At 40.9% G+C, this 72,089-nt stretch overlaps 1 long non-coding RNA gene across 1 annotated transcript; it reads left to right on the top strand.

Moving 5' to 3' along the window:
• Positions 1-13,180: 13,180 nt before the first annotated feature.
• On the top strand, positions 13,181-70,107 carry LOC141277538 (uncharacterized). The gene is made up of 4 exons (XR_012329104.1): positions 13,181-13,311; positions 69,120-69,249; positions 69,833-69,895; positions 70,047-70,107. It is a non-coding gene; the product is annotated as an uncharacterized lncRNA (long non-coding RNA).
• Positions 70,108-72,089: the final 1,982 nt, after the last annotated feature.

The raw sequence follows: 72,089 nt of genomic DNA, 5'->3' as shown, positions 1-72,089 counted from the left end.
AGATGCTGTACTAGTATCCATTCCCAGCAGGAGACACTGTGTTTTCCAATTAATTACAGGTGTTTTTAGGTTATGAGGATTACCCACGTGAATGCATATTTCATTTATACCCCATGCTGTTTCCAATCGGAATATGAATATTATTCCAGCCTCCATGGAAATTCATTAAAATTCTCTTATTAAAAACAAAAATCAAAAAATACCCCATTCTCCAATGGCAAACTTAATTAAACAGTTCGAATTTTTGTTTAGTAATTAACATTTCACCCTCCACAAATAAACTTAAGTAGTGTACATGCATCAGAATCTTGATTCTGATGATGTTTTGCCCTAAGATGTGAGGAAATTAGTACACCTCTTCATCTTCCTTCCAATTTTTGTTTTTCTAAGGACACTGTTACATTTTCAAGTTTCCATAATGTAATTAAGTCTTTGGGCTTCATGGTTGGTTGAATTCCAAAAAAGTTCTAACTCAATAAAAATGTATTTGGAGAGTATGTAAATATTATTCATTTAAACATTTTAATTGGATTTATGGAGATGGAAATGTACTCCTACCTCACTGAAACTTTGTTGCTAAAGAAACACATTTCCAAGTGTCAAAGTCTGTTGGATTCTCTGTAAAAATGATTTTTTAGGTCTTAACTCTTCTGATTTGGTGCCTTTTTTTTTTTTTTTTTTTTACTTTTTTTAAATACGGCAGGTTCTTATTAGTTATCTATTTTATACATATTAGTGTATATATGTCAATCCCAATCTCCCAGTTCATCACACCACCACCACCCCACCCCTGCTTTCCCCCCCTCCGGTGTCCATTTGTCCTCTACATCTGTGTCTCTATTTCGGCCTTGCAAACTGGTTCATCTGTACCATTTTTCTAGATTCCACATACATTAATGCATTAATGCATTAATATAGATATTTGTTTTTCTCTTTCTGACTTACTTCACTCTGTATGACAGTCTCTAGGTCCATCCATGTCTCTACAAATGACCCAGTTTTGTTCCTTTTTATGGCTGAGTAATATTCCATTGTATATATGTACCACATCTTCTTTATCCATTCGTCTGTCGATGAACACTTAGGTTGCTTCCATAACCTGGCCATTGTAAATAGTGCTGCAGTGAACATTGGGGTGCATGTGTCTTTTTGAATTATGATTTTCTCAGGGTATATGCCCAGTAGTGGGATTGCTGGATCATATGGTAATTCTATTTTTAGCTTGTTAAGGAATCTCCATACTGTTCTCCATACTGATTGTATAAGTTTACATTCTCACCAACAGTGTAAGAGGGTTCCCTTTTCTCCACACCCTCTCCAGCATTTGTTGTTTGTAGATTTTCTGATGATGCCCATTCTAACTGGTGTGAGGTGACACCTCATTGCAGTTTTGATTTGCATTTCTCTAATAATTAGTGATGTTGAGCAGCTTTTCATGTGCCTCTTGGCCATCTGTGTGTCTTCTTTGGTGAAATGTCTATTTAGGTCTTCTGCCCATATTTCGATTGGGTTGTTTGTTTTTTTAATATTGAGCTGCATGAGCTGTTTATATATTTTGGAGATTAATCCTTTCTCCCTTGACTTGTTCGCAAATATTTTCTCCCATTCTGAGGGTTGTCTTTTCGTCCTATTTACAGTTTCCTTCGCTGTGCAAAAGCTTTTAAGTTTCATTAGGTCCCATTTGTTTATTTTTGTTTTTATTTCCATTTCTCTAGGAGGCGGATCAAAAAAGAACTTGCTGTGATTTATGTCAGAGTTTTCTGCCTATGTTTTCCTCTAAGAGTTTTATAGTGTCTGGCCTTACATTTAGGTCTTTAATCCATTTTGAGTTTATTTTGTGTATGGTGTTAGGGGGCGTTCTAATTTTATTCTTTTACATGTAGCTGGCCAGTTTTCCCAGCACCACTTATTGAAGAGACTGTCTTTTCTCTATTGTATGTTCTTGCCTTCTTTATCAAAGATAAGGTGACCATATGTGCATGGGATTATCTCTGGGCTTTCTATCCTGTTCCATTGATCTATATTTCTGTTTCTGTGCCAGTACCATACTGTCTTGATTACTGTAGCTTTGTAGTATAGTCTGAAGTCTGGGAGCCATTTCTTTCCCTCAAGTTTGCTTTGGCTATTCGGGGTCTTTTATGTCTCCATAGGAATTTTAAGACTTTTTGTTCTAGTTCTGTAAAAAATGCCATTGGTAATTTGATAGGGATTGCATTGAATCTGTAGATTGCATAGGGTATTATACTCATTTTCACAATGTTGATTCTTCCAATCCAAGAACATGGTATATCTCTCCATCTGTTTGTATCATCGTTAATTTCTTTCATCAGTCTCTTATAGTTTTCTGCATACAGGTCTTTTGTCTCCTTAGATAGGTTTATTCCTAGGTATTTTATTCTTTTTGTTGCAGTGGTGAATGGAATTGTCTCATTAATTTCTCCTTCTGATCTTTCGTTGTTAGTGTATAGGAATGCAAGAGATTTCTGTGCATTAATTTTGCATCCTACAACTTTACCAAATTAATTGATTAGCTCTAGCAGTTTTCTGGTGGCATCTTTAGGATTCTCTATATATAGTATCACGTCATCTGCAAACACTGACAGTTTTACTTCTTCTTTTTAATTTCTATTCCTTTTTCTTCTCTGATTGCTGTGGCTAGGACTTCCAAAACTATGTTGAATAATAGTGGCAAGAGTGGACATCTTGTTTCAGATTTTAGAGGAAATGCTTTCAGTTTTTCACCATTGAGAATGATGTTTGCTGTGGGTTTGTCGTATATGGCCTTTATTATGTTGAGGTAGGTTCCCCCTGTGCCCACTTTCTGGAGAGTTTTTATCATAAATGGGTGTTGAATTTTGTCAAAAGCTTTTCCTGCACCTATTGACGTGATCATATGGGTTTTATTCTTCAATTTGTTAATATGGGGTATCACACTGATTGATTTGCATGTATTGAAGAATCCTTGCATCCCTGGGATAAATCCCACTTGATCATGGTATATGATCCTTTTAATGTGTTGTTGGATTCTGTTTGCTAGTATTTTGTTGAGGATTTTTGCATCTATATTCTTTAGTGATATTGGTCTGCAATTTTCTTTTTTTGTAGTATCTTTGTCTGGTTTTGGTATCAGGGTAATGGTGGCCTTGTAGAATGACTTTGGGAGTGTTCCTCCCTCTGCTATATTTTGGAAGAGTTTGAGAAGGGTGGGTGTTAGCTCTTCTCTAAATGCTTGATAGAATTCACCTGTGAAGCCATCTGGTCCTGGGCGTTTGTTTGTTGGAAGATTTTTAATCACAGTTTCAATTTCATTACTTGTGATTGGTCTGCTCATATTTTCTGTTTCTTCCTCGTTCAGTGTTGGAAATAGCTTTCTAAAAATTTGTCCATTTCTTGCAGGTTGTCCACTTTATTGGCATAGAGTTGCTTGTAGTGGTGTCTTATGATGCTTCGTATTTCTGCAGTGTCTGTTGTAACTTCTCCTTTTTCATTTCTTATTTTATTGATTTGAGTCCTCTCCCTCTTTTTCTTGATGAGTCTGGCTAATGGTTTATCAATTTTGTTTATCTTCTCAAAGAACCAGCTTTTAGTTTTATTGATCTTTGCTATTGTTTTCTTTGTTTCTATTTAATTTATTTCTGCTCTGATCTTTATGATTTCTTTCCTTCTACTAACTTTGGGTTTTGGTTGTTTTTCTTTCTCTAGTTCCTTTAGGTGTGAGGTTAGATTCTTTATTTGAGATTTTTCTTGTTTCTTGACGTAGGATTGTATTGCTATAAACTTCCCTCTTAGAACTGCTTTTGCTACATCCCATAGGTTTTGGATCATCGTGTTTTTGTTGTCATTTGTCTGTAGGTATTTTTAAATTTCCTTTAATATTTCTTGAGTGATCTCTTGGTTATGTAGTAACGTATTGTTTAGCCTCCATGTGTTTCTGCTTTTTATGCTTTTTTCCCTATAAATTATTTCTAATCTCATAGTATTGTGGTCGGAAAAGATAGTTGATATGATTTCAATTTTAATTTACTGAGGCTTGATTTGTGACCCAAGATATGATTTATCCTGGAGAATGTTCCATGTGCACTTCAGAAGAAAGTGTAAAGTGCTGTTTTCGGATGGCATGTCCTATAAATAGCTATTAAATCTATCTGCTCTATTGTGTCATTTAAAGCTTGTGTTTCCTTATTAATTTTCTGTCTGGATGATCTGTCCATTGGTGTAAGCGAGGTGTTAAAGTCCCTGACTATTATTGTGTTACTGTCGATTTCCTCTTTTATAGCTGTTAGCATTTGCCTTATGTATTGAGGTGCTCCTATGTTGGGTACATAAATATTTACAATTGTTATATCTTCTTCATGGATTGACACCTTGATCATTATGTAGTGTCCTTCCTTGTCTCTTGTAATGTTCTTTATTTTAAGGTCTATTTTATCTGATATGAGTGTTGCTACTCCAGCTTTCTTTTGATTTCCATTTGCATGGAATATCTTTTTCCATCCCCTCACTTTCAGTGTGTATGTGTCCCTAGGTCTGAATTGGGTCTCTTGTAGACAGCATATATACGGGTCCTGTTTTTTTAGCCATTCAGCCAGTCTATGTCTTTTGGTTGGAGCATTTAATCCATTCACATTTAAGGTAATTATCTATATGTATGTTCCTGTTACCATTTTCTTAATTGTTTTGGATTTGTTTTTTTAGGTCTTTTTCTTCTCTTGTGTTTCCCACGTAGAGAAGTTCCATTAGCATTTGCTGTAGAACTGGTTTGGTGATGCTGAATTCTCTTAGCTTTTGCTTGTCTGTAAAGCTTCTGATTTCTCCTTTGAATCTGAATGAGATCCTTGCCGGATAGAGTAATCTTGGTTGTAGGTTTTTCCCTTTTATCACTTTAAATATATCACGCTACTCCCTTCTGGCTTGTAGAGTTTCTGCTGAAAAATCAGCTATTAACCTTATGGGAGTTCGCTTGTATGTTGTCGGTTTTCCCTTGTCGCTTTTAATAATTTTTCTTTGTCTTTAATTTTTGTCAGTTAGATTACTATGTGTCTCGGCATGTTTCTCCTTGGGTTTATCCTGCCTGGGACTCGCTGCACTTCCTGGACTTGGATGGCTATTTTCTTTCCCATGTTAGGGAAGTTTTTTACTATAATCTCTTCAAATATTTTCTTGGGTCCTTTCTCTCTCTCTTCTCCTTCTGGGACCCCTATAATGCGAATGTTGATGTGTTTAATGCTGTTCCAGAGGTCTCTTAGGCTGTCTTCATTTATTTTCTTCATTTTGTTCCGTGGCAGTGAATTCCACCCTTCTGTCTTCCAGATCACTTATCCGTTCTTCTGCCTCGGTTATTCTGCTATTGATTCCTTCTAGTGTAGTTTTCATTTCAGTTATTGTATTGTTCATCTCTGTTTCTTCTTTCATTTTTCTAGGCCTTTGTTAAACATTGCTTGCATCTTCTCAATCTTTGCCTCCATTCTTTTTCCGTGGTCCTGGATCATCTTCACTATCATTATTGTGAATTCTTTTTCTGGCAGGTTGCCTATCTCCACTTCATTTAGTTATTTTTCTGGGGTTTTATTTTGTTCCTTCATCTGGTACATGATCCTCTGCCTTTCATTTGGTCTGTGTTTCTGTGAATGTGGTTTTCGTTCCACAGGCTGCAGGACTGTAGTTCTTCTTGCTTCTGCTCTCTGCCCTCTGGTGGATGAGGCTATCTAAGAGGCTTGGGCAAGCTTCCTGATGGGAGACACTGGTGATGGTGGGTAGAGCTGGGTGTTGCTCTGGTGGGCAGAGCTCAGTAAAACTTTAATCTGCTTGTCTGCCGGTGGGTGGGGCTGCGTTCCCTCCCTGTTGGTTGTTTGGCCTGAGGCGACCCAACACTGGAGCCTACCTGGGCTGTTTGTTGGGCCTTGGACAGGCTCTGGGCGGGCTCACGCCAAGGAGCACTTCCCAGAACTTCTGCTGCCAGTGTCCTTGTCCCCATGGTGAGCCACAGCCTCCACCCCCGCCTCTGCAGGAGACCCTCCAACACTAGCAGGTAGGTCTGGTTCAGTCTCCTGTGGGGTCACTGCTCCTTCCCCTGGGTCCCGATGCGCACACTACCTTGTGTGTGCCCTCCAAGAGTGGAGTCTCTGTTTCCCCCAGTCCTGTCAAAGTCCTGCAGTCAATTCCCACTAGCCTTCAAAGTCTGATTCTCTAGGAATTCCTCCTCCCGTTGCTGGACCCCCAGGTTGGGAAGCCTGACGTGGGGCTCAGGACCTTCACGCCAGTGGGTGGACTTCTGTGGTGTAAGTTCTCCAGTGTGTGAGTCACCCACCCAGAAGTTATAGGATTTGACTTTATTGTGATTGCGCCCCTCCTACTGTCTCACTGTGGTTTCTCCTTTGTCCTTGGATGTGGGGTATCTTTTCTGGTGAGTTCCGGTGTCTTCCTGTCGACGATTGTTCAGCAGTTGGTTGTGATTCTGGTGTTCTCACAGGAGGGCGTGAGCGCACGTCCTTCTACTCGGCCATCTCGAACCAACCTCTCGAGCTTCACTGACTTCTAGCGCCCTGATTTTTCTGGAACAGGTCATGGATGTTCCTACTGAGACCCAGCTTTCCCACGGTTCTGCAAGCCGGAAGTCCTAGATCAAGATTTTGGCAGGGTTGGTTTCTTCTGAGGCATCTCTTTTGGTTTGCCTCGTGCCATTTCTTGATGACCTGTCCTAGTATTTCTCCTATTTGTTTTCATGCTAATGGAATCTTTCCTGAATAATCACTTTCACAATTCAGAAACCATGTATGGGAGGAGGTAAGGTAAAAATTCTGGATTCTTATATTTTAAAAAAAGTATTTATTTTGCCTTCATCCTTGAACGTTCGGCTCCTTACAAAATTTCTGGGTTAAAAATATTTTTTCCCCCTCTCCACCTGATTGAAGACTTTGATTCCTAGCTTCATAGCTTCTAGCTAGTCTTCTAGGTACCAGTGTTGCTGAGGAGAAGTATGATGTCAACCTGATTTTCATAAATTCTTAGATCTTTTCTTTCTAGAAGTTTTTACAACTTTTAATCCAGGGAAGTGGGACTTTTGTTTTCCTGTGACTGAACATTTCTTGGAACACTTATTTTTATATTTCAAACATTTCTATAATTCTGGGGGAAATTATTTTATCTCTATGTCCATAATAAATATGCTTTTATAGACATGTTTATATGTTTATATACATATATATTAGACTTATTGTATATGTCCTAGGCTACTAACACATACACACACACACACACACACCCCTCACCCTCCTACTGTTTATAAGAACATCTTCTTGTTTTCTATCTGGACAGTTCTCTCTCTCTCTGAGGAGGGGGAAAGGGAGTTATGTCTTCTTAATCTTATACCTTTTCCTATCAGTGCATGTGTGAGTCTAATTTTATTTTATAAGTGTCAGACAGCAAGTTGCAAACATAATCTTCATTTATTCCTAAATACTTCTGTATGTATTTTAAAAAATATGGACATTCTCTTATATATCATCAGTACAGTGATCAAAATCAGGACATTAACAGTGCTTCAAGAGTATTATGTAACCTACAGACCTTATACAAATTTTGCCACCTGCCCCACTAATGGTTCCCCTTTGGGAAGAACAAAAACAAAAGATCATATATTTTCTCCTGCAGGATTACAGTCCAGGGTCCCACTTCATTTTTAGTTGTCATGAGTCTTTTATCTCCTTTGGTCTGTCATGATTGCTGAGTTTTGTCTCTTGTGATGCTAGCTGATGTATTTATTTTGAGAATGCCCCTTGGTTTGGATTTGCTGGGTGGTTTTTAGTTTTTTCTTCTCAATGTAAAGAAACATCTTTAAGTATTGGCGTATTCAGTCCTGAATGTATGATGTGTGTTGTAAATATTTTCTCTATTTTTCTCAATTGCCTTTGACTTAAAGTGTTTTCCTGTCATTGAAAAAAATGTTTTTAATGTAGTCAGCCTTTTAAAAAATATGTGTAATGCATCTGGACTTTGAATCAGAATTGTGAAAAGGAATTCACGCAAGCTATTTTTTAGTACTAGTATTTTTATTTAACATGCAGTTTTCCCATTTGGAGTTTATTCTTCCCTTGGATGTGAAGTACATATCTGATGTGATTTTTTTTTTTTTTTTGCAAGTGTCTAGCAGTTACCCCGACACTATTTAGTAAGAAGTAAACCTGTATCCAGTAATTTGAGATGACATCTTTTTTTTTTTCACACACACACACACTGTATTTTATTTTTACAAGAGATAAATAAACTGACACCAAGCATTGGAAACGGATGGCCACAACAAAAGCAACAATGACTGCAGTTACCAAACATGAAGCACACTCACACTACGTCATAATAGTGACATTCAGTCCAGGAATCCTCCACTGTAACAGCTCCTTTACTTTGCAGTGAGAATTGATTTGTATATTTTTTGCCTCTGAGTCCTTGTGGGATTTTTTTTTTATTCAAACAGAAAGTCACAAAAATTATAATCATCCTCATCAGTTCACTCAGTCCCATGTAATTAATTTCTTTTTTCATCTTGATCTTTTGTTAGCACTTTTATGAATTCGTCAGTTTTCCATTAGAGTTCTGAAAATGCTTATTCATTCAGTTCAGCAGTATGGTCAGTTACCGGAAACCTGAACTTGTCACAGTCTTTTCCATGAATTCCTTGAAATGAAACCCTTTTATAGGAACACTTTTGCAAAAGCATCAGAGTACACCCAGAACTGTCTGTAAATGACAAAAGACTGAAAAATGACCACAGTTCAAGATTTGATGGAAGTTCATAATAATGCAATTGACAAGGAAATTTAGTTATTTCTGAGATATACATTTTAAAGTAATAACTAGAATTATGACTTATAACATTATACCAGAACACATAAGATTTTAAGAAATTTCATGTAATGTCTGAAACATTTATATTAACATATTTCCATACAAATAAGCCAAAGAAAGTTTAGTATTAGTTGATTTTGTTTGTTTGTTTGTTTCTTTTATACTGCAGGCTCTTATTAGTCATCAATTTTATACACATCAGTGTATACATGTCAATCCCAATCGCCCAATTCAGCACACCACCATCCCCACCCCACCGTGGTTTCCCCCCCTTGGTGTCCACACGTTTGTTCTCTACATCTGTGTCTCAACTTCTGCCCTGCAAACCGGTTCATCTGTACCATTTTTCTAGGTTCCACATACATGTGTTAATATACGATATTTGTTTTTCTCTTTCTGACTTACTTCACTCTGTATGACAGTCACTAGATCCATCCATGTCTCAACAAACGACTCAATTTCGTTCCTTTTTATGGCTGAGTAATATTCCATTCTATATATATACCACAACTTCTTTTTTTTTTTTTTTTAACATCTTTATTGGGGTATAATTGCTTTACAACAGTGTGTTAGTTTCTGCTTTTTAACAAAGTGAATCAGTTATACATATACATATGTTCCCATATCTCTTCCCTCTTGTGTCTCCCTCCCTCCCACCCTCCCTATCCCACCCCTCCAGGCTGGCACAAAGCACCAAGCCAATATCCCTGTGCCATGCGGCTGCTTCCCACTAGCTATCTACCTTACTACGTTTGTTAGTGTGTATATGTCCATGACTCTCTCTCGCCCTGTATACCACAACTTCTTTATCCATTCGTCTGTCAATGGACACTTAGGTTGCTTCCATGACCTGGCTATTGTAAATAGTGCTGCAGTGAACATTGGGGTGCATGTGTCTGGGTATATGCCCAGTAGTGGGATTGCTGGATCATATGGTAATTCTATTTTTAGTTTTTTAAGGAACCTCCGTACTGTTCTCCATAGTGGCTGTATCAATTTACATTCCCACCAACAGGAGGGTTCGCTTTTCTCCGCACCCTCTCCAGCATTTGTTGTTTGTAGATTTTCTGATGATGCCCATTCTAACTGTTGTGAGATGATACCTCATTGTAGTTGTGATTTGCATTTCTCTAATAATTAGTGATGTTGAGCAGCTTTTCATGTGCTTCTTGACCATCTGTATGTCTTCTTTGAGAAATGTCTATTTAGGTCGTCTGCCCATTTTTGGATTGGGTTGTTTGTTTCTTTAATATTGAGCTGCATGAACTGTTTATATATTTTGGAGATTAATCCTTTGTCCGTTGATTCATTTGCAAATATTTTCTCCCAATCTGAGGGTTGTCTTTTTGTCTTGTTTATGGTTTCCTTTGCTGTGCAAAAGCTTTGCAGTTTCATTAGGTCCCATTTGTTTATTTTTGTTTTTATTTCCATTACTCTAGGAGGTGGATTAAAAAAGAACTTGCTGTGATTTATGTCGAAGAGTGTTGTTCCTATGTTTTTCTCTAAGAGTTTTATAGTGTCTGGTCTTACATTTAGGTCTTTAATCCATTTTGAGTTTATTTTTGTGTATGGTGTTAGGGAGTGTTCTAATTTCATTCCTTTACATGTAGCTGTCCAGTTTGCCCAGCACCACTTATTGAAGAGACTGTCTTTTCTCCATTGTATATCCTTGCCTCCTTTGTCATAGATTAGTTGACCACAGGTGCATGGGTTTACCTCTGGGCTTTCTATCTTGTTCCATTGATCTATATTTCTGTTTTTGTGCCAATACCATATTGTCTTCATTACTGTAGCTTTGTAGTATAGTCTGAAGTCAGAGAACCTGATTCCTCCAGCTCTGTTTTTCATTCTCAAGATGGCTTTGGCTATTCGGGGTCTTTTGTGTCTCCATACAAATTTTAAGGTGATTTGTTCTAGTTCAGTAAAAGATGCCGTTGGTAATTTGATAGGGATTTCATTGGATCTGTAGATGGCTTTGGGTAGTATAGTCATGTTCACAGTATTGATTCTTCCAATCCAAAACATGGTATATCTCTCCATCTGTTGGTGTCATGTTTAATTTCTTTCATCAGTGTCTTATAGTTTTCTGCATACAGGTCTTTTGTCTCCCTAGGTAGGTTTGTTCCTAGGTATTTTATTCTTTTTGTTGCAGTGGTAAATGGGAGTGTTTCCTTAATTTCTCTTTCAGATTTTTCATCATTAGTGTATAGGAATGCAAGAGATTTCTGTGCATTAATTTTGTATCTTACAACTTTACCACATTCATGGATTAGCTCTAGTAGTTTTCTGGTGGCATTTTTAGGATTCTCTATGTATAGTATCAGAGATGACATCTTTTTAACGTACATCCCCATATGGATTTGGGTCTAGTTGTGAAGTTTCTCTTGTACTCTACTTATTTATCTATTAGAAACAAAGCCACATCACTTTTATGTATTTATTTCTTTTTGGCTACACCGTGCTGCTTGCGGGATCTTGTTTGCCTGACCAGTGATGGAAACCCTGCCCCCTGCAGTGGAACCTTGGAGTCCTAACCATTGGACCATCAGGGAAGTCCCAAAACATACTTATCTCTTTTTTTTTTTAACCACTTTTAACAATAGAGACACTGTATTAATTTTTAAATGTCTGATAAGGTTATTCCTCTCTCAAAGCTGATTTTTTTCAGTGTATTTCTAGTTATTTTTACCCATTTTTCCATATACATGTTAATATCATCTTCCCAAGGTCCATAAATGTAGTTTGTAGATAGATAGATAGATAGACAGATAGATAGATACATATTTTTTTAGGTCGCGCCATGCAACATGTGGGATCTTTGTTCTGCAACCAGCGATCGAACCCATGCACCCTGCATTGGGAGCATGGAGTCTTAACCACGGGACCACCAGGGAAGTCTCTGTAGTTTGTATATATTTTTATAGGTTTGCATTGCATGTATGTATGACTGTAGGCAGAATCGACATCTGGAGATGGTTCCTGTTCCTCTTGCATCCAGTATCTCACTTTTAAAGAACTGGGCCCTTGGCCTTTGGTGAGCATTCTATTCAGGTGTGTTAGGTGCTGGTTTCTTTCTGTACCCCACAGTGAATCTTGGTTAGAAATCACCAGTAATGTTGCAGAAAGAGTAATCCCTCCATGATTGTAAGAACAGTCATGATTACCAGCTTACACAACCTGAACATCACTGTCTAAAATACTCTTTATACAAATATCGTATGATATCACTTATACATGGAATCTAAAATATCATGCAAGTGAAATTATCCACGAGACAGAAACAGACTCAGGACGTAGAACAGACTTGTGGTTGCCAAGGGGGAGGGGGGGAAATGGGGGAGGGAAGGATTGGGAGTTTGTGATTAGCAGATGTAAGCTATTATATATAGAAAGGATAAACAACAAGGTCTTACTGTAGAGCACGGGGAACTCCATTCAGCATCCTGTGATAAACCATCTTGGAAAAGAATATGAAAAAGAATGTATATATATGGATAACTGAATCACTTTGCTGTGCACCAGAAACTAACACAACATTGTAAATCAAGTATATTTCAGTAACATAAATCTTTAAAACTAATACTTTAAAAAATAGTCTTTATACTGGTCAACTCAGAGAAATGTAAGAGATGTCAAGTTTATTCTTTTATCCATATATCATATTCCACATATTTTCCCTCTGCTATTATCCTTCTTATTTTCTTTTGCCAGAAAAAGTTAATAGTTTTAGAATTCATTCCAGAGAAGCCTTTACTTAATCATCCACGTTAGCTGGACTAATTAGACCTTTTCCCGCTAGAAGCTCCCAGACCCCTTAGCAGGATTACCTTCAAGAGTTACTTGTGATGTGGCATTAGCATTCCACAGCTGTTGTGTAATTCTGCTGAACTCCCGAGACTTTGTAGCTACCATCCCTTTTATCTGACTTCCACTTTCCTTCAATAAAGAAACAGAAGTAGTATTTTCTTTGAGATGTCTAAACCTATCCAAATTGATAACATCTGAATGACACAGTTGTGAGATTAATAAAAACCCAGGGCTGTGTTATCCAAAGGCTGCCAGACATATTTATCTTCAGAGACCGTTATTCTACACAAAACTCCAGCAGTGACTCTCATAACTTCCAAGCATATGGGCTGGGTTCATTAATATGCTAAATTCTTAACATCATTCATAGATGCTCTTCTGATCAGAAGGTAAGAGGCATTATTAAATAGCACAGAAAGAGCCTTTCTTTTCCAAGGAGTCATTAAGCCAGCAGGTCTTTCTCTAATTTTTCTGTAGCATCCATTTTGTATATTAATGAAAACCATTATTTTAAAATATTTAACAGGTCACGAAGAGAATGATCAAAGAACTGAGATAATTTAGCCTGAAGAAAGAAAGCCTGAGGACTGATTGAACTTTTAAAAGATCATGCAGAGAACAGCCACTTCCAAATTCTTTAAAGATGCTGAAATTGGAAACCAGGTAAGATTTATGGTGAAAGTTGTACATTTTAGAAATATTTTAATAGAGTGTGCTGTGTTTCTTTTTTAAGGTGTGCTTGCGTGGTGGTCATTGTATCTTCCCGTTAGATGGCTCTAAAGCCTTCATCTCTTCAGTATTTTGTTCATTTGCACAGTCAGTCCAAAAACACTTTAAGCAGTGCCTTTTGTCACACTGCCAGTTTTAGCAAATAACAGTGCCATAAGGATCCCAGTTAAATTTGCTTTTCAGATACACAGTGCATTTTTCTTTTAACAGTAAGTATCAAGTTTTTATTTCATAAAAAGATACAGATTCAGGTTATTTGCAATTTGGGTTTCCCACAAACCGTGACGTGTTTTGATGTAAATTTTTTTGTTGTTTTTGTACTGTGTGAGAAAAATCATAGAAAAAAGAGCAAAAGTGTGTTTCTTTCCCAAATTAGAACATTTAAAAGTTTCTTATGTCAAGTATAGAAGAGCATACTTTTTTTTTTTCAGTAAATACAGTGGATAAACATTTTAACTTCACATCATAAAGTATGAAGGAAGAGAACCAGAGGGATAGAAAAAGAATTGGGGAGGTGGATTCAAATTTAAGAAATGTTGCTTGTATCGAGAGAGCATATGTTTAATATGAGTGTCCACACAGACGTAGAGAACAGACATGTGGTTGCCAAGGGGGAGGGGCTTGGGGGAGGGAGGGATTGAGAGTTTGGGGTTAGCAGATGCAAACTATTAATATTATATGTAGAATGGATAAACAACAAGGTCCTACTGTAGAGCACAGGGAACTATGTCCACTCTCCTGGGATAAACCCTAATGGAAAAGAATATTAAGAAAAGAAAGTCTTTATGTGTAAAACAGAGTCATTTTGCTGTACAGCGGAGATTGGCACAATATTGTAAATCAACTGTACTTCAATAAAAAATAACAATAATAAAAGAAAGAGTGTCCATGCAATATGGGGGAATTTTTTTTTCCCCTAAAAAAAACACATTATCTAAGATTCAAATGTAACTGGGCATCCTGTGTTGTATCTGGCAACTCTTGATTTATGTCTGCAGAATGCCATATCGCTGAACCATAATCCCCTGTTCGGTAATGTTCTGGTCTGCAAGAGTGGGTGCAGACACATTCTCATCAACGCAACCATGTTTTCAAGCAAATGATATGCAAAACCTGAGTATATTGAATAGACCGACATCCAGCACTGGTTTGCCGTATTGGACAGAGAAGTGTTTATCATGGTGCTGGACTCACCACCATTGAAGCTGCCTTCTCTCTCCTCCCAATATGGAAGGGTCTGAAGCCCCTCCTTACCAACCCTTGGGAACTTGTGTTTCTGTGTCTAGTGGTAGCAGGCATTGCCATTTTAAAAGACACTCATAAAAAAAAAGAAAGACTCATTGGGGATGGTTGGGCTAACTCAAAATACATTAAGAAAAGTTAACTCAATGCAGAACCCCCAGACGCTATTCTTCTGTAGGGTATGATTGTGAAGGTTGCCAGAAATATGGAGATAGAAAAGAAACAATATATATTTTCTGTGTGCATTAAATACCTTCTTGGATAAGGGAGCGTGAGATCTGCAGGGGAAAGAAATTCGATGCAACATTTATGAAGGGCCTGCAGCTGAATTATGCGAGAGGCTGTCACGGATAAAATGATGAATAAAAGTAGTCGCTGTTCCCTAGAATTCATTATCAGGTAGGGAGAACGACACGAGCATAAACAGCTCTATTATAAGGCATATTGAGATAAATGGTGTTCATTTTGCAGGCTTCAAAGACAACAGGTAGAACACATCTTGCGTAACTGCCGCTTGCAATTAAAAAGAAAAAAACCCAAATCATCTTCATTAGACATGAATAATCCTCTCAACATGGGTGATAAGGGAGCATTTCCTAATTCTTTCTATGTATAGAGTCCTTCAGACAGAGTAGGATAGTGAAGGAAACAAGGAAAGCGTGACTTCTCTCCTGGGAAGGAGGAAAAGAAACGATACAGTTCATGAAATAACAGCGTTTCAGCTTTGCTTTGAAGACACCGAGAATGTTGATGACCGAAGATGAGGAAAGATGTTCCAAGAAGGGGGAACATCATTGGCAATTATTTGCTGTTCATTGAGTTTGAAAATTAGGTAATCAGGAAGCTTAGCAGATGTGGTTTCTATGCCTTTACCACGTGAAATACAGATTATGTCGGGAGTAAACAGCCACAAAGGGGAGCGAAATTGACCAGTACAAGGTGAAGCCAGTGGCTGAGAGACAATGATGATGACTATTATTGTTATTATCATATTTGGGGGGCAAATATCAAGGACCTCCACTCTTACCACAATAAAGGCAGAATGTTCTGCCTCATTTTTAATATATCTGATTTATGGTGCATATTTAATCTGAGATCCCAGGGATATGATGACAGGTGCCTACAGTATCTGAACAATATCTTTCTTTTTTTAAATTGGAGTGTTGTTGCTTTACAGTGTTGTGTTAGTTTCTGCTGTACCAAGAAGTGAATGAGCTATACGTATACATGTATCCCCTCTAATCTTTGAAACTAGGTGTCCTACAGGCTATGTTCACCTGGTATGGAGAGCCGAACATAAATTGTTATCAAGCTTCAGAAACATTCACACCCCTCTTTCATTTGAACATGCCCGCCTGGGAAAAAAGTGGTTTTTAACTGATTTTTGAAATTATTTTTCGTATTTAATGGAAGATGGATGTTAACCTTTCCACTCGTGTTTAGACAGGTGGAATGTGAGGGTTGGAATGTTGCCAACCAAAGGTCATACAGTTATTGGTATATATTGGAATATTAGTATATGCTTTTTGATTTCAGACACGCGCATACACATTATAGACAGGGACAGATAACTTATATCTGTGTGTATGTCTGTATATATAGATAGAGAAACACGCATGCATATACTATATGTCTTTGAGAAGTAAACATATGTACATACATATACTCATAGATGTATATTTGTGTCTATATATACTTGCTGTATATTTGAATAAATGGAAGAATTATATAAAATACCTATTTTTTGTGGAAGTAAGAATAATACAGGGGGTGCTTCCCTAGTGGCGCAGCGGTTGAGAGTCCGCCTGCCGATGCAGGGGACACGGGTTCGTGCCCCGGTCCGGGAAGATCCCACATGCCGCGGAGCGGCTGGGCCCGTGAGCCATGGCCGCTGAGCCTGCGCGTCCGGAGCCTGTGCTCCGCAACGGGAGAGGCCACAGCGGTGAGAGGCCCGCGTACCGCAAAAAAAAAAAAAAAAAAAAAAGAACAATACAGGGAATTTATCTGCTTTCCCCGTAGAAAAACAAGGAAATAACTAGCTGCAAAAGGGCATCTCTAGCGGCAAGGAACTCTGCTCGGTATTCTATAATAACCTAAATGGGAAAAGAATTTGAAAAAGAATAGATACATGTCTACATATAACTGAATCACAGTGCTGTGCACCTGAAACTAACACAACACTGTTAACTCTGTTCCAATATAAAATTTTTAAAAAATTGTTTAAAAAAGCATCTCATGTCCTTGTAAAGATATGCAAGTAAATTCTTTAATTTTTTAAAAAATATTTTGCCTAAGACAGTGTTCAACGTTAGCCAAACAAAAGGAAGACAAAGCTGCATAGCCTGCAAAGACTGGGGAGGATAACTGAGACGAATTCATGTATTTTTAGTGAAACTACACCATGCCCCGTTCCCCTAAATGCTAGTCATAATGCGTGTCACATTTTACAAGCCCGAAAACCTCACTTACGTTTTGGAGACACAATTACTTTTGGACAAAGAGCGTTGCTGAATACAGAATGTTCTTTTCTTTCTGCCGAGCAGAATATAAAGTGATCGCACGCTCTCCAGCCCTGCTGCGTCCGATGTAGTCCATTAACAAAGGACCCCTTTGCGATGCATTATATCCTCCTGCTTCTTAAGCGTTCCTGCCGGAAAGATTTGGGCTGAGATAGCCAGGCTCTAGTTTGCACCTGACAACTTCACATTTCACATGGGTTTTTATGGAATTTGAGGGAATTAATCAATCCTTAAAAACTCAGCCGAAAGCATTCCATCAGAAAAATTGCTAATATCACTCCCCCTTCCCGTTCACGCATCTTACTTTAAAGCACTTTTAAAGAGCATTAGTTGAAACATAAGGGAAAGACATAATGGGAAATGTCATGAGATAGCCCTAGAAAATACCTCCAGACCAAGATGCACATTATGAATGACAGGATAGTAAACATAAACTACCAAGGATGAAAACAGCAAAAATTTTAGAATCAGTCGTCACTGCTAAAATTCACTGAATGTGGAATATATGACAGAGAGATTGACGAACAGCTTAAGGTGACTTTTACATGGGTTTCCTGATTAGTAGGCAAAACAGTATTTATCAAAGTATAATTTTGAAAGTCGATTAAATGGAGTATGTTCCTAACAGTTAGGCAGTGAATTTCTGCTGGGACTGTGTGTTATTGCTTTCATGAGTATGTACCGTAACTGTGGAATTACTCCAGACTCAAGGTCTTGAAATCACGCCAGGGAGCATTAAAGAACCATAGAGTTAAAAATCTTTAGGCCAAAGATTTATTCAAACATTCTGAATATTGATTTTCTTGGTCACTTTCAATGGCTCTTTTTTTTTTTTTTTTTTTTGCGGTACGAGGGCCTCTCACTGTTGTGGCCTCTCCCGTGGCGGAGCACAGGCTCCGGACGTGTGCAGGCTCAGCGGCCATGGCTCACGGGCCCAGCCACTCCGCGGCATGTGGGATCTTCCCGGACCGGGGCACGAACCCGTGTCCCCTGCATCGGGAGGCGGACTCTCGACCACTGCGCCACCAGGGAAGCCCAGTGGCACTTTTTTTAAACATGATAAATGCATGTATTATATGTGTGTATTAAATATATTATAAATACATAGATATGTGCGTACATCCATACAGTGTTATATGAACTCAGTAGTCTGAATTCAACAGTTATACACACACAGGCACACACAGGGTGAGATATATATCAATATATAGGAAATACTTATCTAATCAGATGCCCTCCATCGTTCTGCAGATCTAAATAATTAAATCTTGACTAGTACAGATTTGATACGGCAAATCTGAAACACTCTCCTGCATTTTCCAGTATCTTTTCAAGTTGTGTCCTTGGTGTTCTTGATAAAACTTTGCCAGATAGTATTAGTTATCATAGAAACCCCGAAGCTGTGTGGGTCTCAGGCCAGGTTCTAGGGTCTTGTGTTTGTTTCTGTTTTTGTTTGTTTTGCTTTGAGGCATTCTCAACCCTCCTTTGAGGCGTCTGTGAGGTAGACCAGATACTTCCCTGAGCTCTAGGCATCAATCCTACTGTGTCGTTCTGAGGCTCTACAGCTGGCAGAGGAATGGTCCCACGTGGCCAGTCCAGTATTTCTTTCAAGGGATGGCTTGACATTGGGTTCCTCTGTTTGAGAAAAACGGTGAAGCTAGAAAATTGTTCATCAGTTAAATCTTTGTACATAAAGTATGTTCAGCGTATTCCGTGGTCAATGAAGAGCCCTCACCAAGAGGTTCTTTTTTTTTTTTTTAACATCTTTATTGGGGTATAATTGCTTTACAATGGTGTGTTAGTTTCTGCTTTATAACAAAGTGAATCAGTCATACATAAACATATGTTCCCATATGTCTTCCCTCTTGCGAACCAATAGGTTCTTGAAATGGTTGCAGGTAATAGGCTATGAAGGTTAAGGGAATTTGGGGTGGCTTATTTATTATTTTTTTAATTTAATTTTTTTTTTGTCGAGGTACAGTTGATTTCCAATGCTGTGTCAGTCTCTGCTGTACAGCAAAGTGACTCAGTTACACGCCTATAGACATTCTTTTTTTTATATATTCTTTTCCACAATGGTTTATTACAGGATACTGAATGTAGTTCCCTGTGCTCTACCATAGGACCTTGTTGTGTATCCATCCTATATATAATAGTTTGCATCTGCTAACCCCAGCCTCCCACTCCTTCCCTCCCCCATCCCCCTTGGCAACCACAGTTTCGTTCTGTCTGTGAGTCTGTTTGTGTTTTGCAGATCAGTTCATTTGTGTCATATTTTAGATTCCACATGTAAGTGGGGTCATATGGTACTTGTCTCTCTTGGGGGGTTTACTTTTATTTGAACTGATACTTGGATGCTGTGTTGATAGTCCCTTAAATTATTCATCGCAGTGCAGTATTTAGAGGAGACAGTGATTGGCAATCCACACGACAGCTACAAGAAACCACTTTAATAGGCTCAAGGAATACCAGGGTTGAGCAACGTGGTGCTTGTTTCTTACTGTGCCATCGACTCTGCAAGAAAGAAAGCAAGCCATCTGGGGTCTACTGACTGAGAAAGAGAGTTGGCTACAGGGTTTGCATAGGCGGTTGGTAAAATAACCTCCTCACTTACTTCCCTGGGGATGTGAATGTGAGGTGGTGACTTAACCAGAGAAGGAACAGAAAAAATCCAGAGATGTTTCCAGTGACTAATGAGATTTTTTTTTTTAAATATTGCAGTGGAAAACTGTTTCGGCCCATTCTTTGTGGCCATTCCTTTTTTTTTTTTTTTAGTATTTATTTATTTATTTGTATTTTTTAAATTTTCGGCTGCGTCTTAATTGCGGCACACGGGATCTTCGTTGTGGTGCGCGGGCTTTTCTCTAGTTGTGGCGTGTGGGTTTTCTCTCTCTAGTTGCGGCCCTCGGCGTCCAGAGCGCGTGGGCTCTGTAGTTTGTGGCACGCGGGCTTCTCTCTAGTTGACGTGCGCGGGCTTAGTTGCCCCGCGGCATGTGGGATCTGAGTTCCCCGACCAGGGATCAAACCGCGCGTCCCCTGCATTGGAAGGTGGATTCTTTACCACTGGACCACCAGGGAAGTCCTGACTCATGAGATTTTGATCATTCTCAAGTGGCAGGGATGCTTGTGGGTTTGGCTGTTGCTGTTTGGGGTTCATCTGTGGAAAAAGTACGTAAGGAAGTGAGAAGCCCAAGGAAGGTTCCAAGGAAGATGCTGCCAACTGGTTTATTCGTCAATGAACCCAAGCCCTTCCTAGATGACTTCCTTCTTCTATAGAGTCAGGACATCCTGAACCCCCCGAGGATAAGTTTCTCCATGTGTCCCGTATGCCAACCAGCAGAAGCACATACATGGGATTTGGAAGGTGAACTTGAGCAAAGAAGAGACGCAAGAGGGTTAAGGGACCTTTAGACCTTGGGTTGAGGTGTTTGTTCCTTCTTGAGACCTGAGGCAACAGTCCTTCCTTGTATTCAAAAGTACGTTAATGAGAGTGACCCTAAGGGATGGGTATGCACTTCCTCTGGCTTAATCCTTTTGATGTAAACTTATTACTTGCTTCCTCTACCTTCTTAGATATTCAGAAAGATACTTATTACCATGGGAGAATCATTTTCTTTTTAAGTTAATCATGGGATAAAGCAGAACATGGATCTGTCCATTTCCAGCAGCTTCTCCAATACGTTGTATTGGAGCGTAACTCTGATGTTATTGGATCTGTAAAGATGTATCAACAGATCTGTTGCAGGAAGGGGGATCCCTTCCAGGGCCCGAGAGCAGGCTCTTGTCTAACACTAGGAAATGAATCGTCCGAGGAGAGACACACGTGCTGGCAAAGCAAGAGACTCTATTGGGACAGGGCTCCTGGGTGGAGAGCCGGAGGGTGAGGGGACCCAGGAGAACTGCTCTGCCACGTGGCTCGCGGTCTCCGGTTTTATGGTGATGGGGTTAGTTTCCTGGTTGTCTCTGGCCAATCCTTCTGACTCAGGGTCCTTCCTGATGGTGCGCGCGTCGGTCAGCCAAGGTGGATTCCCCGAGAAGGATTCCGGGAGGTTGGTAGGACCTGTGGACTCCTCTCTCCTTTTGCCCTTTCCCGAATTCTTCCGGTTGGTGGTAGCTTGTCAATTCCGTGTTCCTTACCAGGACCTCCTGTTCTAAGAGAACTCATGCCAGTCGTTGCTATGGTGCCTGGCCAGGGTGGGCAGTTTTCGCTCAGTGCTGGAAACAGGGGGACCATGGTGAATAAAACTACAAGGAAAGTGCACAGGGAGAAAACTGCTTGAAGCCGAAGTGTTTCCGCTGAGACTCGCTGCTTAGTATGAAAGCCTGCATTGAAAAGCAAAGCATCAAAAGTGTGCAAATACGCCGCAGTCCAAGGCAGTATTGAAAGATAAAAGGTTAGCCTCAGACACCCAGCCTGTGTGCAGTAGAAAAGATAAACAAAACAAGCTTCCACACAAAAAGCAAAGTGCCCTGCGGCTTTTTGTAAGGAAGAGAGATAAGCCCTTCTTCCCTTCTATATAGATAGCAAATGCCAGGAGCTTGTTTATAAGGACGGGAACAGGCAAGTCAAATAAACAATCCCTGGAACTTATTTACAAAACAAAGAGACAGACTTAGAGAACCAACTTCTGGTTACCTGGGGTTGGGGGGGGAGGGGGCAGGGATAGATTGCGAGTTTGGGAGTGACTTGTACACACTGCTCTATTAAACATGGAGAACCCACAAGGACCTCCTGTAGAGCACAGGGAACTCTGCTCACTATTCTGTAATAACCTAAACGGGAAAGCATTTGAAAAAGAACAGATACATGTCTGTGTGTAGTCACATGTATCCCTCTGCTGTACACCTGAAACTAACACAACAGGGTTCATCAGCGATACTCCAATTTGAAATAAAAAAATCCCTTTTAGAAAAATGTGCAGAATGGAAATGGGAGGAGGAGAGATAGTGGGAGAAGGAAAAAGAGAGCTACAGCCCCTGATGGACTCACCCCTTCACAGAGAAGGGAAGCCTTTTCTAAAGGAGCTAGTCCACTAGAACGTACTTAGAGAGATGTGAACACGTTGTAAGGGTCCGGCTCAGTGACTCCTGCTGAAATCCAGGGCTAATCTCTCCAGGAAGAGCCGCCCACCGGGCATGCTTGGGGGCTTGTGGTGAACTGGAGGACGTGGCCCCCCACCCCCACCCCAGGAGAGGACCCACTGATGAGACGGGATTTCCTCAGTCTATAGCCAGGCGCTAGGCCTGCTGCGGTTCCCTGGGGGCCCAAGCCCCAGTGTGTGCGGTAGAATCCTAGCACCGAGCTGAGCCTGCGGTTCAGGAAGCTGGTGCCCGTTGAATACCTACAGCCCAGGCAGTGCGTCTGTGACATAACGTTCATAGTTTATGGCCAGACAAGAAACATTGAAACATGAAACCAATTCTTCTGCCCTTTGGTCTCCTCCCGCGTCTACTCCACATTGTATGTCTGCGTTAGGCATGGACCCAGTCTGCCCTGTCAGCAGGAACATCTGCTGAACCATAAAGAACAACATTCTCCCAGCAGCAGCCAGACGACTCCTGAAAAGATGAGGCTCCTTCCTGATCTCGTAAGGGGCCACGATGATGCGCAGATCTGGACGGTGAAAACTGTCAGTAATATGTCATTGAACGTACATCCCTGTTTCTCAAAACACTTGTATAACTCTGGACTTCTAATGGGCAGAACCGTTCTCAGAGCTTTCTGAGATTCTCTTCCCAGATTATCGTCCTCAAACTTGACTCAGGTAAACATTTCCACTTCTTTCCTAGATGGACGGTTGATTAATTTTTGTTGACCTGTCCAAGCCTAGTCCTGGTACCAACTTCAAGCCCACACTCGTAGTCACCGACGAGTGTGCAGATTAGACGTGGGTCTTCCCTTCTTGGCTGTTTGCAGGATGTTCCTGGCACTGGTGATTGACACTCAAGGGAGCCAGGGAGAGAATAACCAAGGGTAGATGCTGTGAGATAAACTGTTGACATGATAACCCTCAGAGATAACCAGGGATGGCAGGGCAAACATGAGTATCACCCTTAAACTGAGGCTAGAAGGGCGTCTGTCCTGAGCCCAGGTTTCGAGGACACAGTTCTGATCCGTCTCCAGCCACGTGCCTCCGTGCAAGGAGTCCAAGAGATAAAGAACCTGCACCCACTGTAGACCCCACACCGGGTGTCTAGGACCCTCGAAATCTCTGCCCAAGTAGCTTTGCCTGCATCCACTTGCAGGGTCTTTGTGTCTTGTTCCCTGAGCTATAGCCTCAAGGACAGTGCCAGTCCTGTGGGTGGTCACGTGATCCGTCACTGGGTGGAGTATGGATGGATGTGTGTGTGTGTTTTTTTTAATTGATTTTATTTTTGGCTGTGTAGTGTCTTTGTTGCTGCACACGGGCTTTTCTCTAGTTGCGGCGAGCGGGGGCTACTCTTCGTTGTGGCACTCGGGCTCAGTAGTTGTGGCGCATGGGCTCTAGGGTGCGTGGGCTTCAGGAGTTGTGGCTCATGGGTTCTAGAGCACAGGCTCAGTAGTTTTGGCGCACAGGCTTAGTTGAGACTGTGATTAAAAATCTTCCAACAAACAAAAGCCCAGGACCAGATGGCTTCACAGGCGAATTCTATCAAACATTTAGAGAACAGCTAACACCTATCCTTCTCAAACTCTTCCAAAATATAGCAGAGGGAGGAACACTCCCAAACTCATTCTACGAGGCCACCATCACCCTGATACCAAAACCAGACAAAGATGCCACATAAAAACTATAGTCCCAAATCACTGATGAACACAGATGCAAAAATCCTCTTCAAAATACTAGCAAACAGAATCCAACAGCACATGAAATGGATCATACACCATGATCAAGTGGGGTTTATCCCAGGGATGCAAGGATTCTTCAATATACGCAAATCAATCAATGTGATACACCATATTAACAAATTGAAGGAGAAAAACCATATGATCATCTCAATAAATGCAGAAAAGGCTTTCGACACCCATTTATGATAAAAAACTTTCCAGGGCTTCCCTGGTGGCGCAGTATATCCCTGAGAAAGCCATGATTCAAAAAGAGTCATGTACCACAATGTTCATTGCAGCTCTATTCACAATAGCCAGGACATGGAAGCAACCTAAGTGTCCATCGGCAGATGAATGGATAAAGAAGGTGTGCTACATGTATACAATGGAATATTACTCGGCCATAAAAAGAAACGAAATTGAGTTATTTGTAGTGAGGTGGATGGACCTAGAGTCTGTCATACAGAGTGAAGTAAGCCAGAAAGAGAAACAAATACCGTATGCTAACACATATATATGGAATCTTAAAAAAGGTTCTGAAGAACCAAGGGGCAGGACGGGAATAAAGACGCAGATGTAGAGAATGGACTTGAGGACACGGGGAGGGGGAAGGGTAAGCTGGGACGAAGTGAGAGAGTGGCATGGACATCGATGCACTGCCCAAATGTAAAATAGATAGCTAGTGGGAAGCAGCCGCATAGCACAGGGAGATCAGCTCGGTGCTTTGTGACCACCTAGAGGGGTGGGATAGGGAGGGTGGGAGGGAGACGCAAGAGGGAGGAGATATGGGAACATATGTATACGTATAGCCGATTCACTTTGTTATACAGCAGAAACTAACACACCATTGTAAAGCAATTATACTCCAATAAAGATGTTAACAGAAAAAAAAAAGAAAGAAAGAAACCAGACTTGCAAGGTTACCTACTCTCTAAACCTATGGATGTGACATCCTGAGAAGGTCAGAGTAGAGGTAGGATGCTCAGATCGGTGGTTTCCAGGACTGCGGGTGAGGGGCAGGTCTGACTACGAAGGGTAGAGGTGGAAATTTCTGGGGGTGGGGGTGGGGTATGAAAATATTCTCTATGTTGGTTGTGGAGGTGATTCCTTGAGTCTATGCATTTGTCAGTTGTCACAGAACTGTGCACACAAAAGGATATATTTTGCAGTACGGGCAGTGTATTTGTTTTAAAAAATCTGAAAAATACTTTCTGTGAAACGTTTTCCTTTTGATGAATGAAACAGAAGATTAGTGAAGAAGTGACCCGTCAGGGAAATCTAATTTTGAACATGTCACACCTGGAAGTTTGTAGATTTTTGTAGAAGTGTTCCACCAGGATGGCGCGCCCAGAGCTGCTGATGGGAAACCTTAAAGGGCCTCAGCAGTGCTTTTTGGTGTGTGTGGGGGGTGAAGGTGGAGGGGATGGCTCAGGGGAAATTTAGCCTGACTTCACGGAGGCGAGTCAGGAGAGCCTTCTAATATTTCCAGGAAAAACGTGGAATCCAAGTCTAATGGAAGAGGCATTTTCTCTGAGTTTCTGTCAACACACTCTTAAATGCTAACGTTTTATACTGTAGAAGCCACAGGATTAAACGGGGTGTCTTATGCAGAAAATTATGGGTGAAATATTCTATTTGCAAGGAGATAGACTTGAAGTGTTCTTGCTGAGGTGGAAATTTCTGAATTGAAATGTCAGTATACCTGGGTGTTTCTATCAAAAATCTTCCTGGTTTTTAACCTCTGATAAACATGTATAAATTAAAAATGGGATGGAGGGCTTCCCTGGTGGCGCAGTGGTTGAGAGTCCGCCTGCCGATGCAGGGGACGCGGGTTCGTGCCCCGGTCCGGGAAGATCCCACATGCCGCGGAGCGGCTGGGCCTGTGAGGCATGGCCGCTGAGCCTGTGCGTCCGGAGCCTGTGCTCCGCAACAGGAGGGGCCACAACAGTGAGAGGCCCGCGTACCACAAAAAAAAAAAAAAAAAAAAATGCAGACTTCTGGTGTAAACTGATAATCGACACAGCAAAAGGGGAAGAGGGCAATTCACGGTTCAGAAGTACTGGGGAATCCGTGTGTATGACTAAGCTATGGGTGCATAGGGAGTTATCCCCAAAGCAAGAAGGAATGAAGTCTTCTTATTATCCTCTGGCCATCAAGTGGTTAAACGTGATAATGGAAAATACTGCATTTTCCTCTTTACCTTTTCCGTCTTGAAGGAGAAGTAGAGAGAGCCAGGCATTCAACAAGCTCTCATGATTTGTTCTTTGTCTCCATCTTAGCCACGCATCATGCCAAGAAAAAGACCTTAACATATTCATAATCACCTTCCAAAAAAAATTAAGTAAGTGTCACCAATTATCATGCAACACAATTAAATATTTTCAACAGGGGGAAAAAAATAGAAGCCCAAACCTCCTCTGCTTGGGAAATGGATAGCACGCTTCTAAATCGTTTTCCGGTTAACAATTAAAACTGTAATTATAATTCCAGTCGATGAGATGTAAGCCATAAAGACAGTGCATATCAAAACCTCTATGATGTAGTAAACGTAGGATTCCAGGAGCTAGCCACAGCTTAAACCATTCATTAGGAATCAAGAAGGAATGAAATCCAAGGGATTATGCCTTGCACTTGGGGAAGTAGGAACAGGTAAGACAGACTAAGTCAAATAAAATAGCGGGAGGGATTCTTACAAATAATAGAAGAACGTGAACACAAGGCTCTTCATATCTTTGGCCAAAGGATTTAATTTCTCCCCCAAACCGAGACTAATTCCTCAAAAGTCGAGACGCTGATAGAATTGTACTTTCATTCTGCCACAGTCACTTATACACATGAGTGAGGGTGACAGTTTTCCTGTTGATATAGATGGAAATCAGGAGCAAGTTGAATCCGGGCTAAAGGCTTCAGGTCTGGAGTAGGTTTTCTGTGTTTGCATCCCAGCTGCTTCTCTAGTCATCCCTGTGGACACTCTTTGACCTCTGTATTCTCATAACAAATGAGCATACTAATTGTACCAACTCACAAGCTTATAATTAATGGAGGCATGTCTAGAATACGTAGAGTGGCTGATGCATAGCAAGTCAACCAAGGTGAAATTTTATTAAATCGTGATTTTAAAAAATCATATTATTTAATGCTGGTACTCTTTTACCATTTGGAAAGACGTCCTCGGGGTATTAGGTGTCCAGAGGAAGATGATTTCCATTCAAGGCTGAAAATCCTCACAGCTGAATGGCACGGGATGAGTCAACTATAGTGGAGGGGAGAAATGGAAAATATACAGCCTGGAGAAGAGAGCTGAGCGTGATTTAAAGAGAAGTAAAGAGGCATTGGTGAAGGCGGTCCTATATTTTTACTGCGGGAATGAATAGAAGAAACAGATTTAACATACCGTCTGCCAAGGGCTATATAATCTCCGATTCAGGTGTCAAGAAGAAGTGCATTTTCCTTCCCCCGTTGTGTCTAACAATGCTGCAAATACACATCTCCAGCCTGAAGTTTGCTTTAAGGTATAAAGTAAATGATCTATTTTTGAATTTTGTTTCCAATGGAATCACATGGACATAGTATTTCAGGAAATAAGTTCCATAAATAAGCCATGTAAAGTTTCATAGTCAACAAAACTCTGCAGTCAATATTTGACCATTGTGCCGATCTACTTCCAAAAAGGATTTGCAGTCACCAAAATAAAAAAAAAAAGAAAAATGGATCAAGATCATTACACGTGCATAGCAGAATGAAATAATATCTAATAGTTAAATAACTGTAAGTAATATGTATTTTGGTCATTTTGGCTCATTTCTGTTTTTTTACAGAAAAGATGTTGAGGGATAAATTGGGAAATTGGGATTGACATATACACACTACTATATATAAAACAGATAACTAATAAGCACCTACTGTATAGCACAGGGAACTCTACTCAATACTCTGTAATGACCTATATGGAGATAGAATCTAAAAAAGAGTGGATATAGGTATATGTATGACTGATTCACTTTGCTGTACACCTGAAACTAACACAACATTGTAAGTCAACTATACTCCAACAAAAATTATTACTCCGGGCTTCCCTGGTGGCGCAGTGGTTGAGAGTCCGCCTGCCAATGCAGGGGACATGGGTTCACGCCCCCGTCCGGGAAGATCCCACATGCTGCGGAGAGGCTGGGCCCGTAAGCCATGGCCGCTGAGCCTGCGTGTCTAGAGCCTGTGCTCCGCAGCGGGAGAGGCCCGTGTACTGCAAAAAAAAAAAAAATTATTACTCCAATTAAAAAAGAGTTGCCTTTTGTTGAAAATAAATTGTACAAAATAAGCCTATGTTGACTGTTGATTATGGCAATTGGAAAATCCTCCCCAGGCTTTTCATGGGGTCCTATGAAAGGGCACGATGTCTCAAGACAGGTGACAGAAACGTGAGCCGTGGCCCTTGGGAAATAGTCTTGGAAGAGCTGTTCTCATGTTTGCATAACTGGTAAGACCTCTGGGATCTGTGTTACTGCCCTGCTTTCGGGTCCTGGAGCCGTGGGCTGGCCGCTCTCCTGTGCAGACCAAGCCCCACCCTGTCTTCTGCTCTCTGATCCTCTGATTTCTTCTCCTTCTCCTGATTCACAGTGTCCCTGCCCTGGAGCTCCCAGCTGTCCACAAGTTCCACTTCCTCAATTTTCTAGGCAACCAGAAGCAGCAACATTTTTTGATTTTTTTTATAGAAGCAAAAGCAGCAATAATTTTTTGTTGTTTATAAACTTTAATTTCTAATAAAGTGAAGTATGTAAGGACATGGAAGGGAAATGCACTATATACAGAGCAGTGTACGTCCTATATACAAACCTAGTGTCAAGTAAAGCAGATTAAGATAGAAGAATCCTTATTTCCACCCTTCTCACTGCTGGTGTGATGTAAGTTGGTGAAGCCACTATGGAGAACAGTATGGAGTCTCCTTAAAAAAAAACTAAAAATACAGTAACCATATTACCCAGCACTCCCCCTCCTGGTCATATATCTGGAAAAGAGGAAAACTCTAATTTGCAAAGATATATGCACCCTAATGTTCATTGAAGCACTATTTACAGTAGCCAGGACATGGAAACAACCTAAATGTCCATCAACAAATGAATGGATAAAGAAGATGTGATACACACACACACACACACACACACACACACACACACACATATATACACAAAATGGAATATTACTTAGCCCTAAAAAAGAATGAAATTTTGTCATTTGCAACATCGTGGATGGAGTTGGAGGGCATTATGCTAAGTGAAATAAGTCAAACAGAGAAAGACAAATACCATATGATATCACTTATATGTGGAATCTAAAAGAAAGTACAAATGAGCTTATTTACAAAACAGAAACAGATTCACAGACATAGAAATCAAACTTTTGGTTACGAAAGGGGAAAGAGGGGAGGGGACAAATTAGGAGCTTGGGATTAACGTACACACACTACTATATATAAAAATAGATAAACAATAAGGTCCTACTGTATAACACGGGGAACTATATTCAATATCCTGTAATAACCTCTAATGGAAAAGAATCTGAAAAATATATATATATACATATATAACTGAATCACTTTGCTGTACACCTGAAACTAACACAATAATGTAAATCAACTGTAGTTCAAGTTAAAAAAAAAGAATCCTTGTTTCCTGATTGGCCAGAAGATACAGTCAATTTAAATCACCTTTGATACTACAAGTTTGGGTTCTTCAAAAATCAGCATTTAAGCTTTGTCTTTTCTTTGTATGTTGATGAACTAGTTAACCAGCATAGGGGAAGTTGAGAGTTTAACCATAAAGCGTTTTTCCTATGGGAGCAATTACTTTTTACTTGTAAAGGAAACAATGAAAACATCGTAAACATGGGAGAACAACAACAAAAAAGACAACTGGTCATAGTTCTTCAACTCTACTGTCTGATGAATCAGCTAACTGCCAGGCTTTGTGAAGGATAATCTTTATGTCTGAATCACTTTACCATTTGCTTCTTGTCACACCCTCTTAGATTATACAAGGACATGTGTTTCTTATTCTAAATTTTTTTGGGTAATCTTCTGGAAAAGAACGGCCTTTCCTAAATCTAGATACAGCCTATCGTTTGAGGCTATTTGTTTATTGCAATTAAAAAAATAAAACCCAAGAAAAATGTCAAGATGGTAAATTTGGTATAGTTAGATAAAACAGATTTTACCTTGAATATGTTATAAATCATTAAATGGAAAAAGATTTCAATTAAAATATAACCACACCCACTAGGATGGCTATAATCAGTAAGATGGAAAGTTACAAATGTTTCCAGGTGTGGAGAAATTGGAACTCTTGGACATCGTGGGTGGAGATGTAAAAGGATTCAGCTTCTGTGAAGAACAGTTTATTCCTCAAAATTTACACATAACATGAACATATAACCCAGCAATTCCACTCCTATATATATGCCAAAGAAAATTGAATACAGGTGCTCCAACGAAACAGGTACTCCACCGTATAACGTGCACACAAGCATTATTTACAACAGCCAAAAGGCAGAAACAACCCAAATGTCCGTCCATGGATGAATCAATTAACAAAATGTTGTCCTTGCATAGAATGGAATATCACTTAGTCACAAGAAGAAATGAAGCACTGATACAGGCTACAACATGGATGGACCTTGAAATGATTATGCTGAGTGAAAGAAGCCAGACAGAAAAGGGAAACATGATATGACTCCATCTGTATGAAATGTCCAGAATGGCAAATCAATACAGACAGAAAGTTAATGAGTGGTTGCCAGCAGTGAGGGGGACAGGAGAATGGGGAGTGATGGTAATGAGGAAGGGGTTTCCTTTTGGGGTGAAGATATTCTAAAACCAGAGAGATGGTGGTTGCATGACACTGTGAATGTACTAAAAAAAAACCATGTTTTGGAGTAATTATTTTCTTTTTTAAATTGAGGTATAGTTGTACGATATTATATAATTTTCGGGTGTACAGCATAATGATTCACCTTCTTTAAAGATTCTACTCCATTTATAGTTATTACAAAACAGGGGCTCTGTTCCCTGTGCTGCACAGTATGTCCTTGTAGCTTATTTGTTTGATACCTACTAGCTTGTACCTCTAACTCTCCTCCTCCTATCTTGCCCCTCCCCCTTCCCTCTCCCCACTGGCAACCACTAGTTTGTTTTCTGTATCTGTGAGTCTGATTCTTTTTTGTTACATTCACTTGTTTGTTGTACTTTCTAGATTCCACATAAAAGTGATGTCGTATATTTGTCTTTTACTCTCTGGCTTACTTCACTTACTATGATAATCACTAGGTCCATCCAAATGGCATGATTTCATTCTTTTTTATGGCTGAGTAGTATTCCAGTGTATATATGTGCCAGAGCTTCTTTATCCATTCTTTTTTTTTAAATTAATTAATTAATTTATTTTTGGTTAGGTTGGGTTTTTGTTGCTGCGCACGGACGGGCTTTCTCTAGTTGCGGTACACGGGCTTCTCATTGCAGTGGCTTCTCTTGCTGCAGAGCACGGCCTCTAGGCACACGGGCTTCAGTGGTTGTGGCACACGGGCTCAGTAGTTGTGGCTCGCGGGCTCTAGAGCGCAGGCTCAGTAGCTGTGGCGCACGGGCTTAGTTGCTCCGTGGCATGTGGGATCTTCCCAGACCAGGGCTCGAACCCGTGTCCCTTGCATTGGCAGGCGTATTCTTAACCACTGCACCACCAGCGAAGTCCCTATCCATTCTTTGTTGATGGACACTTAGGTTGCTTCCGTGTCTTGGCTATTGTAAACACTGCTGCTGTGAACAGTGGGGTCCATGTGACTTTTCAAATTAATGTTTTCATTTTCTTTGGATATAAAACATGTTTGACATTTTGTAACATTAAAACATTTTAAAAACATGTAATAAAAAATGCCGTTGAGTATTTTAGTCCTCTCTCATTGAGCAGACAGTGTAAGGTGAAGTTGAGTGAACTGAGGTAATATTGAAATGTCTGCAAATAGCAGAAAAAAAAATAACAAAAGGGGAAACACAGCAGAGAAGTCTTGTGAGCAATAAAGTTGCTAATTTTAAGTGAATGGAATCACTGCAGTAGAAGTCAGAAAAAATAATATTTGGTGGATAAATTCAGTCTAAGCTCAGAAGGAAGAGTTTGGTCCTCGTCCCAAGAAGATTTCGGCTTTCCGGTCAGCTTTGAATCAGAATCCTGAAACCGTGGATGAATAGCCCATGATGGCAGGATAAATGACAAGCAAATACCTGTGGACACAGGCGCGTCCACAGAGACCTGGCACCGCTATTAGAATTCAACCCATGACTCTCATCTTCCTGCTTTCTGAGAGTCAACGGGGAGGGCTCGTATAGGAAACCACTGATTTTTGCCACGCCAGCCAGACACCCACTGTGGTGTGTTATGGATGTGACCATCACCATGGCTCTGATGTGAATTCCAATAAAATTCATGATGGAAGATAATTCAGTGCCGGGGATTTGCCCTCCCGTGATATTAAACCAATAGCAACACAGCCCTGCCTGTCAATGCAGGGAAGCGCTGACAGATGACGACTGTGCTGATCCTTGCCTGCTCCCAAAGTTCTCGTACAAATAGCAGATGGAAATGCTTAGCGCATTCACACGGGATGTATTTTGCCTCGGTGCAGCTGACTGTGTCTGAAATCTTTACACAGGGATGTGGCCCTGAAAATCGGTGATCCGGTCCTAAACCAGAAAAGAAAATGAAGATGCAGGAGCCCTAATCGTTACAAACACAGTTCAAAGAGATGGATCTCCTCTTAGAAAACGATGGATTTCGGTACCTTGCATTAATGTTCAATTCAACCCAATTCATCGGAACAACAACAACAAAAACTTGCTAAATGTATTTTCTGACCGTTTCAACACTCATTCCCTCTGTCACGAATGAAATATCATGGTGGACTAGTTTACTATTTATATATTAAAGCTGTTCCTGAGAATTTAAAGTGCTATTTATTACCTTGAAATGTATTTAAGATATCTATTTTGTGCTGCCGGAGATGTTACACTAATTTTTTTTTCACCCGGGAATCAGAGTAATTTGCACTTTCATTCTGCCATCATATTTTCTGTTTTCTGAAGTGCAACAGACATTAAAAGTTGCTGTTGCTGTTTGGTTTTGTCTGGTCATCATCTCTACAGAGAGACCTCACAATCTGCAGTTATCCTCCCAGAGGTCAAGATTACCTGGGAAAAAGGTAAAGCCAAGAGGCAGAGAGCCAGACCACCTGTGACTCTGACTGTGTAAAGAACTTAACAGAAAAAACAAACAGAAAAAGCCATTCTTACAAGTGAAGTTGGTTTTTCTGGTTCAGAGTTTTCCACCCCCCGAAGGTTTGGTGTGAAATGCTGTTAAAACATCATGAACTGAACAGGATTTGGAAGAAAACTTTGCTATAAACGTGCTGTCAGTGGACAGTTTCATGAGTCACAAACTGGATTCGAATACTGAAGTCATTTAAAAAGCCAGTTTTCCTTATAAAGACTGAATTTTCCATATAAGTTGATCTAGGTTAAATTTCACTAAAGTAGTAAATAAATATAAACGTTAAGGTAGACATTTAGAAAACAGTGCTTTGTGGGGACGCAGAAGGTATCATAGGGCACTGAATCCCAGACTTTGGTTCCACGGGAATAGCCCAAAGTTTTTGCAGAGAATTTCTCCTAAATGTAATCCATGTAATGGGTCTGTAACATATACGCTTGCCATTAGAAAAGCAAAACCTTGCACTCAGCTTCTTATAAATAACTTTCCTTGTGTCTTTACCCTGCCACGCATGATTCTCTAGGGAAAATACATTGTCACAACGATTTCATAATTTGTCATTTACCATGGAATCTACTTTCTTTTATTATTACGGGTTTGTCGTTTAAAACGACTAGAGTTTAGATATTAATTGTAAAAATGCTAAGATGAATTCGTTCTTTTTTGTACTTTAAAACCTTTTATTTGCTTAATCATAAGGATAAATCCGTTCATTTTCTTTTTTTTTTTTTTAACATCTTTATTGGAGTATAATTGCTTTACAATGGTATGTTAGTTTCAGCTTCACAACAAAATGAATCAGTTATATATATACATATATTCCCATATCTCTTCCCGCTTGCGTCTCCCTCCCTCCCACCCTCCCTATCCCACCCCTCCAGGCGGTCACAAAGCACCGAGCTGATCTCCCTGTGCTATGCGGCTGCTTCCCACTAGCTAACTACCTTACTTTTGGTAGTGTATATATGTCCATGCCTCTTTATCGCTTTGTCACCGTTTACCCTTCCCCCTCCCCATAGCCTCAAGTCCATTCTCTAGTAAGTCTGTGTCTTTCGTTCATTTTCTAAAAAATAATTGTGCCTTTATATCGTTTTCCAAGAGCTTCACACAGCCAAGCAGTTTGGATTATTCAGCAATTTCTTGATAATTAATGACGACACATCGAACCTGGTTATTGCCCTGTTCGGTAATGTGTTGGTATGCATATTCCTAATGAACTAATTTCATAGGCAGTTGCATTTGGAAGCAGAAATAGAAACAAAATAATCAACTCAATATTTCAGTAACTAAAGTATGTTTCTCAGAGATAATACACAATTATTGTACATATTAAAATATTAAATAGAGCCTTGAAAGAGATAAGGAATTTATGAATTTTAAAATGTGGTTAATTTTCCATTTGTACCCCAGCAAAACTTGTGTAACTTGCATTTTTCTACGGGTACTTGAGATCTTCAACTGCTGGTTTATACCCAGATCTGTGTATTGCCCAAAGATTGCATTTCTAGAAGGAGCGTGTGTGTGTGTGTGTGTGTGTGTGAGATTTAGATTCCATGGACCATATTTTCTCCCAGGCATCTTACATTTTGATCAGCTAAACTTCCCCACCACTTATTTTCATAATAAGATGTGATTGGAAAATGGGAGGAAGGGCTGGGTTTATCAGTTTGTATCGTTATGTACAGGAAGACCAATGGGTTTATGTTTTCAAAGGAGCAAATGAATATCAAGGGCAAACGGAAATGTGTTGTTTGTTTCTCTACATAAATACATCTCTGTCCTTTCATGTAGGGAATAGGATGAGAGGCCATTTCTTTCTTTCAGTTATAAGTAAAATGATAGAGAATGGTAACCTCTGCTTTTTCATTACGCCATACAGATGGTCCGATATTCCCTCTGTCCCCTAGAACCTGTGATGGGCTTTGTTCCCTGGTCAGAGGAATTCTGGGAAATTGGAACCTTACCCTGTGTGCACTTCACTGTTGTCGCCCCCTCTAATTTATGCATCCAGTGCATTCACTGTGTTTTTCATCGTTTATTGGAGTCGGATAAGCTTTTAATATCCCATGCCAATATACACTGTCAGGTCACTGTAATAACATCAATACAGTATTGACAAAAGGTCAGACAGAGCGATCGATAAAAGTGAAACAAAGAAAGGCAATAAGAAATAGATTCTAAAATATTTCAGAATGGAACTCAGGATGCTGCTTGCAGTTCAGTAAGGTGACATAAAACTGGATTACTTAATACATGGGGTGTGTAGCACAGACTCTACGGCAAGAAGCTTAAATTGGATCTCCATTTCAGGCATACACAGAATTAATTTGCAGGTGACATGAGAGACTTCAATTTAAGACACGAAGGCTATTGAAGAAAGAAGTGATAGTTAGACACAGGGAAATTGAGAGTTGAAACATTGTTATTACTATTTAAGTAGTTCTAAAAGAGGAGGTGGGTGAGCTTAGTATACCAACTGTGCAGCAAAAGATCACATAAGAATCATCAGTAGATTTGCGGGGAAATAATTTGCTGAGAGCTATGAATATCGCAGATGTACACAGAGGTTTTCCTCAGTAAACAAACTGGGATGAGAAACCCCAAACGATAAGGAGCCCAAGTAGGAAATTCATAGGAATTCAACTCCACATGGCGAGGAAATCGGTGAAAAGGAGATCAGACAGGAATGTTGGTTGTGCTGTGGCGTGGAAGTGTAACATAGTTTATGAGGTCATGGTTGAGTGATGGTCTAGCTCCCTATTGGAATTAGGATGCTGCATCAGTCAGAGTAGTAGCATTATGCCAGGGGACACCAAAGGATTCCATCTGTTTTGGGGTACAAAGTAAGGAATAGGCAGGAAAAATACCCCAAACGCTGCACTGATCCTGATTTCATAAAGCAATAACAGTCCCTATACATGCATATTGTTATGACGTTATATATGGAGAACGCACATGTATGTAAATATATATGTGCATATGTGTGTATATCAGTATGTGTTTGAGTACATATTTGAGGGTCTATATGTATATATACTGTATAACAGTTGTATATATACTGTATAACTGTATAACAGTTGAAATTGTATTAAGTAATACCCGGATATTGCATTCATTAGCTTTTTAGTTGGTGAGGTTTCTTTCGTTTGCTCCACATGTCTGGACAGTGGTGGCCAGTCCTTAGGTTGGACTCTCCTGGCTCCTAATTAAGGAGAAGGGCCAAAGACCCACTTCTGTGAGTCACCCATGACCATGGGTCACCAACGGCCAAGGGCAATGAACAGGGTCTGATTTGGAGTGAGGTCACCTGACTCCCAAATTGAGATGATTGAAAGGGAGGAAGTTTGCACTTTCCTTTTTGGGGGCACCAGGAGCTGGGGTTTGATTTACCCTCCAGCAGAAATAGTTAGGGAGGTCAAGTCTGCATCATTTCTTAGGATCAAGAGAAAGGTGGCAGGATATCGGAGAACATTCCATGCTTGCCTTGCGTCCCCAAGTTGTAACTTTTTTTTTTTTTAAATGTGGACCATTTTTAAACTCTTTATTGAATTTTTACAACATTGCTTCTGTTTTATGTTTTGGTCCCTTGGCCGCGAGGCATGTGGGACCTTGGCTGTCCGATCAGAGATCAAACCCTCACCCCCTGCATTGGAAGGCGAATTTTCAACCGCTGGACCGCCACGGAAGTCCCCCCAGGTTGTAACTTATTAATATTATCTTTGGGGAACAAAAGAGCGTTTCGAGACATTCCTTCACAGATAAACAAAAGATCACCCATGGTGAGGGGCCAGAAACCCGATTAGTAGATGAGAATTCCCAAGTGTCTTTTGACAAATCTGGTAAGTTTTGTTCAAGCAAAATGCAGGGGGTGTGGCAAACAATGAAATAGTTCATTCTGAAAATGACATTCCACTAAGAAAACCAGCATTTTCCAGGAAAAGAGCTTTCTTTAGTGCTCGGGTTTTCATTAAGAGAGAACTGTAAATGTATTTCTTGTTCTTATATTGGAGACTGTTTTATGTGTCTCATCTTGCTTCAGTTTACATGAAGAAGTAATGAAAAGGTTTAAATTTTGAACATAGTGAATTAAAAGACATCTGAACTGTGTGGCTGCTGACTTTTGGCCTTTAAATTCTGATTCCCAGCAATTCAACCTTCATTATCTGACCCTGTTCTAATGGATTAAAAAATTAAATGTGATTGTATAAAAAATTTATAACATTAAAATACTTAGAAAATATCAGATTATCAAGAAACGTTTCATATTTTCAGAAAGCTGGTTTTCTCCTAAAATGTGCAAATTTATTAAAAGTAGAAGATACAATACAAATTCTAGTTAACAGATTTTAAAAATGAGCTTTACAACTTGACATTTACATTGTGGCTAAAATAAGGAATGATAATCAAAGTTCCAATGTAAGTTATAGAACTACATCTTTATGTAGATATGGTATATTAAATATATGCATTATCTATATATTACTATACATGTAACATATGTTATATATTATATACTATATATACTATAATTAACGTATACCATATATTAAACATATACATAGTAGACAATAAAAATAGTATAGTATATATATATAGTATACACTATATAAAAATATAGTTTTACACATGCTATATATAAGATATACATACATGAGATATATATATATAATTATAGAACTGTATATATAAAATATGACTTTAAAATATTGTTCAGTGTCGTCACATGCTTCTCAGGGGCTGTGTGTGGCTCTGGTAAGTACCATGCTAATTTATGAGGATTCCTGGAACCACAGGTGGGAAAATGAAGGGAGTTAGTGCGTGCTGGGCTGTGCTGGGAAGTGATACTTTTTATTCAATCATCTTCTGCATTAGGGGTTGGCAACCTTTTTCTGTAAAGAGCTTGACAGTAAATATTTTAGGCTTCCCAGGGTAGGAGGTGAAATTTGGATGGATATTCTGTAGGTGCTTATATAACCATTTACAGTGTTGCCATGGACACACGGAAAAGCCATTTCTAGTAAGAGCTCAGGGACCCTTGTTCTGCATTCCATCCAAGAGTAAGCGATTGAGAAATTAGCGTGTTGTTTTCCACTCATCTAAGCACTTCTGTAGCTCAAACCCTCCCACACCTCAGAGCAGTGTCCTTCCTACAGACAGCAAGGCTATAACCCACAGATCGCTGGGGTATTTGATTTCCGGAACATACGTCAGTACTTTTGGGGGGCACGAAAGGTATTGGTGGGGGGCACAGATTTCCGGGTTGCAGTTACACTCACTCCGCCAGAGGCGAGCCCTGGAACCCACAGGACATGCGTGCCCTGGCTTGTGCTGTGATACAGGAAACCCTAGAAGGCATGGACCCCACGTTAGGGAGCTGTCCGTCCAGCTGTGTGGACTGAATTGCATACAAGGATTTAGAAGCATAAACCTGATTTTGAAATATTCTTGTGTCTCTGTCCATGGCTCTGGGATTGTATCTAATTTTTTCACTCATGTTTCAAAACATAATATGTAAAGTGAGATAGGATTCTCTCCCAGGAGCTCTGAGTGGCAAATGAACTCATGAGGGAGCAGATTTTTCTCAGTCCCTGAGGGAAGAAAGGAGGCTTCACAGAGGAGATGTGACTCGGTGTACATTTTGGACATTGAGACTGTCGAGGGGTTTTGGGCAAGGGAAGCAGCGCAAATGCAGTAATGGATTTGCAGGGAAAGTAGGGCTTTTTATTCTCAAGTGAGATTCACGGAGCTGTCCTTCCGGAGATGGGAGAGAAATGAATCACAGGGTCGGGGGCAGGGTCTCGTGTGGCACTCCCGGCAGCTAGCAAGTGCTCAGTAAATGCTTTCCGGATCAACCAACCAATCAGTCAGTCAGTCAATCACCAATCTGTCCATCAAAGCAAGAATCGGTAACACACTAGAACCTAATCCCCCAAGGAAACATAGAATGGCGTGAGCGATTCGGGCAGGGAAAGACATACTTATGTGTATTTCGGGAGCATCATGTTGGTGGCGCGAACAGGCATCTGAGAGATTGTGTAGTAGCCGTTGGGGAGAAGTACACAGCTCTGAATTCTGACACCACTTGGGACACGGGAAGGAGCTGATTGAAAAGGGCTTTAGGAGTGTGTTAACTTTGTACGGCTGCCGTAACAAAGTACCACCAACGGGTTGTCTTAGCACAGCAGGAATCTATTATCTCATAGTTCTGGAGGCCCGAAGTCCAAAATCAGGGTGCCGGCAGGATCACGCTTGCTTTGAAGCCCGGAGGGGAAGGATTCTTCCTTCCCTTTCCCCAGGTGTCTCTCAGTGGCGGCGGCATCATGCCAAGTCTCTGCCTGCATCTTCACCCAGCAGTTTCTTCCCTCTGTGTGTGTGTCCCGATCCCCTCTTCTTATAAGGACACCAGTCCTATTGGATCAGGACCCACCCTACTCCAGTAAGACCTCATCTTAATTATATATATGTATAGATATATTTGGTAGGGAGTCAGAGTTCCACGCCTGACACAGTAGAGGCACAATCCACACTTCTCGGTAACTAATGCAGCGTGAGAAGTGAGCAGATCTCAGGGCATCGTGCGCGGTGCCGAAGTCTCCATGTTGGGCGTGGATGACCGTGACCTAACCTGATGTGAAGGACGTCGCCAGCACCTTAGTTGTTGAACCCACTCCGTTTATAGTGCCTGAGAATTATTTAGGAAGGACTTGGCACCAGAGGGGTGGACTTAGGAGAACTCACAGCCCGTGGAGATCCAGGCCAGATCACGGTCGTGTCTCTTCCATCAAGTAACCACTTACTGCAGGAAGACAGTGTAACGCTGCTTGTGTGCTGATGTGGAAACCTCATGTGTGTGACAAAAGCAACGAGCAGGAAGGAGGCTGTGTCAAGTCTACTAACGTACGTGTAAAACAAACACACACGAAATGACAATGTCGACCCTCTCGTCTGTTTCCACGATGTCCAGGGATAGAAGTACGAGAGCCTAGAAACTCTGAGTGGAGTTTGGGAGGAGTACTGAGTACCATTTTGAACCTTGGGATTTGAGACCATTTTAGGGTGTTAATTATTTTTAAATTAACAGTTGGTTTGAATACGGGTATTGACACACACTGTGTGCGTCTTTGTGGATACCCCATTGAACCCTCGCTCTGAGTCTTTGTTGGGTATCATTTCCCGGTGTTTTGTAGAAAGAAGCTGAGACAGAATCCTTCAGATGCAAGGTTGGCGGAGAGCGGTTTCCTTATCCTGACATAAACGACTTCCATTCATGCGGCTCAGTGTCTAACCCTACGGCACCCTGAGGTCTCAGAGTCTAACCCTACAGCACTGTGAGGTCCCTTATGGAAACACAGGAGACTGTGTTCTCAGGACCAGCAGCCAGCCATGCAGGAATCGCCAGTAGAGGGGAGAGTAAAGAGTAAGGTCACGAAAGCGTGAACGTGAAGCAAGTACATTGGGAAATAATATTGCTTGTTCGAGGGGCACCTTTCGAGCTGCAAGTGGTTCTTTCTCTTCCGCCTTTGCTTTTGAACGATCGATCCAAGATGCTCTCTATTTGCAAGAGAGAAGGAGACAATTACCATGCCCGTTGGGAAGCCGGATCTCTAGCCGTCCAATTTCACAGCACGTTGGTTTTCAGCCTGGACGGTCTGTGTAATACTGCGCATTAAAGGAGTCATTTAGGGACTTCCTTTGTGGTCCAGCGGTTGAGACTCCGAGCTCCCAATGCAGGGGGCACGGGTTCAATCCCTGGTCGGGGAACTAAGATCCCGCCTGCTGCATGACACGGGGAGGTGCATTACAAGAGTTGCTCGTGTTGGAGTGGTGGTGTAGGTTGAACTGTCTCCCATACCTAAAAGAGATACGCTGACATCCTAACCCCTAGGACTTGCGAATGCAACTTTATCTGGCAATAGGGTCTTTGCAGATGTAATCAGGTTAAGCTGACGTTGTTAAAGTTGACAATGCAATATGATTTATAAAAAAGGGGAATTTTAGACATAATGACACATTTGAGACAAAAATGTCATTAGAGCTTAGGTAAATTTTAAGAGTAAATTTTTATGTACCCTTTAACCGGTAGAGCTTTTAGAATGTGCCAAAAGCAAGTGAAATCTTTAAAAAAAAAAAAATGGGAAAAGATGCTGATGAATTGGTGATTAAGACTCGGAGTCACATTCCTAAGCAGTTCTCTGTCTCTGTCAGTTTTCATTACAATTAAGTTTTAATACACATATAAGCCTCCCTTTCATCAGAACGGAGAGAGGGGTGCTCCCTTGATCGGTCACGTGAAGAGAAAAGTTGGCATCATCCCCCGGAAAGGTGGCAAAAGGTGTGAAATCTAAGAGACTGTCTACAGTGCAGTTATTTTCACATTCCCTGCCATTGCATAATTCAGACCCTCTCCATGCTCAATTGGATATTTTCATCTTTAAAGCAAAGAGGAAAAATATAACCTTTTAAAAGCAAATCTTCAGGTGGGAATGTTGGCGTATTTGCCTGAAAACGCATTCATTTTTGCTCCAGAAGAAAATTTGCAGCGGGAAATCATTTCCATCTCAGCCAGGAGATTGGAAAATAAAACTAGAATTGAACGTTTTTCACCCGGCGTTCTGGAGGTGGGACGTGGCGTCCTGGAGGTGGGACATGGCCGTGGCGGGGAATGTGCTAATATTTTCGCAGCTTTTGTAATCGCGCCCTCATTTGCATGGGATGTGTTTGGTTTTCTGCCAGGTTGCTCTCTGGCTCGAATCTGAATCAAGGTGGATCTTTGTGCAAATTTAAATTTTGATTTGTGAATCGAGGGCAGACATTTTCCCTAATGGTTTCCAAATTGCTCAAAAGGCTTCAAATATAAATGGTAATCAGTTGATTTCAATCTGAAAGGAGTTTGTGCTCTCCCGAGAGCATTCAGACTTTAACTGACAGGTTACCAGAATCCAACCATTAGGTCTGTTTGTGTTGACTGTAGGAAGGGAAATTCAATCCCGTGGTTCCTTTCTTAAAGGTCTCCATGAGCATACGTGTAAATGGCACGTACCTACTTGCCTCCGAGTGGGGAAGGATAATTTGCTGTGAGGAAGATTCATCGAACTTCCTGTAGAAATCCCTTCCCTCTGTTTTCTTACAGTATCCAACTTACTAATGAATGGCTTGAAGTATGTTGAGAAACATACGCCGTAGTCAAGATTTATGTAAGAATAAAGGAGCTAGTCTTGGTATCTAAAGGAGATATAGCTTTGGGAGTTTTAACTAGCCATGTTCTTTGAACTCAGGTACATTTACCTAGAGGGAAAATAAAATTTACGTCCATTGCCCAGCTTGCAATGAAGATGCAGTTTAGGGAAGAAGAAAGGACCTTATTCTGAACCTCTAGGCTCTTTGCCCTTGGCAAACTGTGTCACGTCTCTAAGGTTCAGCTTCCTTGGTTGTAAAAAGCAGATAAAGTATAGGTATGTGCTTTAGACAGCTTCACAGCTGCAATAATGTTACTGGTTTTGGTTGGTCTTCCAAAATCATTGAGGAATTAGACGGTCGGGATTAGTAAAGGTGTCTTGTGAGAAGCGTTCTGTAAACTCACAGCCCAGGAAGATTGCAGTTCAAGTTCAGCTGTGGCTGGGCGGTAAGGCAGGAGAAACCTCCCTCTTAAGTCCTAATTCCAGGAATACATCATCTTGACGTCAGGCACACAGGAGAAGCAGTCTCTCTTTTTTTAAATTGAGACACAGTAGACATATAAACTGTGTAAGTTTGAGGTGTGCCACCTGTTGGTTTGGTACCTTTTGTATGTTGCAATATGAGTGCCACTGTAGCGTTAGCTAATACCTCTATCGCCACAGAATCCCTTCTTTTTTGTGTGGAGAACGATTAAGATCTAATTTCAAGTTTATAATACAGTATTGTTGACTATAACCTCTATGTTATGCATTAGATTTCCAGAACATTGTTCGCTACTAACTGTTCTTTTGACACTGATGAATTTGCCAGTGCGTTTTGGTGCTACCAAATATAGCTTGCAATGCTGGTAGTGCACAGGATTATGGATTCTGTAGACTGAACATGGCTTAGGAAAACTGGGATGGCTAGATAGTGATCACAGGTCACCTGATAAGTTTGGAAAGGTTTGTGCCAAAGGCTGGAAGCCAGCTAGCCACGGGCTGATGTGCACCTGCTTCATGTCTTTTCATGGCTTGAAAGCTCATTTCTTTTTAGCACTGAATAATATCCTATTGTCTGGAAGCACCCTAGTTCATTGATCTATCCACCTACTGAAGGACATCTTGGTTGCTTCCAAACTTTGGCAGTGATGCATAAATCTGCTATCAGTATCCCTGTGCAGAACATATACTGTGTTTTTGACATATTATATCCAGCTTAAACACTGTGTTGATGTCATTTCTTATCCTGTCTTGTACTAAATCCCTACAGGGAATTTTTCTCCTCATATGTCTAATTAAAAAGCAAAAAGAAGGAAATTCCCTGGTGGTCCAGTGGTCAAGACTCCATGCATCAGTGCAGGGGGCATGGGTGCAACCCCTGGTCAGGGAACTAAGATCCCACATGCTGCATGGCATGGCCAAAAAAAAAAAAAAAAAAGAAAAAGGATTAAAAAAATGGAGGCAATCAAAGACAGGACCGGAAAAAGCTTTGAGGGCAGACAGTGAAAAACGTTTTCACATCCACAGTGCCTAGCACAACGTATGGCGTATTTTTTTTAATATTTATTTATTTATTTATTACTTATTTATTTTGGCTCTGCCAGATCTTTAGTTGCGGCATGAAGGCTTCTTAGTTGTGGCATGCAAACTCTTAGTTGCGGCATGCGGGATCTTTTAGTTGCGACATGCAAACTCTTAGTTGTGGCATGCGAACTCTTAGTTGCGGCATGCATGCGGGATCTAGTTCCCCGACCAGGAATTGAACTCGGGCCCCCTGTGTTGGGAGCACGGAGTCTTACCCTCTGGACCACCAGGGAAGTCCCTGTATGGTGTATTTTAGATGTTTAATATATAGATGTTAAAATATTATATGGCTACATGATATGTGAACCCCAAAATATTAAAAAATTCCACACATTTATAAAGAAGTGGGTAATATCAGAGAGAATCTATCCAACCTTTGCTTTAAATAGAAAGCTTGCTCATTATGAGGTGAAAAACGAAATATTCGGGAACAGGTCATTCAAGTACGTTAGGATACACCCTTCTGCCATCGACTGCCCATCTTGGGTTTCTAATTCACTGGATTCTTTGCTCCTGGTCATTGCAGATACTATAATTTTTCATTAGCCCTTTCATAGAGGTGTATGCATAAATACAGAATTTGGTTTAACTCACGAGAACCCTACAATGAATGACTCGATGCTTTCGGCTTCACAGCTATTCTTGTGTCTTCTGAAACCACGTAACAACCCTGATTGTTGCCTTAGTGCCAAAGACCCATCTGGGTTTTCAATCGAAGTTATGACAAAAGTAACAAGGGCTTCTGATTGTCTGGCACATTGTGTCTAGACCCAACTCCTAAAACATGCAGCGTGATACAAAAGAGCCGTCCAGTCCTTTGAAACAGATGGCTTTGAGGAAGGTTCCCTGTTTTGTATTCAAAACAATGTATTTGCTGCAATCATCCCCGGGCACATTGACCAAGGCGGGAAGATAGCGTATCTGAATTGACAGGCCAGCCAGGTTTCCCATCACCGCCTTGAGACTGCTTTTGGAAATTGTGTCGTAGTCACGTTGATCATCTCTCTAGAGAGAGGCCTGATGGAACAGAGGGACCTCGCACTGAACCCTAAAATAGCAGAGACCTGTCGGTCTAGGGCTTTCCGCCATCAACAACATTATGCAAAAGACGCCTGGGGTGGTAGCAGCACATCCGAAAGTAAACGACTAAATGCCAGTGAAAACTGGCTCTCGCACCTCGACCAACCTCAGTGCGTGTCAAAGAAGGAGCCGCTGATCGCTCCGAGCTTCGAAAGCAAAGGGCTCCGTCAAGCCAAGCCACTCTTGGAACGGCAGTTGGGGAGGAAGCCACAGCTGTGCACGCACACACTTCGTAACGAGTCCCACCCCGCCCATCTGCATGTCTCTTCTTCAAGAACGGCCAGGGTGTACTGTGGGTAGAGGGTCTGGAAGGCTGAGCTCTGCAAAGTGGAGGAACCCCCAAGCACAACAGCCAACGTGGAACAGCAAACCTTTCTTTCTGTTCACGCAGGTGGCACGCACACACACAACTCAAAAGTCTGTGCCCACCGAGAGGATAAAAATGGACGCATAGACACGTGTGTCAGACCACTGCCCCATCTGCCCTGTACATTCCTGCACGGGGAGTTTGTCAGAAATTCCCACCGTCTACCACTTCTCTCCCCTACGAGCACATACCCGTCCTTCAAGACTTGCTAAATTTGTAACCTTCCCAGGGAAGTCTTTTGTAACATTCTCTCCCTCAGAAATGGTTCAATGGCTATCCCAAATCATGGTCCCGCCACTTGGTGTGTCACTTGCATTGGGGACTTTCTGACTGCATTGCTCTGTGACATAGCTCTCCACGCGATGCTGAGGTTGACACATCCCGGGGTCCCCCGTCAGCTCTGATTTCCTCCGTCTTCCGATGGACTGGAGAAGCGTCCCTTTCCTCTTGCATCAATCATGGATCAATCCGAACTTCAGATGTGTCCTGGAATGGACTCTGTAAATGGAGAGCTCCCATAGATGCAGGTCACGAGCATTATTATGCTAGAGTCAGGAGCTTTGCATCTGCCCCTCACAGAACTGGCTGCCTCAGGACCTCTGACATGAGGGCACAATTTTTAAAAATTGTAGTAAAATTCACGGGACATAACATTAACCGTTTGAAGTGCAATTCCGTGGCAGGTGGTCCATTCACACGACGGTGTGTAAGCATCATCACTATGGAACTCCATAGTATTTTCATCAGCTCAAACGGAAACCCTTTACCCATTAGGCAACCACCCATCTGCTCTCTTTCTAGATGGATTTGTCCATTCTGGACATTTCCTCTAAAGGGAACACTGCGTCTGTTTTAACGTGATAATTCTGCAAAGGGTCGAGGGTGGAAGCTACGCTGCCTACCAGTATAGTCCAGGTGAAACAGATGCATGACAGCTTCCGACCACTGTCGACGGAAATAGAGAAACAACGTAGTGGGATGATTGATCCTAACTCAGCTCTCCGTTTGTATTTCCATCATTTCTGAAGAGTCTGACGATTATTAGATATCTGAATCCCGGGTTGAAGAAATGACACAACCAAATCTTCCTGCTCTAACTTTTCAATTCTCACCTCAGGAGATGCTTGTGTCTTTTTTTCTTTTTCTTTCTTTCTTTCTTTTTTTCTTCTGTACAACTATCACTGTCGTGGATTGATGTCTGCTTCCTTGGGTTTATTTTAAATCATAAGGACTGAGAAAAGACGGACTCTCTACAGAAGGTCATGGATTTGAAGGAAGGTTGGACTGCCTGTTGTCGCACCGGGTGATTCCGTTGTGCAGTCGTCTCTCGGGTTCTGTTTGGACTTGTCACGTTTGCGCCGAGGGAATGAACCAGTCGGTGGTGTTTCGTATACAAGCACAGAGGACAGAGAAGATTCTTTCTCTTGACGGCAGCAAGGATGGCATGATTTCGCCGATATAATCCTCTGTTTAGGAAGGGATCATCATCTGAAACGTTGAAGTTTCGATGCGGAGAAAACAGTAATGTCGAGAGTCACGAGAGTGTTTCCTTTTTATTTTCATTGAACCAAAACCACCAAGTGTTTGGAGAGGCAGGAAGAAAAGTAATTTAAACAAACAAAAAAAATCAAATCGAGCTTTTAATAAACACTAACCTATGCAGCCCAAAAAACAAACAAAACCAAGCTCAGTTCTTTATTTTCATTACACCAAGTTGTTCTATCCTATAAATGGTCCCATTAATATTCAGTGTAACCTTTTTGTGGTTTTCTTGCTTTAAGGCATGCAAGGGGAAGCAAAGCTCAGGGAAGAAAGAAAAAGGTTTTAAATTTTAACATAAAACAATTAGCGGGTAGAGTTTGACATTGGCGTGGATGGGACAAGATGCAGGTTGCGTTTTAGAGGAAACCACAGTTAGGTTTACAGCAGGACCAATTATTTCTTAGCGATGTAAAGACGGTTTCAAACAACGGTCCTCCTATGTCTTTCATAAATGGCTTCCATTGCTTTCCTCTATGTCACTGAGAGGCTAGATGTCTTTCACTTGTTTTAAAACCATGAATAACCTGAGTCTGCATGTGGCAGCGGTTTACCAGAAGTCTTGAGGTGTGAATCTGGGTCTGACCGTTGTGTTTGCCGGGAGAGGCTACCTGTTGTAGGAACAATGTCTGGATCACAGTGGCTTCGTCCAGCAGGAGTTCATGGCTTGCTGACATCACAATGCATCATGGGCGGTGGTGTCCCTTCCAGAGGTCCCTTCAAAGACTGGGCCGGAAAAGGCTTTGCCTGATCAAGCAGGTGGAGGTCACCTGGGCCACTGTATGTTTCCATACAATGGAAAAGGCAGAGGGTGGAGGAGACACAGCGTGCAGTGGTATGCGTCACTCTTGCCTAAATCCCACGGATGGGAACTAACCTCCTGGAAGCTGGGCTAGGAATTCCAGCGGGGGAGAGGAAGAGGGATGCAGCCAACCTCTGTCACAAGCACACCGTGTGACGGCTACAAATCACACAACACAGTGACCTGCCACATTTTAGGGACATCACCCTAACACAGTGAAATAGGAAAGGAGGTAACTTCATCATATTCCTTGTACTACACCTTGCTTTATGTCCAGAACTCATTCTCAGTGACCCCAACTCGAGCCCCGTTCTCCCCATTCTATTAAATATCTCTGCTGAATTTCTCTCTCCCCATATGTAGCACGGCACCCATGGAAGCCTAAATATTAGTATTTCTTGAAGACATAAATATACATCAGTCAGGTCTTACAATTGGATCCTTCTATTATTAAATTCCATGAGTGATTTAAAACAAAATCCAACCCAATCAAAAAATGGGCAGAAGACCTAAGCAGACATTTCTCCAAAGAAGACATACAGATGGCCAACAGGTAGATGAAAAGATGCTCAACATAGCTAATTATTAGAGGAATGCAAATCAGAACTACAAAGAGGTGTCACCTCACACCATTCAGAATGGCCATCATCGAAAAGTCTACAAATAATAAATGCTGCAGAGGGTGTGGAGAAAAGGGAATTCCCACTTTTACTGGGAATCTAAACTGGTACAGCCACTATGGAGAACAGTATGGAGGTTCCTTAAAAAACTAAAAATAGAGCTATCATACGATCCAGCAGTTCCACTCCTGGGCATATATCCAGAAAAGATAAAAACTCTAATTCAAAGCGATACATGCACCCCAATGTTCATAGCAGCACTATTCACAATAGCCAAGACATGGAAGCAACCTAAGTGTCCATCGACAGATGAATGGATAAAGAAGATGTGGTACATATATAAGTGGAATATTACTCAGCCGTAAAAGAACAAAATAATGCCATTTGCAGCAAACATGGATGGACCTCGAGATGATCATACTAAGTGAAGTAACTCAGACAGAGAAAGACAAATATTGTATGAGATCACTTCTTCTTCTAGGGAATTGAGCGATGACTTATAAACTTTACATGTGTAGCTAATATGAAAAGTCCTAGACGTTTGATATGTGTCTTCCCAAAATAAATGTACTCTTCTGAGAGTTAACAATGTCACAATATAGTTTCCCTCTGACACACTTTGGAATTTTACCTCTGAACAACTGACAGTTATCATGGGATCCCTTCAGAAGATCCAGATGTAAATGTAATAAAATTTTAACAATAATTTGATCTTTACTGTGACAGTAGCATTCGTTGAATGACACCACCGTCCTCATGGAATATTCCTGATTTTTCTGCCCTCAAATATTATGACAGTCCTTTCAAATCATTATCTTGAACTATCCTTTCAATAACTCTGTCAGATTACATAATACAGGGGAGGGAGGTCTGTACGTAGTGTAGCCAGTCTGCTCTAGAATTTACACATGAGTTAAAAGGTGGTCCAAGTTAGTAGTTAACATAGATGGGACTATTTGAGGCGAAACATAAGGACAAACTTCTGTTGAGGAGAAAAGATAGTACATTTGGCATGTGTTATAAGAGTATGGGGCGGTTACCCTTTAATCGATGACATAAACTATTTGACAGGTTGTAGTAGCATTTATAGCTGTAGAGACGATGACGCATGTCTTGAAAGCCAAAAGGAAAAGATGTTCAACACAAAACAGTGATACAAGCCAACGTTCCAAGTGCAAGATTCCAAGGCGATGGTGTACACACACGTGCTAAGTGAGCCACTTTAATTTCCACAAATTGCTGGAGCAGGAAATTGAAATCATTGAATGGTATTTCTGGCAAGTTGAAAATTCCCACTCTGCTTGTGGAGTTTTATATAGACTGGCAGAGAATGAAGCCTTTATCCTTTATAGAGTTCAGAGACAACGGGTTTTACGAAAGAGGGCAACATGAACAGGAGACTTCTAGCAATGCCGGCGCATCTCCAAGTGCAGGATGGAAGTTGGAAACAGGAACTGCTATCATCACAATCGAGGGCAAATCTACCAGCGATGCAAACCAGAGACGTTCCCGAAGGTCTCGAAGTCAGAGGTGGTAGACGTGAAGAAGAAAGCACACATCCCCATTACCAGAAACCTGGAAAGTAATTCCTGCCGTTTGGACACTCCAGATCCTCAGGCCAAACAGAATCTCCTCAGTGACCGGCATTAAGGCTCATAAGAGAGCTGTGCACTGAATCAATTCTTGCACAAAAAAGAATGTGGACAGAGCAGAGAAGCCCACCAACACCTTAGGAGTTCAAAGAAAGAAGTTTCCTCTTCTCTGCCTGCCGTTGATTCAGTATGGCAAAAGGCTTTGTTGCAGTCGATTCCTTAAGGGGGCAGCAAGAATTGTGGGTTGACCAGAAGGAGAGCATATGGGCAACCATTCCTCGAGGCACAAAGAGCAAACCAAGAAATAAAGCAAGAACAAGGAATAAACCAAGAAAGGACCAGAACAAGGCTTGAGGAATCGTCCTTGTGTAACTGACAAAAACAGTGCACAAAATACCCTGGGTGAAAGAATTTTTAGACAGTGAAAACTTCTGAGAAGAAGCCCACCAACATCTTAGGAGCTCAAAGAAAAAAGTTCTGAGGTTAAATGCTTCTCCCATCCGTGTCTTGTTTTCTCATATGAGCCGCACTAAAGGGGGGATTTCATAGAATTTACTAGACTATTTATCAAATGCCTTGTCTTTCCACTCTGGTTTCTGACTTAACATATTTGAAAATGAGTCAGTTGAATGAAGCCAGGTTTTGGTCTTGTAGTGTTTTCTTCAGAGGTTCTACTTGGGCTGGGATTTGAAACAGTTGAGCATATTTTGTTTTATAATTTCCTTCTTCCAAAAATTGTCTAACTGACTTTCTTGAGCCATAATGTTCTTTTTTCTTTTCTTTTTTAACCACCAAACGCTCCTTATTGATATTGATAATAATCAATGCCTTATCATGTGGAAAACCTTTGTGAGCATAGCATACATTTCCTAGTATGATGACTGTGGTCATTTCATAATTCCTAATGCAAACTTAAGTCTTTAGTCGACCTAGAATCTGAATACTAGATTTCTGTGTTTTCTCAGCTACAAAATAAATCTCCTCAGTTCTTTTCCATGGCTTTTATTTTTGTGAAAATGATAAAAGAATAAAGTTTTATTGGTTTAAGCTAAAGTGGACATAATTATTTTCTACATTAGTATTTGTACAATGTCAATGAAACTGCTTCATCCAACACCCAATTTACATTTTTAAAATCATTGTACAATAGGGATTACGCATTCCAGAGAAATTTGAAAATTGAGTTCATGGAAATGAAGACCATATTCTGTGTTCTTTTTAACTTTAAGGTATTCCTGAGTATTAAGATAATGATTAGAACATTCGAGATTTTCACATATTATATGATATTCAGTATAAACAACCACATATTCTTTTTATTGGAGTATAGTTGATGTACAATGTCGTGTTAGTTTCTGGTATACAGCATAGTGATTCAATTATACATATATGTACACATATTCTTTTTTCGTATTTTCCATTATGGTTTATTACAAGGTGTTGAATATAGTTCCCTGTGCTCTACAGTAGGACCTAGTTGTTTATCTATTTTATATATAGAAGTCTGTTATCTGTTAATCCCAAACTCCTAATTTATCCCTCCCCCCCTTCGGTAACCAAAAGTTTCTTTTCTATGTCTGTGAGTCTATTTCTGTATTGTAAATAAGTTCATTTGTATCATTTTTTTTTTAGATCCCACATTTAAGTGATATCATATATGTCTTTGACATAAATCACTCAGTATGCCAATCTCTAGGTCCTTCCATGTAGCTGCAAATGGCATTATTTCATTCTTTTTTATGGCTGAGTAATACTCCACTGCATATACGTACCACTTCTCCTTTATCCGTTCCTCTGTCGATGGACATTTAGGTTGCTTCCATGTCTTGGCTTGAATTCTGACCTTTCTGAAAGTTTCAGCTGAATAGGTTTAGCCTTATTTTCACTCTGTAACGGGAGTCTCACTTTTACTCCATAAAGGACTAACCGTGATTATTTTATCCGATTTCCTGCTCCTGCTGTCAAATACATGAAATACATGAAATCAAAAATAAAGTCCGAAGCATCTCATCCCCCCTTACCTCCATCATTTCTGCAAAGCCAAAGCCAACGTGGAGGTACACTGTCATTGTTCCCAAATACAGACTGTACCTACCATTGTTCTTTTTGGGTCCTGTTGTCTATGTGTCTGCCTGGTACCATGCCTTACAGACACTCTCACCTAGAATAAACGTGTTACCTTGAACCTCATTTAATAAGGCTTGATTATATTCTAGAGATCTAACTGGTCTTCTGTTTTCAAACGCAAACGGATTCATGAAAACACCTACTATAAATCTCTTCCTCAATTTTTACCCCCAAGTTCTTATTTTTTGTTGTTTCTACTTCTGATGTATTACATTCAGGTTCTTCTTTGATGTACTAATCACCTGAATATTTCTCTTTTATTTCAGAAAGCTTTATTGAGAAATCATTTATGTCATAGAATGCAGGTTTTCACTGTAAAAATCAGTATTACCCTGTGTGTACAGTGTAACACACAACCCATCAAGATATGAGGGACCAGAAAGGTCCGTCATTCCCCTCACCAGAAGAAATCATTGATCAGATTCTATAGTTTTGCCTACTTCATAAAACTGGAATCCACAGTATCTACTCCTTTGTCTCACTTCTCTTAATTTTAGAATTTTTCATATTGCTGTTTATCAGTAGTTCTTTTTTTTTTTTTTGGTACGCGGGCCTCTCACTGTTGTGGCCTCTCTCGTTGCGGAGCACAGGCGCTGGACACGCAGGCTCAGCCGCCATGGCTCACGGGCCCAGCTGCTCCGCGGCATGTGGGATCGTCCCGGACCAGGGCACGAACCCGTGTCCCCTGCATCGGCAGGCGAACTCTCAACCACTGCGCCACCAGGGAAGCCCTATCAGTGGTTCTTTCTTTTCATTGAGTCTGACTGTGTTATTTTGTTGTTGCTGTTTTTGTTTTGTTTTGTTTACTCACCTGTACATAGTTACCTGGCATATTTCTACTTTCGACCTATCATGAATAAATCTGCTATCAATATTCTTGTGTAACACGTTTTGAAGACATGCATCTTTATCTTTCTTGGTTTCATACATATCCACAGGAATTGCTGGTTTATGGAAGTTGTATTTATGTAACTTTTTAAGACACAGGCTGACAGTTTTCCACAGTGTTTGCACCATTTTAAACACATCCTCACCAACATTTGGTGTGGTGATCTCCTTTAAATCTTAGCTATTCTAACGTGCACTAATGACATCTAATTTTGGTTTTATATTGTAGTAGTTCCCTAATCCTAATGACATTGAGGGCATTTTAATATGCTTATCATTCACTTGTTTAGCTCTGAGAAGAATATTTAATTTTGCAAAAACGTAATTTAATCATCTTCCTCGTGGTCAGTGCTTACATTTTAAATCATTTTGAGTTGAGTTGTATGCATCCTCAGACGTGGGGGTTGAAGTTCATTTTTATCCGTATGGATATCGACGGATTTCAGCAACACTCGTTGAAAATATTTTCCTTTCCCACTGCATTTCTTCATCACTTTTGTTTACGAAAAGTCTACACATATGCAAGTCAAATTCTAGACTGTTTTATCCCTTCAATCTGTCTCTTCTTTGGCTACTATCGCATTTTCCCTCCCCCCCTCCCCAATTTTTTAATTGTGGTTAAATACACGTAACATAGAATGTACCGTATATTCATAATATTGTACAACCACCACCAAGCATCCATCTCCTGAACCCTTTTCCTGCTGTAAAACTGCCCATCTGAGCTTCCCTGGTGGCGCAGTGGTTGAGAGTCCGCCTGCCGATGCAGGGGACGCGGGTTCATGCCCCGGTCCGGGAAGATCCCACATGCCGCGGAGCGGCTGGGCCCGTGAGCCATGGCCGCCGAGCCTGCGCGTCCGGAGCCTGTGCTCCGCAACGGGAGAGGCCACAGCAGTGAGAGGCCCGCGTACCGCAAAACAAAAACAAAAACTGCCCATCTCTTCCTCCAAACCCTGACAACCAATATTTTACTTTCTGAGTCTATGATTTTGACATTTTAAAGTCCACATGAGTGGAATCACAGCTTGATATCAGTAGATGCAGAGAAATTCTTGGTCGAGTGCGAATTCTCCACATTTTCTTCTTTTATTCCAGGCATTATAATATAGAAATTATATCCTTATATATAATATACCTAATAGTAGTAGATAAATGATATTGTTTATTCATGATATAATTAATACTAATATTACTTTAATATTTATAACTGGTATCAATATGATTATGTCTGATGTATATAAATTATTTAATTTCTGGAATATAATGCCTGGAATAGACAAAAGAAAGAATATGTATTTTTCAGGTACAGGTATCCCATGTTTGTCACCCTTATCCTGAATTAATTCGTCTCTTGATACTGTCGTGAATGCCATTTTACTCCAGTCCACTGATGAGATCTCTAGTCTGTTTCTCCAGTCCAGGGAAACTCATGAAATCTCTGCTCAGCAGTTTGGCTTTCCCGAGACCGTTCTGTATTACGGTCCTTTGAGGCTCACACTGAATCGATGCAATGAGCAGTCAGGCCAAGATTTTTAAGGGAATTTGTACTGACTTTTGAGCACAGCCTTCTGTGACCCCCCTTCATTGCAGATGGGCACCCCTGATTTACAGGGTCATGGGCTGTCTTGAAGGTCAGCCTTGACTTGCCAAACCTGGAGAACGGGTGATCTTCCCCCCCCCCCCGGTTACTTGTACTGTCACACAGGGAGTGCCCTCAGGTGACCAGTCAGATACGTGCCCAGATCTCATCTATTTTTCTCTCTCTTTACATGAGGATGTTGACACCTCGCATTCTTCTGTTTGGTTGCCCTGCTTCAGAATACAAATTTTTTAATATTTTGATTCATTGTTATTGGCAGAAAGATGAGTCCAATACAAGCCATTTCCCTATCACCATAAACAGAATTTCTTGCCAATATACTTAGTTTTAGAAATTTTACACTTAAAGTCATTATACTGAATTTGGAGGAGAGACAAGAGCTAGATCTGAAAAGGCATAAAATTAATCACCCTCATTGAAAAGTTACCGTTATATTAATTTGGAAAACATCACATTATCTAACTTGACCGTGGCTGTAGCCCCCCATATTGGATATCTAAGTTCTCGGCATTTGAAATGTTTAATAAATTCATTTTGACTTCCTCCTCTTAAGTCTTTAAATAAAAATCGGACACACATACACTTTGAGGTAAATAGCACAGAGGGAAGTTACAGAATGTTTGAATTTCTCCACATATTTCCGTTTCCCTTTTCAGTCACTACTCCCACCTACCCAGTAGCAGGCAAACAAACGCTGATGTAATTTTTCAAAATATTTTTAAAATTTATTTATTTACTTATTTGGCTGCTCTGGGTCTTTGCTGCGGCACGCGGGATCTTCGTTGCTGTGTGCAGGATCTTTAGTTGCGGCATGCAGACTCTTAGTTGCGGCATGCAGACTCTTAGTTGCAGCATGCATGTGGGATCTAGTTCCCCGACCAGGGATAGAACCCAGGCCCCCTGCATTGGGAGCGCGCAGTCTTAACCGCTGGACCACCGGAGAAGTCCCCCGATCTACTTTTATCACTCTAGATCAGATTTATGTTTTTCTCGAATTTCATATAAATGGATCACACACCATGTACTCTTGTTTCTGGCTTACTTTGTGCAGCAGAATGTTTTAGAGAGTCTTGAATGAACTTTTGTGGTTCAAGAGTTGTCCTATGATTCTTTAAAGCAAATGAATTTTTTTTTTCCTTAGAGGAATTTTAGGCTTACAGAAAAGTTCAGTGGAAAGTATATAGTCCCTGTACACACGCTGTTCTCCAGACATTTTAGCAGCATCTCACATTGGTGGTGTGTGTTTGATACAGTTGATGAACCCACACTGAGACACTCATGAAGATACGCAGTTTACATGAGGATTCACACTTCATATTGTACAGTGTTTGGGGTGTCGAAAAATGCTTAATGTCAGGCATCCAGCATTAAAACATCAAACAGAATACCTTTACTGCCTGTAAAAATCCCCTGTGCCTCCCCCCACCCCCACTGCCACCCTATTCCTTCCTCCCTAACCCTGTACCTCTCGCAAGCAATGATATTTTTGTGTTTTTACTCTTTGCTTTTTCCAGCATGGCACAGAGTTGAAAGCATATGGTGTGTAGCCTCTTCGGATGGGCTGCTTTCACGTACTAACATGCATTTAAGTTTCCTCCCTGTCTTTTCATGGCTCGATAGCTGATTTCTCTCTCTCTCTCTCCTTTTTAAATACGTCTTTATTGGAGTATAATTGCTTTACAATGGTGTGTTACTTTCTGCTGTATAACAAAGTGAATCAGCTATACATACACATATGTTCCCATATCTCTTGCATCTCCCTCCCTCCCACCCTCCCTATCCCACCCCTCCAGGCGGTCACAAAGCACCGAGCTGATCTCCCTGTGCTATGCGGCTGCTTCCCACTAGCTATCTATTTTACGTTTGGTAGTGTATATATGTCCATGCCTCTCTCTCACTTTGTCACAACTTACCCTTCCCCCTCCCCGTGTCCTCAAGTCCATTCTGTCTATGTCTTTATTCTTGCCTTGTCACTAGGTTCAACAGTATCATTTTTTTTTAGATTCCCTACATATGCGTTAGCATACGGTATTTGTTTTTCTCTTTCTCACTTACTTCACTCTGTGTGACAGACTCTAGGTCCATCCACCTCACTACAAATAATTTTGTTTCTTTTTATGGCTGAGTAATATTCCATTGTATTCCATTATTAGAGAAATGCAAATCAAAACTACAGTGAGGTATCACCTCACACCGGTCAGAATGGCCATCATCAAAAAATCTAGAAACAGTAAATGCTGGAGGGGGTGTGGAGAAAAGGGAACCCTCTTGCACTATTGGTGGGAATGTAAATTGATACAGCCACTGTGGAGAACAGTATGGATGTTCCTTAAAAAACTAAAAACAGAACTACCATACGACCCAGCAATCTCACTGCTGGGCATATACCCTGAGAAAACCGTAATTCAAAAAGACACATGCACCCCAATGTTCATTGCAGCACTATTTACAATAGCCAGGTCATGGAAGCAACCTAAGTGTCCATCGACAGATGAATGGATAAAGAAGATGTAGCTTATTTCTTTGTATCACTCAGTGTTCCATTGGCTGGATGGACCACAGAGCACTTGTCCATCACCTGTTGAAGGGCATCCTGGTTGCCAATTCCATTTTAAGGCAGGTAAAGCTTTTACTGCATCTCCTCCCTGCTGCTCTGTCTACTTTATTACTTCTTCCTTGGCTGCCTAGAAACATTTCAGGCCCCTAATTTTTCTGTCCTTTCCTAACATATTCATATGTTATAAACATAAGAATCTAAGTTGTAGGATAGGATTAAAAATAATAACGATCTTCCCAATAATAGCTAAAAATCACCTTCCCCAACTGCCCATCCTTCTCTAGGTGGTTGAAAGAGGAGAAATCTTCACTGTTAGAAAGTGATAGAAATACGAGATACTTCTCTCCACCTCAGCTCTAGCTAATGGTTTTAAAAGGGGTTGTTTTGGGAATACTACTCAGCCATAAAAAAGAATGAAATCATGCCATTTGCAGCAACATGGAAGGACCTAGAGGTGATCATACTAAGTGAAATAAGTCAAAGAGAAAGACAAATACCATATGATATCGCTTATATGTGGAATCTAAAATAATGATAGAAATGAACTTACAAAACAGAAATAATAATATCAATGAACTTATTTACAAGACAAAAATATACTCACAGACATAGAAAACAAATTTATGGTTACCAAAGGGGAAAGGTAAATTAAGCCTTTGGGATTAGCTGATACACACCACTATATATAAAATAGACATACAACAAGGACCTACTGTAGAACACACAGAACCTTATTAAATATCTTGTCATAACCTATAATGGAAATAATTTGAAAAAGTGTGTGTTTGTATGTGTATATATAACTGAATCACTTTGCTGTATACCGGAAACTAACACAACATTGTAAATCAAATATACTTCAGTTTTTTTTTTAAAAAAAGGTTGCTTTTAGTTATCCTAAAAATGAGTGTTTTATTATTGTGAGTCCACTGAGATTCTGGTCCTGAGTACTTTCTCAGTTCATATCAAGAGCCTGCTGCTGGAGCATACTGGAATCTCACTCTAAGAGTGACAATTATCCTGATCTTTTAAAAAGAAGATATGTTTGGTGTCCGTGTCATTTAACGTTTTAGGGATCATAGTCGAGGCCCTGATGGTTCTGCGTGTGCGTCTTCAGTACACTGGTAGAGAGGAAAAAAAAAAGGATGAGAAACAATTGAAGTCACGGTGATTAATTCCGCATGTGTACGGCAATTTTAGAAATGCCTGCTGGGGAAGCAAAGGGAAGCGCTTAGCTCCTGTACTGGGGAAGCGGCTTTCTGAATTGCCCGTCTTTGGGGATGGGGGAAGTCTGCAGGCTGGCAATGGAAATGTTTCTGTATTCTCATAAAGTAATACATGAGCTGTCATCATTAGAGCCAGGAAAGGGCTGGCCCATGAAACAGAATCAGTAAGAAAAGAGCATGAGAGCCTGTCCGGGACTAATGCAGCTGACAGATTAAAGATACTCCATCATGGTAGTTTACTAGTACACCTGGATTCTCTTCATTAAAAAGGCATTTATCTAATGATCCATTGCAAGCTATTACCAGAAACGGAGAATGGTGTTATTGATGGAAAGAGGATTGAAAGGCATTGAAGAAGGAGGATTTCCTCACTGCAATAAACCTGGATGAAGTATTGACCTTTAAAGCAAAACTGTTGGCTTTGCAGTTTGCACCGGGCTGTCAAGATTAGTTATGGAGGGAATTATTTAGCCAAATTCCCCGCACTCTGCGTGAATGAAGTCAAGACGTTTATTTCTTTTATCAAGTAATTTTTATACAAAACAGTAGTTCCATGATTGGGATAATGCTGAAAGAAAAGTCCTTGTTATTGAACAAGGCGATAGGATTACTGTGAGAAAATCCATCCCCCATTTGGTACCTTGTTCTAGAATATGTCAGTGTGTCTGATTAAAATGACCGGTTGCGGTTGTGAAAATTATCTCACTCTTTTCAACCACCACTGGGAGGGCGGGACAGACTCTATGCACCAAACTAATTCATAATATTCCTAGTTGTTGTTGGATGAGTAAACAGTTCTGGGGAAAATAATTACCAAATGCCCTTGTGGTAACGAGTACACTTAGAAAAATGTACAGAGAAGTTAGAAAATAGGACAAAGGGACAGAATTAGACATCTAAAATTAGGTTACAAACTTTAAAATGTATTGTTGTCTGAGTATCTGTTGCTTCACTCCTATATACAGGCTACAACATAATATTCTTCCAAGGTATTTAAAACCACACAAGCTTGCTACAATGTACATGAACATCTAGCAACTGTTAGGTTTGAGTGTGTTCACTATATCAGGTCAACATAAGGAATATCTATGTGCATTATGTATACATTGTCTGGAAATTGTATATATGTTTTAGTTTAGCAGTGACAATTTTTCTAGCACCTCCACTGTGATTGTTCATAATATGTATTTAAAACAGAGAAAGCACTGTGCTCAGTGAAAGAAGCCCGTCCTAAAAGACACAATGTGTGTGATTCCGTTTATGTGGAATGCCTTGTAAACATATGAAAATCTATAGAGACAGAAAGCAGATTGGTGGTTATAGTCTGGGACGGAGGGTGGGGAGGGATTGCTAATGGGTAAAAGATGTGCTTCTAGGGTGATGAAAATGTTCTGGGATAGACGGTGGGGATGTTTGCACAACTCTGAATATACTAAGAAACCACTGCACTGTACACTTTAAAGAGTGTATTTTTGGGGGCTTCCCTGGTGGCGCAGTGGTTGAGAGTCCGCCTGCCGATGCAGGGGATGCGGGTTCGTGCCCCGGTCCGGGAAGATCCCACATGCCGCAGAGTGGCTGGGCCCGTGAGCCATGGCCGCTGAGCCTGCGCCTCCGGAGCCTGTGCTCCGCAATGGGAGAGGCCACAACAGTGAGAGGCCCGCATACCGCAAAAAAAAAAAAAAGTGTATTTTTAAAAAATTTTATTTTATTGAGCTATAGTTGATTTACAATGTTGTGTTAATTCCTGCTGTACAGCAAATTGATTGTTATACATAAATATATGCATCTTTTGTATTCTTTTCAATTATGGTTTATCACAGGGTATTGAATAGAGTTCCCAGCGGTCTACAGTAGCACCTTGTTGTTTATCCATTCTCTTTATAATAGTTTGCATCTGCGAATCCCAAACTCCCACTCTATCCCTCCCCCGACCCCTTCCCCCTTGGAAACCACAAGTCTGTTTTCTATATCTGTGAGTCTGTTTCTGTTTTATAGATAAGTACATTTTTGTCATATTTTAGATTCCACATAGAAGTGATAACACGGTATTTCTCTTTCTGTCTGACTTACTTCGCTCAGTATGATCATCTCTAGGTCCATCCATGTTGCTGCAAATGGCACTATTTCATCCTTTTTTATGGCTGAGTAATATTCCACTGTATATATGTACCACATCTTCTTTATCCATTCCTCTGTTGTTGGACATTTGGGTAGCTTCCATGGCTTGGCTATTGTGAATAGTAAGAGTGCATTTCATGATATGTGAATTACATCTCAAAAAAGCTGTTAAAAAAACATGACAGGATTTGTAGCTAGTACCAACCCTGGGTACAGTGCCTGCATGTTTACACAGCTCCATCTCGTCAGGTGGAAACCAACACTAGTGCCTGTATGTTACCGCAAAGCCGTCAAAACCCAACATTCTTGGTTTTGGGTCTGCAAAGTGTGGTCTTTCAAATAAGCAGCATCAGCATTTTGTGCTGGGGGGCGGGGGGGAGGGTCATTGCAGAATCTCAGGTCCTGAATCAGAATCTGCAGTTTAGCAAAATTTCAGAGGGATGGTCTGCATGTTCACACGGATGTGGAGAGAAAGCACTGAGAGGTACCCTGTGTCATCCAGGAATTGTTGGGTTGGATTATCTGCTTCTGATCAGAACACATGTCTTTTCGGTTAATGTTTGAGCTAAATGAATGTCCTTGATGGAAACAGAACTGCTTTTGTCTTGGGACCCCAGGCCCAGAATTGTTCTGTCAATTGTATGTCGGAGCTGGACTCAACGTTGCAGGCAAGGTAGGTGGGTGACAAAATGACCGGATGAGTGACAAAATAAGTCTTAGGAAGCCAACAGTGCCCCTTTGCTATAAAAATGCCATGTGATCCATAGAATGGCGTGTGTAACCACAGGGTCACTGTTAGAAATGTGCATCTTAAAAGACACAATTTCGAGCAAAATATTAAAAGGAGCTACTCCCAATGAATTCCAGTATATGCCTGAAGACACATTATCCAATTTAGAGACTGTAAAAGTACAACCATGAACTTAGAGTACAATAAGCTTAGGACACGTTAGTGGTTTCTGTCTTCAGTGTGTGTGAATTTGACAAATTTCAGTATTTATGAATCTCCATCTTCGCCCTCCTTCATTCAAAAAGAGTTGTGATCAAAGAAATGGGGTAGGTAAAAATGTTCCGTAAGTCCGACACTACTTCATACTGAACTGATGGTCTCTCCGTGGAAAACACTTCAGTGATATTGTGATCAGTTTGAAAATGTTTCTGCTTCTACTCCTAAATCCAAGCTCAGGCAGTCTTGTTTCTGTATGTGTGATAATTTGCATTAGGAAGTATTGTCTTAAAATTTATTTTTTCTAAGGTTGATTGCCTCATCTTTCATGGTGCTGTCGTGCTGTCTGGCATTTGACTTTCTTAGCTAGCTGGTGGTTTGGCTTTGCCAAAGAGAAAAACCGGTTAAATAAAACCGTAAAATCTCAGAGTTGCTTTATTTATTCAATAGTTATTAAATCTTAGTGTTGCAAAGATTTAAGAAAGGGTGTCACCACCCCTTTTTAAAGCTGGAACAATTTGCCCAGTGACCTTTGTCACACCATGAGCTCCAATTCCTTCATTCTGACGTTTTCTTCTGCCACGATGTCATGCATTTTATACTTACTATCTGTTTGAAGTTGCCAATTGGCTTTATGGGAGAGGTCTTGCATGTATCACCTCTATAAACGCCTTATTATAACTTATCTTTAATTGAAGTATAGTCGGTGTACAATATTATATAAGTTTCAGGTAAACAATACAGTGATTCACAATTTTTAAAGGTTATACTCCATTCGTAGTTAGCGTAAAATATTGGCTGTATTCCCCGTGCTGTGCATTATACCTGCGTAAGTTATTTTATACATAGTCATTTGTATCTCTTAGTCCCCTAAACTTTTTTTTTAACAGCACCATTTTACTTATTCCTGAATATAATAAGCCCATATTCATGATGCCTCCAAGTACTGGGAAAGCACAAATGCTCTGAACGCTAAATGTGGTTTTATATAATATGAAGTAATATGTGCGATGGTTTCATTCATTCACTCTGCCAGAAATAGTTACTGAGAACACAGCAGGCACTGGAGTTTATGCTCCATGCTGAGAATTGACAGGGAAATATAAAGGACAAAAATCTCTTCCGTTTTAAACATGAATCCAGATAAAAACATCAAGGGATCTTCTTGGAAAAATAGATAAGATTAACATATTTGTTTTAAAAAATCTAAATATTACAGATATATGCCCCAGAGTGGAATTACTGGGTCATATGATAGTTGTATTTTTAGTTTTTTGAGAAACTTCCATACTGTTCTCCCTAGTGGTTATAGCAATTTACATTCCCACCAGCAGGGTACGAGGGTTCCCTTTCCTCTACATCCTCGCCAACATGTTGTGTTCTTTTTCATGCTAGCCTTTCTGACAGATGCGAGGTGATATCTCATTGTGGTTCTCATTTGCATTTCCCTGATGATTAGCGATGGTGAGCATCTTTCCACGTGCCAGTTGGCCATCTGCATTTCCTCTTTGGAAAACTGTATATTCAGTTGTTCTGCCCATTTTTCAATTGGGTTGTGTGGTTTTTTTTTTTTTGATGTGGAGTTGTAGCAATATGAGCTGTTTATATGTGTTGGATATTAATCCCTTACAGGTCATATCATTTGCAAATATTTCCTCCCATTCTGTAGGTTGTCTTTTCATTTTGTTGATGGTTTCCTTTGCTGTGCAAAAGCTTTTAAAACACCAATTTGAAAAGATACTACCTCAATGTTTATAGCAGCATTATTTACAAAAGCAGCATTAATTACAAGACATGGAGGCAACCTAAGTGTCCATCAACAGATGACTGATATAGATGATGTGGTATATATAAATATACAATGAAATAAGTCACAAAGAGAAACAAAATTTTGCCATTTGCAGCAATTTGGATGGACTTGGAGGGTACTATGTAAAATGAAATAAGTCAGACAAAGAAGTAGTATATGATAATCAGTTATATGTGGAATCTAAAAAATACAACAAACTAGTGAATATAACAGAGAAGGAAACTCACAGATATAGAGAACAAACTAGTGGTTCCCAGTGGGGAGGGGGGCGGAGCAAGATAGGGGTGCAGCAGTGGGAGGTATAAGTGGGTGTAAGACAGGCTCAGGATGTATTTTACAATACGGGGAAATAAAGGCAATATTTGCTAATAACTGCAAATGGACAGAAACCTTTAAAAAACTATTAAAATTTTAAATGAAAAAACTAAAACATTTAAAAAATTAATATGCAGAAAATAAATACAGAAAATGGAACATCTTCCAGTGCTCTCCCTACACATGTAAAGCTTTTTTTTTTAAAATTAATTTAAGTTTGGCTGCAGTGGGTCTTCGTTGCTGCACACGGGCTTTCTCTAGTTGCGGCGGGCAGGGGCTACTCTTCATTGCGGTGCGCGGGCTTCTCATTGCGGTGGCTTCTCTTGTTCCGGAGCACGGGCTCTAGGCACATGGGCTCAGTAGTTGTGGCTCACGAGCTCTAGAGCGCAGGCTCAGTAGTTGTGGTGCATGGGCTTAGCTGCTCCGTGGCATGTGGGATCTTCCTGGACCAGGGCTCAAGCCTGTGTCCCCTGCCTTGGCAGGTAGATTCTTAACCACTGCGCCACCAGGGAAGGCCCACGTGTACAGCTTTTTGCAACAGAACACCATTCTACTCTGTCTCTATGAATATGACTGCCCTAGGTTCTATATAAGTGCAGTCATATAGTATTTGTCTTTTTGCTTTTCTGGGGTTGCCCGTTTTCACTGAGCAGCAAATCCACAAGGGTGACCCATGTTGTAGCATGGCGGGATGTCCTGCCTTTTTAAGGCTGAATCGTAGGTATGGACCACATTCCCTCGTGTAGATGGACCACGTTTTGTTTATCCATTCATCCACTGATAGACGCATGGGTATAAAAGTGTTTGTTAGAGCCCTGCCTTCGGTTCTTTGGGGGTATTAACCAAGGACTGAAATTTCTGGGACTTAGGAAACTCTGTTTAACTTTTTTAGGGAACTGCAATACTGTTTGAAATTTAAGGTTTTAAGAAAGTTTAAGGCAGGAAAGTTATGCACTGGAAAAAAAAAGAAAAAGAAAAAAAGCACAACCTAAAAGTTGACGATTATGTTTTACTTGGTGGACATTCTGAGGACTTCAAGCCCAGGACACAGCATCTCAGATAACACTAAGAAAGTGTTCTGAAGAGGTGAGGGAGGATCCAGGATATATAGGCGGTTTTGCAACAAAGATCGGGTAGTCAAAATCAAAAAGATTACTGTGAATGAGAGAAAACCAGTTATCTCAAGTTAAGCAATTTACATAGCTTCTCTAGGTATGGGGAGATGCAAAGTCTGGGCTCACTGAAATCGTTCCTTCGATCTGCACCTCAGCTATCTGGGGCCAGCATCCTGTGTCTTCTGCATCCCGAGTCTGCTCTGTGCACTTGTTGGAGTTGGCTGCAGTGGTGGGCATTTCCAACCTGAGTTCCCTCAGGGCTGATCGTCAGGGTGGCTGTGATGTAGTGGCTTGACGGCTACAACATCCTTTGTTTACTGATACTGTAACCAAAAGTGGGGTCCAGCTGCTCGCCGGTCCAAAGCCAAAAAAGAAGCAAGGTTGGTGGAAAGGAAAGTTTGCTTTATTTTCGGTGCTGGCAACCAGGGGGAACTCCGCCCCCCGCCTGACAATCAGGGGGCAAGAGCTCTTATAGACAGAGGGAGGGGGCTATGTGCAGAAACAGCGATGTCAGCTCAGACCGTCATCTTGAAATTGGTCCTTGGTGGTCTGACCAGAGTCATCTTGATTGTTTTAGGTACAGTTAGCCTTCAGTTCCAGGGTTGGTTGTTCCCATTTCCTTGAGGCCAGTTCTCAGAATTGTGGCAGCCTGTGTCACGGCTACAGCCTGGTCATCATGTAGTTCACGTCTTCCGCCTGGTGGGGTTTCAGTATCTACAAGACAGCTCACAGGACGTGGCTCAGAATATTATCGATAGCCCTTGAGGAGGAACTAAAGGTCTTTGACTTTGCGTAATGACTAAGCTATTATTATTTAGCGTTGTTGGACTGTTGTCCTTTGTTTCTGTATTTTCTCACTTCTCTGATCAAACTTATTCTTTGGCCAGAGTTTTTCTACAGACAAAAAGGCAGGGGGAAGACATGGGGGGCAAGGACCACAGCGTCCTGCTCCGTTTCAATATGGCAGGCAGTGTTGCTGCTCTGATAATCATTAAAAAAATTTTTTTATTGGAGTCTAGTTGATTTACAATGTTGTGTTAGTTTCAGGGGTACAGCAAAGTGACTCAGTTATACATATATCCACTCTTTTTTAAGATTATTTTCCTATATAGGCCATTACAGAGTATTGAGTAGAGTTCCCTCTGCTATACAGTAGGTCCTTATTAGTTATCTATTTTATGTATAGTAGTGTGTATATGTCAATCCCAATCTCCCAATCTCCCAATTCACCTTTCTCCCCCGGTAACCATAAGTTTGTTTTCTACATCTGTGACTTTCCTTTTGTTTTGTAAATAAGTTCATTTGTACCCTTTTTCCTTACTTTCCACATATAATAAGTGATATCATATGACATTTGTCTTTCTCTGTCTGACTTACTTCACTCAGTATGATCATCTCTAGGTCCATCCATGTTGCTGCAAATGGCATTATTTCATTCTCTTTTATGGCTGAGTAATGTTCCATTGTGTATCTATGGACCACATCTTCTCTATCCATCCATTGATGGACATTTAGGTTGTTTCCATGTCTATTGTAAATAGTGCTGCAGTGAACATTGGGGTGCATGACTCTTTTTGAATTATGGTTTTCTCTGGGTACATGGCCGAGAGTGCGATTGCTGGGTCATATGGTAGCTCTATTGTTAGTTTTTTTGAGGAACCTTCTACTGTTCTCCGTAGTGGCTGCACCAGTTTACATTCAGTTGTGCTTCTTTACAAGAGTGAATCTTCACAAGATTCTGGTATCACTCATGGCTGTTTCTGTGCTCTGTGCTCTTACTGGCTGGACGATTTATTTCATAAGAGGAATCACTGCCCGTCTGCGGCACTGCTTCCTCTCACACGACTCTGTACACCCTGTTGTGGCTGTTCAGTGGGCAGTGCGAGACCAGGGTGCCGCACATCTTCTGGAAGCAGGATTCCTGAGATGTGACGTCTAATTCTTGATGCCTCCTACGTCCAGCCAGACATGAGTCTCCTGACATTCAGCAGATGTCTTGCAAATCAAGTCACGGGATTCTTCTGTGTTTCTTAATGCGTCCTCCTCTGATGTAACATTTAGGAATTCTATTTGAGGTCTTGGTCTTGCTGATCACCACCCAGGGACGCGTTTCGAATGAGTGCAGCACGTCCGACAGGGCCATGCATGGAATAATCCTCAGTGTCAGCTCTAATTTTGAAATATGTTTCATATTCCTACTCTGCTTTTCGTCACTTTGTGTTAAACGTTACCAACTATATTGTGGTCATAGCTTTTACTTAAAAACGTGGGTATATTGTTGAGGAAGTTTTCTCTTTTCCGTGTTTCCATGGCTCCTGGGGAGTAGCAGTCATGGAACCCCATCGAAATTCTATGAAGCCTTAGCCTTTTGCTATAGCCTGTGGACCTCTCAAGGGCAAAGATCCCTGACCACTTCTTTCCCTAATTCCATTTTCAGCAGAAAGCCTTAGAAGTGGAAGGTACTTAATCCACATTGAGTGCATGAAGGAAAGAAGGAAGAGATAGAAGGGGGAGAGAAGGAAGGAGAGAAGGAAGGGAAAAGAGAGGTGTTTCTTGAGCAGTGTCAGGCAAGTGACAAAGCATTCAGGAAGGTGAAGTGTTTCCCTTTTCCTAAGTCATATAATTAAGCTTGCTGGAAACAATCCCGCCGTGATTCAGCCCAGCGAGCCTCAGAACATCTTCATACCGTGTATCCCCTGAAAAGAGTGGCCAGATCTCACCTACCAATCCCTTCTTCCCCATGTCCCTAAACGGAGTCACTGATTTTTAGAAAGGGTGGGTTTGACTGTCCAGTTGATGGGAGATTTCCAATCAGGAGCAGCTCTAGCCTTTCGGCTTATGGACTCCAGAATTCATCTCGAAGGCGTGGGATTGGTGATCTGTGTGACTGATGTGAGCTCAAGTTAATGACTGACCCAGGAGACATAGATGACCCCCCCCCTTGCTACCCTACACCTGGCCTCTTCTTGGATTTTTCTGCTTCCAGTTCATGGGGAGACTAAAGTACACCAGGGAACTCTATGCTACACCTGGTGTGTCCACAGGTAAATGATGACCTGTGATATCCCAAATCCCACCTCTCAGCAAGGACCCCTTCACCTGTCAACCCCTGCTGGGCCCACCGAGTCAGCCAGATAAATCTCTGTACCTTCCTCTCAACTTTTCTATGAAACAAAAACTACTCATAGACTCTCTTCAGAAGAGAAGTGCAGGGCTTCCCTGGTGGCGCAATGGTTGAGAGTCTGCCTGCTGATGCAGGGGACACAGGTTCGTGCCCTGGTCCGGGAAGATCCCACATGCTGCGGAGCGGCTGGGCCCGTGAGCCATGGCCGCTGAGCCTGCACGTCCGGAGCCTGTGCTCCGCAACGGAAGAGGCCACGGCAGTGAGAGGCCTGTGTACTGCCAAAAAGAAAAAAAAAAAAAGAAGAGAAGTACAACAAAATCAAATGCTTTACCAAAAAAATACAAAGGGTATAATTTTAGACATTGGAATGAATTTATATGCCCAAAGCTTATCATTGTGACATTTTTCCCTAAAATTACCTGTTATTCATAGTTAAGTGAGTAGTTTATTTTGGTTTTTTTTTTTTTTTTTTTGCGGTATGCGGGCCTCTCACTGCTGTGGCCTCTCCCGTTGCAGAGCACAGGCTCCGGACATGCAGGCTCAGCGGCCATGGCTCATAGGCCCAACCGCTCCACGGCATGTGGGATCTTCCCGGACCGGGGCACGAACCCGCGTCCCCTGCATCGGCAGGCAGACTCTCAACCACTGCGCCACCAGGGAAGCCCAAAGTGAGTAGTTTATATATTAGCATATTTATTATAAATAGTCTCTGGTCCCAGCCTGGAAAATTCCATTGATAGAATTGTCCTGTGGCAATAGTATCATAAAGCAGTTCTGAAATTGTAATAACATTTTGGAAACTTAAGTTTTGACCAGAATTAATGGTTATGTTAAAATTTACAGTGAAATCATTGTTACGTTATGATTTAGCATTAAAAAAAACAAAATAAACCCTGTGTTTCATGTCAGGTTTGGTTTCATGATCAAAGCCTGAAACACCAAATTAAAGGTCATTCTACAATATTTGTGACACTGTCTCAAGCCAGAAGTATAAATTGAAGGCTTCTCAAGAAGGAGCAGAATCTGATTAGGAAAAAAAAAGCCGTTAAAAGTTCAAGACAATCTCAAATGAAATTCCTGACAGAAGATTTCTTAGAAGTCAGTTAAATTTTACTGTCTATATTATCATCTTTATAGGAGTTGGAAAACCTCTAGAGAAGTGAATTAGAGTTGATTCTTTGGCTTGTAATAAAATAATTTACCTAAGGGGATGTCTTCAAAATGATTTTTAAAGTAAAAATCATAAAAGAAAAATAAACCCAGGGAGATTGTCTACATCATTTTTTTTTCTTTTTTTCCCAAGGAATTATATAACTAATGCTGCTTCATAAACCTGGGATCTGTCACTTGCTAACTTGAGCCCTTCCCTGGAGAGATCAGTGGATTTGTTCTCTGCTGAAGATACGCCAATTGCAGTCCACAGCGAGCGAGTCGTAAGTCTGCCTTCTCATATGGCAAAAACACCATTCGCCAATGTTCTTCCCTACACACGGTGGTCCAAACCCCATAACCTTTTCCCTGAATGGAGCTCACATCACCCATTCACACAGTCATTATCTAAACAGCCCAAATCCCAGTGATTTATGGGTTCTGCTGCAGCAGGGCTAAAATGGAAATGTAGATGATATCTCATTGTCAGGTTCAGAGCTGGCACTGTGGGTCTAAACTGATTCTTGACTGTTCGTTGCCTTGCCAACAGGTAACGCTGCACTTTGTCTCTCCCTGCAGCCACAGAAACGGAGGAACAGATTTGTCTCTTGAATGCGTTAGGTCTCCCTTGATACCTTTTCCCAGAATATGACTGTGTTTTCCTCTGCAAGTCATGGTGAAAAAAAATCTTTTGTTTAACAGTTGGGCTATATGTAGTGGTATCCCTGGATTCACGGATACCCATACTGTGAGGGAATAAATATTCATTTATTGGGGAGTTTCTATGAAAACTCACAGAATCGTTTATATGACTAGTTCTTTTACAGTGATTTGTGAATTGTGCATTCTTGGCTTCTTGCATTTAAGGTTGAAAAGAGATGCCAGCTGACCTTGAACATGCTTGGTGTCTACACCCGTATTTATAGTGAGGTGAGGGGGGGTTCACCAAGGACCCTGACATGGAATACTTTCTCCCCAAGTTTCTCTCTCTCCGCATCCTATTAACTGCATGGTGTTGACAGTGAGCTCAAATAGTCTCATTTCTGTGTTTCTTCTTGTTTATTCTCTGCCTCTGACCCAGAATATAAACACCATGAGTCCAGAGATTTGTGTATCTGCCTGTTCAAGTATGTAACCCCTGGTAAGTAGTGGGTACACAATAAATATGTGTTGGTTGGATAAAAGAAAAACATATATATAGTTATCCATATATAATACATTTTATAAAACATCTTTATTGGAGTATAATTTCTTTACAATGTGTTAGTTTCTGCTGTATAACGAAGTGAATCAGCTATATGTATACTCATATCCCCATATCCCCTCCCTCTTGCGTCTCCCTCCTACCCTCTCTCATATATATTATATACTAATAAGTGATATATTTTATATGTAAATAGTAATGTATAATGCATAATCAATGTATTGTGTTTATAATTAAATTAATAACATTTATTATCATACATATATGACAAAAAAATAAGACAATGTTAAAAGGGCATGGGTTCAATGAATCAGAAACACACACAAGAGTAGTTTCAAAACAAATTACTTTAAGAATATTCTTAACCTAATAATATATAATAATATCTAGCTGTCTATCTAGTTATCTATTTATCTAGAGAGAGATTGGATGTTTTCATTCCCCCTGCCACCCAATGTGATGGTATTAGGAGGTGGGGTCTTTGAAAGGTGATGAGGTCATGATGGTGGAGCCCCCATGAATGGGATTAGTGCCCTTATAGAAGATGCCACAGAGCTTCCTTGCACCTTGCTCCATGTGAGGACACAGCAAGAAGATGCCGTCTACAAACCAGGAAGAGGATCCTTACGAGACACTGAATCTGCCAGCTGTTGGATGTTGGACGCCCAGCTTCCAGAACTGTGAGAAATTAGCATCTGTGTTCTGTAACACCTGCACCCACCCCCCTGCCAGTCTGTGATTTTCTGTTACAGCAGCCTGTATGGACAAAGACATATATAAAGTAGGTGGGGGGTTTCCCTGGTGGTGCAATGGTTAAGAATCCGCCTGCCAGTGCAGGGGACATGGGTTCAAGCCCTGGTCCGGGAAGATCCCACATGCCGCAGAGCCACTAAGCCCGTGCACCACAACTACTGAGCCTGCGCTCTAGAGCCTGCGAGCCACAACTACTGAGCCCACGTGCCACAACTACTGAAGCCTGCATGCCTAGAGCTCTGCAACGAGAAGCTCCTGCAATGAGAAGCCCACGCACCGCAACGAAGAGTAGCCCCTGCTCGCCGCAATTAGAGAAAGCCTGCATTCAGCAACGAAGACCCAAAGCAGCCAAAAATAAATAAATAAATCTATTAAAATAATAAATAAAGTAGGTGGTAGTGGTTAGCAATATATTGACAACTTTAATGATTTCACAGATAACAGAATAAAGTAGAACTACCTCAAAAAAACCAACTGTGAGGGGCTTCCCTGGTGGCGCAGTGGTTGAGAGTCTGCCTGCCGATGCAGGGGACGTGGGTTTGTGCCCTGGTCCGGGAGGATCCCACATGCTGCAGAGCGGCTGGGCCCGTGAGCCATGGCCGCTGAGCCTATGCATCCGGAGCCTGTGCTCTGCAACGGGAGAGGCCACAACAGTGAGAGGCCCGCATACTGCCAAAAAAACAAAAACAAAACAAAACCAACTGTGGCCATACAGACAGACATTACAAGGGAATATTAATAACATCAAAGGATAGATCATAGAAAATGGACATATTAGAAAGTGTTCTTTTCATCTGTTAGACCTTACGTTCAAGAGAGAACATTTTAAACAGCATGACACAACATTTTTCTATTTCCCTATGAACCAATTCAGCAAACTTTGTTTCCATTTTATTCTCATTAGTCTTTTTTATTGACGTATAGTTGATTTACAATGTTTCGTTAGTTTCTGGTGTACAGCAAAGTGACTCAGTTATACATATATACATTCTTTTTCATACTGTTTTCCATGATGGCTTATTACAGGATATTGAATAGGTTCCCTCTGCTCTACAGTAGGACCTTGTTGTTTATCCATGCTATATGGAATACTTTGCATCTGCTAATCCGAAACTCCCAATCAATGCCCCACCCCGCCTTGGCAACCACAGGTCTAGTCTCTTTCTG

The sequence above is a fragment of the Tursiops truncatus genome, chromosome X (assembly GCF_011762595.2).
Source record: "Tursiops truncatus isolate mTurTru1 chromosome X, mTurTru1.mat.Y, whole genome shotgun sequence".
Classification (NCBI taxonomy): domain Eukaryota; kingdom Metazoa; phylum Chordata; class Mammalia; order Artiodactyla; family Delphinidae; genus Tursiops; species Tursiops truncatus.
The sequence above is the reverse complement of the archived record's forward strand: the minus strand, read 5'-3'. Positions and strand labels throughout refer to the sequence as shown.